Here is a 72,089-nt window from a genome sequence, read left to right as displayed (position 1 = left end):
ACCATACACAGCAATGAACTCAACCTGGATCACAGATTTCAATGTAAAAAACTAAGCACATAGAGCTTCTAGAAGAAAATGGAGGAGAAAATACTTCTTATGCAGGACCGTAAAAAGCCCTAAGCATAAAAGGAAAAACTAATAAATTGAACATCATCCAAAATAAACCTTCTGCTCATCAAGACGCCACCAAGAAAATGAATAGGCCACCCATTGACCGGGAAAAGACATTCACGACGCATCCATCTGACAAGGACTTGTATCTAGAAGGTCTAAATAATTCGCCGTGTACAGCTCTTTGGGATTCCTTTCCATCTGCTAGATTGGATGCTGCTAGATTCATGAATTGTTGGATAAAAGCCTACTTGATCTAGTAAACTGATCTATAAAATGTCTGTGAAAATTTTTATTTTAACAATTCCATTTAAATGAAGTTTAAGAAAAGACAAAAATATATCTCAGGGCCAGGGTGTAGAAATTTACTGGGGACTTAAATTAACTTCAAGGGAACTTCCTGGGATGATAGAAAAGTTCTTTTTTTCTATAAAGGAGTAGATATTGGGTTTATATGTTTTTCAAAACTCATCAAACTGTACAGGTAAGATGTACATGTTTCACTGTAAACTATACCTCAACTTTTAAAATACTAATAAAGGGACTTCCCTGGTGGTCCAGTGGTTAAGACTCCACACTTCCACCGCAGGGGGCACAGGTTTGATCCCTGCTCGAGTAACTAAGATCCTGCAAGCCTTAAGGTGCGGCCAAAAAAATAAATAAAATAAAATAAAATACTGATACAGGGGAGTTCCCTGGTAGCCTAGTGGTTAGGAGTCCAGCCTTTCACTGCCATGGCCTAAGTTCAATTCCTGGTTGGGGAACTGAGATCCCACAAGCCGCGTGACGTGGCCAAAAAAAAAAAAAAAAATTAAAATACTAATAAAGGAAGTGAAAATTTTCAATGCTTGTACTGGGATACTCATAATAATGTTATTTATAATAGCAAAAACCTGGAAAGCAAGCCCAATGGCAAAAGAATGAGCATTTAAATAATTTACAATTCTTTTTAGAAAATGATTCTCTTTAAAAGCAAAATTTTTGAAGACTATTTAATGGCTTGAGAAACCATAATATGTTAAATGAATGTCAAATGTTAAATGAACAAAGGGAAAATGCAACTGTATATGTTGTGATCTATTTTTAAATACACATATATATTATATATGTATGTATATATATATATACACACACACACATATCCATATCTAAAAGGAGAGGTATTAAAACTTTAGCTGTTATTACCCCTGGGTGGTGCTGACTTAAAAAAATGCACAACGTGAAAGTTGCGACTTAAGTTTTATTGGGGGCAAAATGAGGACTGCAGCCCGGGAGACAGCGTTCAGATAACTCTGAGAAACCACTCCGAGGGGGCGAGGGGGGGAGCCAGGTTATATCGAAGTTTTGCAACAAAAGGGCAGGTGGGAACATCAAAGATTATTGTTAATTAAAGAAAACCAGATATCTCAAGTAAAGGAATTTAGCGCTTTTCTATGTACAGGAAGATGCATGAGTCTGGGCTCACTGACACCATTCCATTGATGTGCATCTAAGCTCTCTGGGGCCAGTGTCCTGTGTTTTCACATCCTGAGTTTCCTCAGGGCTCACCTAGGGAGTGGCTGCAGTCTGACGGCGGCTAGATGGCAGGTATTCTTTCCAGCCCTGAGTTTCCTCAGGGCTCACCGGCTCATGCTGGAGGGCTGCAATCGTTGATGACTGTGACATCCTTTGTTTACTGATATGGCAGGGAATATTCCATTTATAAATATTCCATTTATCAGAGGAGTGCTGGCCAACCAGAATAAGTCTCCCTGGAAACTGGGCTTTACCTCCAGGGGAAAGGGTGATCCCAGCAGGGAAGCCAGAGGGCTTTACAGAGGGACACTTGAGGACAGAGGGGCTGTAGGAAGTTATAAGGAGGACATGAGTTGGGGGTTTCCAGCAGCCATCTTGGCACCACTGGGAGAGACCCTGTCTAGCGAGCATTTCTAAGATGCATTTCTGATAACATTGGGGTTTTTTTTGGAGGGTGCGCCATGCAGCCTACAGGATCTTAGCTCCCCAACCAGGGATCAAACCCCGGGCCCCCTGCATTGGGAGCACAGAGTCTTAACCGCTGGACTGCCAGGGAAGTCCCTCTGATAATACTGTTTGACCTGAGCGGTTCAGCTTTTTCTGAAGCCCAGGCCACTCACTGGACTTCATGTGATTGAATAAATTCCTTTTTTATGCACTTCAGGTAAGTGTGCAAAAGTTCTACACAGGAAGAATTCAGGGAGGAAAGGGTTAGGGAACATAGCTTGAACTATGCCAAAGGCTGCATTACTCACAGTGTAGAGTTGGGGGGGGGGGATCATGGAGATTAACGGGGGCGGGGAACTAAACTTTCCCCAAGCCGCTCCTGAAACCAGCTACGTTAGTATCACTTGCAACCAAAATATTACTGATTAATACAAATCCCTGCACCATTTCTGCATCTCTTCTGCTCTTTGTCATCAAATTTGCTTGGAACATGCTGTGTGTAGATGAATGAGTGTCAGCTTAAAACAGCAAAGCTTCTTTTTTTTTTCTTTTTTTATAAATTTATTTATTTATTTATTTTTGGCTGAGTTGGGTCTTTGTTGCTGTGTGGGGGCTTTCTCTAGTTGCGGCGAGCGGGGGCTACTCTTCATTGCAGTGCACGGGCTTCTCATTGCAGAGGCTTCTCTTGTTGTGGAGCATGGGCTCTAGGCATGCAGGCTTCAGTAGTTGTGGCACGTGGGCTCAGTAGTTGTGGCACGTGGGCTCAGTAGTTGTGGCTCGTGGGCTGTAGAGCGCAGGCTCTGTAGTTGTGGCACACGGGCTTAGTTGCTCCACGGCATGTGGGATCTTCCAGAACCAGGGCTCGAACCCGTGTCCCCTGCATTGGCAGGTGGATTTTTCTTAACCACTGTGCCACCAGGGAAGTCCTTAGACGAAGAATACATTTTTACTTCAAAAATAAAATGTGTTTGTGAGCATCAGCTGGTATATTGGCCATGGTGTTCCATCACAAAAACCAAAAATCCCTAAACTTGTATCCTATGTGTATTTGGACCTTCTTAGGTCCATTGTGTGATGCTCTACTGGGAAGTAATTAAGACCATGGACATAGAGAATGCCTATCTACTAAAAATTCCCCATCAGTGTCTCACTGTCACTTACAAAATTCTCCATAAATCAGGTAACTACTTCCTAACTTCAAGGATGATACAGCTCCTCAAATACTTTCTCAAGTATTTCCTTTTCTTAGAGGAAATTTAGGGCTCAGAGTCTAAATAGCCAAGCAGTAGCCTTCTACCTAAGATAAATTTCAAATATCAAGAGGAAATTTCAGAGACTTATAAAAAACTTTTAAATATGTGATTTCTACTAAGATCTGATTTCACAGTTTAAACTCAGTTACAAGGCCAAGTAAAACAAGTTTTACAGACTTGCTTTTGTGTCAGGCAGCATTTTTAATTGATCTCAGAATATTCTCTTATCACCAGAGGAAGTTGACCTTCCATGTTTAGATGAATGTGAAAGATAACTAATATGTAATTCTTTTTTCCCTGTTTTCCTTCCACAATTCCTTCTCTGAGTTGCATTCTACCTTTCGGTGAAAGGCTTGTTGTCCCATCTGGGCAGCTTGAACGGATGTGCTGTTAAGGAGACACAGTGGAATAAAGAAACATAGGTTTCTCAGCCAAGTCACTACGTATCCACTGGCCTTATTTAGATGAGTCGTAGGTCTCTTTAAACTCTGACATTCAGTGATTACAAACGTAATGAAGTCCATGTGGTACCAAGGCTCTAGAGCCACACCTGCGCTCAGAACAGCAGTGAGCTGTGACAGCTGGCCACGGCCTCTGTGTGCCTCGGACCAGTGGGTGTAGAGCTTCTGCACAGAAAAGCACCTCTTGCTAAACCCAGGGACTTAGGAACTTAGGAACTGCAGATCCTCACCCGCACCTGATTCAGTAAGTTGTGGATGCTAGTCCCAAGGGTATCTGCCTTTTTGCAAGCATTCTGGGTGGTTCTGATATGCATGGTCTCTGCCCCATTCTGAGAAAACTGCCTTAGAGTCAATCCGACTGTCTGTGTTTTGCATAAACAGAGAGCACAGCAGCCCTTCATTTGGTTGGCCCGTCAGGATGGGACCCGTGTGCTTGGGTTGCCGACTATGGTCACAGCCCTGTCCCCTCGTGACCTGAGAGTCAGAATTGCTCCATTTGGGCTCAGACGGAAAGAACCCCAGAGAGTGACCAGAGGGGGTGTATGGAGGCCCAGAGAAAGGCAGGCACTCAGGTGGGGGCGTGAGCACGTGTGGTTGTGAGGTAACCTGCATATACACGTGTGCACAAGGATGGGAAGCGTCTTGAAGCTGGCTCTGCTTCAGGCGTGGTGTGTGTTCCTCTAGTGATGGGGGGCCTGGAGCGCAGAGACAACCTCTCATCCAGGACGTCAAAGCCCAGGGACCAACTGAGGAGAACCGGCCTGGACCCCTCCGTCAGCCATACTATAAGGCAGGCAGGTCACTGGGAAACAAACAGTCTTGGAAAAGGAGCTGCCATCCCCCCTCCCACCAGCAGTCACAGCCTGAAAGGCAGTCTTGACCCTCCCCAGCTGCTTCTCAGGAAGATTTAGAGGAGTTTCCTCTCCTCTCTGCCTCCAAGAAAGACGAGACACAAAGGAAAGCATGAGCGTCCAGTGAAAAAGAGAGAGTGCAAGGGTACAGCATGGTGTGAGCTGGGCCATGAAGGCAGAGCTTGTAGAAACAATGGCAGTTTGCTTCCAATCTGCAATTAACAGGTGAATGCTGTGATTCTCGAGGCTCACCCAGTTTTTTAAGCAACTGTTAACTTCCTGAGTGTTATTTTAGTTAAAAGTAGACACGGTCAGTACAGCCACATAACCAGGTATGAATGCGACTACAGGACATGCCAACTGATTTACAAACTCAGCGAGGACACTATAATCAATCTACATAGTACCTAGGAATAAGGTAAATGACTTTTCACTTCATACATTTTAAAAGAATACTTTTCAACAAAGGATGCTGGAACAAATTGGATATCCATATACACCAAGGTGAATTTAGACCCTTACATCTCACCTCGTAAAAAAATTAACTCATAATAGATCACAGAGCTGAGCATAAAAACGAAAACCATAATACTTCTATAAGAAAACAAAGAAAATCTTTGTGACTTTGGATTAGGTAAAGAATCCTTAGATAGGATACCAAAAACACAGTCCATAAAAAGGAAATAGTGGGGGCTTCCCTGGTGGCGCAGTGGTTGGGGGTCCGCCTGCCGATGCAGGGGACATGGGTTCGTGTCCCGGTCCGGGAAGATCCCACATGCTGCGGAGTGGCTGGGCCCGTGAGCTATGGCCGCTGAACCTGCGCGTCCGGAGCCTGTGCTCTGCAACGGGAGAGGCCACAACAGTGAGAGGCCCACGTACCGCAAAAAAAAAAAAGAAAAAAAGGAAATAGTGAACTTGACTTCCTCAAGATAAAAAATGTTTACACTTCCAAAAAACGCCATTATGAAAAGATTTGCAAATCATATATCTGGCAACAGACTATACAGAACAGTTCAACAAGACAAACAACCCAAGTTAAAAATAGGCAACAAAGGGCCTCCCTGGTGGCGCAGTGGTTGAGAGTCCGCCTGCCGATGCAGGGGATACGGGTTCGTGCCCCGGTCTGGGAGGATCCCATATGCCGCGGAGCGGCTGGGCCCGTGAGCCATGGCCGCTGGGCCTGCGCGTCCGGAGCCTGTGCTCCGCAACGGGGGAGGCCACAACAGTGAGAGGCCCGCATACCGCAAAAAAAAAAAAAAAAAAAAAAATAGGCAACAAGGGACTTCCCTGGTGGTGCAGTGGTTAAGAATCCGCCTGTCAATGCAGGGGGACACGGGTTCGAACCCTGGTTTGGGAAGATCCCACATGCCACAGAGCAACTAAGCCCGTGAGCCACAACTACTGAGCCAGTATGCCACAACTATGGAAGCCCACACACCTAGAGCCCATGCTCCGCCACAAGAGAAGCCACCGCAATGAGAAGCCCACGCACCGCAACGAAGAGTAGCCCCCGCTCGCCACAACTAATGAAAGGCCACGCGCAGCAATGAAGACCCAACACAGACAAAAATAAGTAAAATAAATAAAAAAATTTTAAAAACCCTTATAAAAAAGAAAAGGGCACAGAAATATAATGTGCTTTGCTTCCCTGAGAGTAAATGGAGTAGCAAGACCCGCTCACTCTTTATGGCTAATTGTATTATGATAGTAAACTACTATACACACCGTGATTGTCATCTTAGCCACATGGAGAAGCTCTTGCAGCACAGACTCAGGATCCAGGGACACAAAAACATGAAAGAGGTGAGGGTGGGGTGCGGTCCCGCCCTGGGCGAGGGGGAGGTCTGGCTAGTTTATGTTCTTGAATTTGCACATCATCTTTTCAATTGTCGTTTTTATAATGGATGAGGGACCTTATGCCTTACCATTGATAGATGATCTCTTTTCTCAAATCACAGGAATCCCTTTCTTTAAGGGATTAAGCCCAGGGCTTATTTCTGCTGCGTCAGAGCTACAGGTGTGGCCGATTCTGTTAACAGTGTTGCTGAGACACGGGAACAGCGGGCTGCTTGAAATTACGGGATTCAAAAGACACAATTTTACATGGGGGCGGGGAAGGCTCCTAACATCCTTCCCTAATGGAGCAACCTTCATGAAAACAATACATATGTTATGAAAAAATAGAAACATTAAAATAAAGTTCGTTAACTTTCGAGCAGTTAACGTTTAATATTTGGTTTGCTATCTGCTTCATCACCTCTAAAAATATTTTACAAACATTCATGCTCATATAACGTTCATTTTAAACATTTTTCTTTCCTCACTATTTTCTACTTTTTTTTGCTCGGAGTTTTAAAAGGAGCGGCCACGACAGATGAATGTTTGGACCGAGGCTCTTCCTGAATTGTTCAACCACCAAGTGCTCTGGGCTGCATTTTGACGGAGTGGCCCGGGCACTCGGGCCACCGCGCGCCCCGAGGGTCAGGAAGGGGGAGCCGGCTCCGCCCAGGCTGCTCCAGGTGGGCGCGGGTGGGGACGCGAGGGGACAGGGGGCCCAGACGGCGCAAGGTCAGGCTGGAGGGCGGCAGTCTCAGGGGCGCGCAGCCCTGCTGGGGAGCTATCGGTTGACGTAGAGCCATTTACATCCTCCCGAAGAAGCGGCAAGACGCACCACTTGTGCCCGAACTTCGGAAAACAAGCCCATCCAATGCGCCCTCAGATGACGGAGAACGCGGTGCGCAGCTATGGATACAACACAGCACCCTGCCGCTAAGCGCAGGTACCCGGGTGCGTAGAGCCGCTCAGGCTGGGGCGCCTCCCAACAGGTGGTCCCGCGCCCCAGGGCAGCCCCGGACACACGCTCACCCCCGCTGATCTGACTGCCGGAGCCTGGAGAGGCAGGAAAGACAGACCGGGTAAAGGGAGGAGAGAAGAACAGGCGAGGGAGGGAGGGCAGAGCGCGGGCACAGGGCGTCGGCCCTTCCGCGGCCTCGCCCCCGCCCGGCCTCCCCCGTCCCCCCCCCCCCCACTCTCTGGATGCCCGCGCCCTCCCTCGCCCTCCTCCTGGCGCCTCTCCACACGCGCGTGGTCGCGCGCACCCCTCACCTGCGCAGGTAAGCTTCTCCTCCCCCGCCCCCCTAATGGCGGGCTGCCCTGGGCGCTGTCTCCCCTCCCTGTCCCGTGCCCCTTCCTTCCCTCCTGTCCTCCCCTCCCCTCCGGCCCACACCGCGCCCCCTCTTACCCTGGGCATCCCCAGCAGCGCCCTCCATTGTTTCAGGGGACCCGCGGCAAAGCTCCCCAAACAGAACCGCCCAGGTGCGCGCGGCGGCGGGCGGAGGCCGAGCTGAGCGCCCGGGGCAGACACGCGCCGACCCGCGTTAACACGGCTGCACGCGTCCTGACGCACGCCCGGCCCGGCCCTCGGGAGGTCTCTCCAATGCGGGGCGGACGCCTTAAAGAAAGCGGAGAGAGCCGCGCGGGCCAGGGGTACCCGACAAACAGGGAGCGGGGAGACAGAACCACACAGCCAGCCAGGGTAAGGGAAGAGGGATGTTCACCGAGAAGATTTCCCTGAGAGCGACACCGACAGCGTGCGAACGCAGTCCGTGGCTGTCTCTGCCGCTGCGCAGATCTAAGAGGTGCTAGATACGTGACTGTTTAGAGTTTGCATAGCTTTGGTTATTAGAAAGGTTAAACATCCTTTCATATGTTTATTGGTATTTTCCTCCTGTGAATTGGCCATGAACGTTCTGCGTCTATTTTTCTCTGGTTGAGCGTTTATCCTTACTGTAAATGTTTTTCCAGTTTGGTATTTTTCTTTCAACTGCTTTAGAATGTTTTATGGGGTGAGAGGGAGAAGGGGGGCAGGGGATTCCCCTCTCCACCCCGCCATCCAGGTCCCTAATTCACTAGAGTCCTTTGAGTGCAAGCAATAAACACTGACCCTGGCTAACTTCAGCAGAAGGAGAATTCGGCCTCGAAGACCAAAGGTAGAAGAAGGAGGTGGAGAGCCTCAGGCAGGACAAGCCCCTGCTCTCCGAGGTCCAGGCACTGGAGTGTTTCCTTAGGGAACCGTCCCGTTTCAGTCCTCGTGTCCACAACTCCACATTCACACTTGGGGGCGGAGTCTCAGTGGCCCAGGGTCGGTCAGCAGCCCAGCCGCGGTGGACAGGCAGTAGGGGGCGCGGGGATGGGCGGGGGCGGGGCCCGCCCACCCAGGCCGCAGAAACAGCCAGCCCCATGGGTTCAGGTGGTCAAATTGTTTCTAATCTTAGCCCTTAGCTTTCCGGATTTCATGACATTTCAAGAAAGCATTCTTTATCTCAAGCTTATACTTTTTTTTTTAAATGACCCATTTATTTTAGTATTTTTGTGTTTGCCTCTTTCACATTTGAATCTTCATCCCATCTGGAATTTCTTTTGCTTTTTCTAAGAGGCGGGGGGGTCCAGTTTTATTGTTTTCTGAAAGGCAGGCAGAGTTGTCCACACCATTTATTGGACTAGCCGTTTCTTCCTCGTGGGCGACACCACCTGTAATGTGGATCTTTACTCCGTACGATTCCCACAGAGACCTACGGCTATTCCTGAACACCATCCTTTACTCCAGGGACCGGGCTCTGAGGGCTGGAAGATCCCACGGCCTCTGGGTGGGCTTGGAGGGGGACAGGGTCGAGGACAGAGCCTGTCTGCCTAGCAGAACCCGGGACAGGTTCAGAGCTCAGAAACACGGGCTCAAGGGACAGTGGATGGAAGAACTGCCAGCAGGGGAGTTAGTGAACCCTGAGGAGTCCACACCAGCGTGTGCACACACAGACTGTGCGCACACGCTCCCTTATGCAGGCACACGTGTGGACGCACACGTTTGCACACCTGTACACACATGCACAAGCACAGACACAAACCCAGACGCAGACCCCAACACACATATGACACACCTGCCTACTCAACGCACAGAACTTCCAGCAACCAGACATTTAGAGAAATAAAACAGGATAAAAAAATTAGGACATCAATCTGATCGTTAATAGGGGTTCCAGGAAGAGAAAACTGAAAAAAGTAATAGGTGAAAATACTTTTTATAAAAATTTAAAGAGATATTTCTGGAGTTGTGTTCAAGGGTTTTCTCATTAAAAGCACCAGTCAAGTGCCTAACACAGGGAATTAAAAAAAACGAAAACAAAAACTAAAAACTCTACATCTATACAAAATATTGTGAAATTTTAGAATATCAAGAAAGAAAGGGAAGAAGCAACAGGCTCACAGAAAGGAATAAGCAAATTACTCAAAGAAATGAGATTTAAACAGACGGAGATAACTTTCCTCATCATTAACTTGATGCTAGAAAACAAAGGAATGAGGCCTTCAAATTTCTGAGGCAAACAATTTTTAACCTAAAATTTATACCAACCAAGCCTTTACATAAGATGAATGAAAGTAAAATAATGCTATTTTCAGACTTGCAATGACTCATAAAGTTTACCTCTTATACATCCTTCATCAGGAAGTGACCAGAGTTTTTTAGGATGTGTTCCAGAAAAACAAGGGACTAGATTAAAAAAAAGGAAGACAGGATTTAGGAAATCATAGATTTTACCCAGGAGATTAAGGGGGAACATCCCAAGATGACAGTTGTGTGTGGAAATGGAAATTGATCTAAATTGGTGCAACATGGTGGATGCTTCAGTAAGCAGATATGCAGGGAAAGGGGGATAGGCGAGCTTTGACTCTATTTTTGAGAACTGGAAAAACATAAGGAGGCAATAATAACAAAGAATTTAAAGGAAAATAAGGCAATTAGGATGTAAGAACTAGTCAACATAGCAGTTATAGAGCTTTCTGGAAAAAAAAATGCTAGAGATGAAATCCAAGCCAGCAACAGAGGAGTCCCAATGGAGTGCAAACCAACAAAGACTGGTGGAGCCCAAATGATTACAGAATTACAACTAAAGAACTGTGGAAGACTTGTGCTGGAAAGGTAAGTGATGTAAACCGTAGCAACAAAAAATGGCAATATGACCTTGTAATATAAAAATCGGGTGTAGAAAGATGGGAAGTGAGAGGAATGAGATGGGGTTATTGGCTTTCTTTCACCCTTCACAATAGGAAGCTAATAACACTTTAAAATTAACGCATGCTTCAAAATATATATATAGTATAAAGACTGTAGCCTCTCATTATTTTTTCATGGTCTTACCTTCATACGAAAGAAATTGTTTGGAAACTAATGGTTCCTGCAGTCAAGAAATATTTGCCTCTTGGGACTTCCCTGGCAGTCCGGTGGTTAAGACTTCGCCTTCCAATGCAGAGGGTGCAGGTTCGATCCCTGGTCGGAGAGCTAAGATCCCACATGCCTTGTGGCCAAAAAACCAAAAAACATAAAACAGAAGCAGTTTGTAACAAATTCAACAAAGACTTTTAAAAAAAGGGTCCACATCAAAAAAATCTTTTAAAAAATTGAGAAGAAATATTTATCTCAATTTCAGTATTTCCATCCATTTTAGTTTGGTTATTTTTTTTCATATTGGGAAATTTGATGAAACTTCACCAAACGTAGCACACCCAATAGATTGAAGTCAGAGAGTGGGCCTGAGTGTGAGTATGTCTGTGTGCTTCTTTCACTTTAAAGAGTCCCAGCAAAACAAGCATTTTTAAGAAGTCCTTCCACTGGAAAAGTAAAACCTTGCCTTTAACAAACTGTTAGGTGAAAGGGGAAAATTTTTTTTTAACTACAAAATTTCTAAAGAATCAAGATATTGAAAAGCACTAAGTATCAGAATCTATGACGTACTGTTAAACATAATGATAAAATGTGTAGTCTTAAACACGTATACCAAGAAAAATAAAAATTGAAATAAACTAATTATCCAGCTAAATGCTGTTTATAAGAGGCATGCCAAAAATATAAGCACACAGAAAGGTTGAAAGCAAAAGCAACATTTTGCAGATATTAACAAAAAGGAAGCAGGAGTGATTATGTTAATAAGAGACGAAGTAGATAATAGTAATATTACTAGGGGCAAAAAGGGTTCTGCCTAATGAGAAAAGATTCAATTTACCTACCACAATAGCCTTAGTAGAACTAAGATAGAACTGATAGAACTTTAGTGTAAAATACTTACGCCAATATTGTGGGAGCTCAGAGCATGCCCTCTGTAGCCAGAAGGCCACGTGTGATTCCTCACCCTGGTCCTTACTAGCTGTGTGATCTTGGACATGTTACTCAATTTATTTCAGTTTCCTCGTCTGTAAAATGAGGATAATAATAGTACTCACCTCACAGGACAGTTAAGATAACTACCTAGTAACTAATATAAAGAGTTTGGAACGTTGCCTGGTACATAGCAAATGCTCTATGACTGCTATTTCATCATTGATAGGTCAAGTGGACCAAAAGCAAACAAACAAACAAGAGAGGTAGAGGATTTAAGTAACACAGTTAAAAGTTTAATTTTTAATAGGCATTGAAACCTCACACTCAACGGTCAAGAGAATAAATGTTCTTTTCAAGTACACATTGTAAAAATAGAACAAGTGCTATATCAAAAATTTCAAAAAATGGAATATTCAGATGACCACATTCTATGACCACAATCCAACTAAGTTAGAAATTAATGACAACAATAAATATACGTATTTTAAGGAATATGGTTGAAAATGTAGATTTCTTTCTAGATGACTCACAAATCAAAGAACTCGTGCTGAAAATGAATACTTAGAACTGAACATTAATGAAAATAAAGTATTATCAAAACTTGTGGGATAGGGCTTCCCTGGTGGCGCAGTGGTTGAGAGTCTGCCGGCCGTTGCAGGGGACACAGGTTCGTGCCCCGGTCCGGGAAGATCCCACATGCTGCGGAGTGGCTGGGCCCGTGAGCCATGGCTGCTGAGCCTGTGTGTCCAGAGCCTGTGCTCCGCAACGGGAGAGGCCACAACAGTCAGAGGCCCGCGTACTGCAAAAAAAACCCCAAAAAACAAAAAAAAAACTTGTGGGATAATGCTTAACTGACACAGAGAGCTAAGTTAGAGACCTCGTGTTTATGTTAGAAAAAAAAACTGAAAAATAACCCAAAAATTTATTAGCTAAATGTCCATTTTTAGAAAATAGAAAAAAGAGCAACAGAGTAAACCCAAAGAAGATAGAAGGTACTAAAAATGAGAACAGAAATTAATGAGATAGGAAAGAAACATACAAATCAGAGGATCACAAAGTCAAAAGATTAGTCCTTCAAAAGACTAATAAAATAGATAAACTGCATGGGATGGGGGAATGTGGGCATGGAGAGAGAGAGAGAGAGGATGAGAGGGTAGTTTGTAAAAAAGGTAATACATCAAGACCAAGTTTGGCTTATCCTAGGAATGCAAGAGTAGTTTAACAGAAAATAAGTTAATACAATTTAGCACATTAACAGATTAAAGGAGAAAACCATATTATCATTTCAATGGATGCAGAAAAAGCAAGAAATCCAATACCTACTCATGACTTTTTTTAACTGTCTACAAGGGAACTTCTTTACCTAGATAAAGAGAATCCAAACCAAACAAAACAAAACAAAAAGCCCCTTAATGGTGACATACAGCATTTCCTTTAGGATCAGGAAAAAGACAAGGATGTGACTTTTTTTTTTTTTTTTTTTTTTGGCTCCGTTGGGTCTTTGTTGCTGTGCTCGGGCTTTCTCTAGCTGTGGTGGGTGGGCTTCTCATTGCGGTGGCTTCTCTTGTGGCAGAGCATGGGGTCTAGGCGCACGGGCTTCAGTAGTTGTGGCACGTGGGCTCAGTAGTTGTGGCACACGGGCTTAGTTGCTCCGTGGTATGTGGGATTTTCCCGGACCAGGGATTGAACCCGTGTCCCCTGCACTGGCAGGCAGATTCTTAACCACTGTGCCACCAGGGAAGTCCGATGCTATTATTTCCACTTCATTCAACATTGTACCAGCACACCCAGCCAGGAGAGTAAGAGAATAAAATCAAGTATAAGAACAAAGGATTGGAAAGGAAGAAACGAAACTGATTATTTGCAGACGATACGATTGTCAAAGTAGAAATTTCTAAAACATATACAGATAAATTGTTAGAATAAAGGATTTAGCAAGATTGCTGAATACAAATTCATTACATGAAATTCAATTGCATTGCTATACAATAAGAAATGCTAATTGTTTTCTTTAAAAACTCGATACCACTTACAGTAGCAATAAGGTCTTGTGAATAAACCTAACGAATAGTGTGCACGTACTATTATGGAAAAAAGTTCTAAAACTTTATTAAAAGATATTAAAAAGACCTCCCCAAAATAGACCCCTATACAATGCTCATTGGAAGGAAAACTCAGTGTTATATGATGTCATTATCCACAAATTAATCCACAGATTTGATCAAATTTAAAACAAGTTTCCAATAGGAATTTTCATGACACTTGAAAGGTAGATTTTCAACTTTATAAGAGCCAAGAATAAGCAAGATACCCCCAAAAGAACAAAGTAGGAGAATTTAACCTACTAGACTTATTATGAAGTTACAGAAATTAGGTTCATAATTTAGTCTCTATAACAGTTAAGTCAGTGTAGAATTGATACTGGGAGAGAGAAACCAACAGAGCAGAATAGTGAGCCAGAGATGTACACACACAGGAAACTTGACCTATGACACAGGCTGCACTCCAGGCAGTGGGGAAATAATAGATGATTAAACAGTGTTGAGTTTCCAAGTGAAAAAAATGAGATTGTGTTTCTCACACCATATACAAGTCAATTCCAGTTGGAGTGACCTTTATGACTTCTAATAGGGAAAGACTTTTAAAATAAAGAACAACAAAAATCCATGAGTCATAAAGGAAAAAGGTGAATGATTTCATCTACTTTAAAACTAAGAACGTCTCATCCAAAGACATTATCAGACAAGCCACAAACTGTGGTTACATATTTTTAACACATATAACCAACAAAGGATGAACAGCTAGAATTTATGGATTAATAAGAAAAAAACAATAGAAAAAATTGGCAAAATATCACAGGTATTTTAACTGAAAAGAAAGCATGAATGGCCCATAGACATATGAAAATATTTCCAACCTTATTAGTCATTTAGTAACAAAATTAAAACCACCAGGAGGTACCACTGAATACCAATTAGATTGGCAAAAAGTAAGGAATCTCTCTTTCCTAATGCTAGTGAGGATGTGGAAGAACAGGGCTCACAAACACTGCTGCTGGGGATGGAAATCTACACAAGTCCCGTGACGACAATGACCGTCTACACACTCAACCACTCCACAGAGGGGCCACCTCGCGCCTTTGGACTCTCAGCACAAAATACTACATTTCACACCCCCATCCAGTATACCCACGTGCTTACAAAAACAGTGCTGGCCCTTTCTGTGTGTGATACAGTCTGATGGGCTCTGTGTTTTCATACAGAAGTCTTCCCTTCTTCTACACCAACCCTGCACTGAATCTAACCCGGCAGCTTAGACTTCTTACCTCGGGCCTCCTGTAAGGCACTTGTTTTGGGCATAGCAGGCTGGTGCTCCCCTGAACCCAGGTGTCTCTCTCTCCACTTCCATTTGTGTCGGATCATTTTTCTTCACATTCCTGGATGCTCCCTCTGTTCGTTTGAGTGCTTAATAATTATGCACAAATCACACATTCATTCTCTTGCTAAATATCTTCTTTGACCCAACAGTTTCAGAAACCTGGTGTTTGATGTTCTGGATTCTTCCCGGCTTTGCCATGGTAATGTTTGTGAGGCCTTTCTGTTAGAACGGGCTACATTTCCTGGTCCAGAGTATGGCCTTTCTGTGGATTCCCATGTGTTTAACCAGGCCCCCTCCTCTGTACCTCTTCTGTTCTCCATTCGGGAGATTACTAAAAGATGTCAGATCTGGTTGAAATCTACAGATGCTGGTTGCATTCTGCTAAATTTGTTTTCATGACTTACTAATGTATCGTGACCCACAGTTTGAAAAACACCACCCTGGAGACCCTCTTACACGGTGTGTCAGGAACACACGTGGCAATGTTCATGGGTTTGTCATAGAAAACAGTGTAGGAATGCTAAAGTGCCCACCCTAAGGAGATGTGACAATTACTTTCACACAATGAACGTTATGTCTTAGTGAAAATTCATGAACCTAGATATGCCTAGATATGGCATGGGTAAACCCTGGAAATATAATGTTGAGTGAAAATAAGCAATGTGCAGACTACATACAAGATAGCATTTTTATAACACTCAAAAACAAGCAAAGGACTTCCCTGGTGGCGCAGTGGTTAAGAATCCGCCTGCCAATGCAGGGTACACGGGTTCGATCCCTGGCCCGGGAAGATCCCACAAGCCACAGAGCAACTAAGCCCGTGCGCCACAACTACTGAAGCCCACGTGCCTAGAGCCCATGCTCCGCAACGAGAGAAGCCACTGCTCGCCGCAAATAGAGAAAGCCCACAAGCAGCAATGAAGAAGACCCAACGCAAACAAAAAATAAAAATAAATTTAAAAAAAAAGGAAAAGGAAATGTTTAGGGAAATATGCATATGGGATTTAAAAATTACGTTTAAAACATCAAAGGAAAAAGGGAGAATACAACAGAACAGTGGTTACTTCTGCGGGGAGCCAGGGAGATGGGGTCAGGTAAGAATACACAGCTTCAGAAACGTTGACCATGTTCTGGTTTCTAAATTAGATGGTGATTTAATGAGTGTTTATCATTATTACTCATAACTTACACTTTTATTATTTTTATATTTATACGTATTATGCATCCTAGATGGTTATTATATATCATATGCTTGTTATTATTATAGACTTCTTATAGGATACCTGCATTTATTTTGTTATTATCCCATGTAAACAGCTCTTCCTTTTTTTGTATGTATCAAAGATTATATAATACATTTTTTAAGTGAAGAAAACTGTAGATTTGGTCCAGCTTCCCGTGTATGAGAGTCCTGAGGGAGCCCCACGTGCTCAAAGTAAGAACAGCTTTGCCCCAGGCCGCAGACCTCCCCTGGCAGGTCCTGAGGGGCTGACTGGGATTCTGCAAGCTCCAGGCTGGATTCCCAGTCCCACCACTCAACCCTGCAGCCCTGACAACATCAGCACGAAGCCCGAGACGCCCTTTACCCTCCTGCCAGACCCGCACTACCCCAGGGCCCCCACTTACCCCTCAACTCCCCCATGCACACACATTACACCTTGCACGTTGACCCCTAGTCCCCTCACTCGCCCTCCCGCAGTTCTTGAATTCAGTGTCCTCGGCAATGGAGGTCAGTCATCAGCAAGTCCCTTAGAGCCTCAGCTCTGAAGACCCCTCGCCTTCTGGCTGTGATGGAAACCCACCTCTCCCCCAGGGCACTGCGTCTCTTCCAGCCTTCCCCTCATCCCCTGCACCTGGCCAGGAGACAGTCGACCTGTCCTTCTCCCCCTCATGGCTGCTTCCGGGCCAGTCTCTCTCCTCTTCCAAAGAACCCCTGAGCTCCAGCGTTCAGGCCATCGGGCTGTTCCCCTGGCTACCCTGCGTCATCCCTCCTCTCTCGTTCCTCAAAGACTCAGCTCCTGAGTGACTCCCACTCTTTCCAGCACTACTCCTGCTGTGATCCTGGGTGACCCCATATCTCTGCACGTGATCCATGCGGCGCCCCGGCCGCAGGGTTCCTCGGCTTCCCTTTCTCCACCCATTCTGTCAGCATCCACTCCCACAGGCACACGCCCGGCACTGTCCGGTAGGGAGGGCTGCGACGATGATGGAAATGCCCTATACCTGTGCGGTGCAATATGGTGGTCATCTGTCACATGCGGCTTTCAAAGGTGGCTAGTGTGACGGAAGAACTGAATTTTCCCTTTTAGTGACTTTTAATTAATTTACGCAACCACTAGCCGAGGCTGGTGACTACTGTGTTGGCAAGCGCAGCTCTAGACTTGGTCATCACGAGCAACTGGAAAACCTCCCGGATCTCAACCTCAGTCATCACATCCTCCTCCACCATCTAGTTTTCCAGCACATTCTCTTGAATATCAAATAACCCTTCCATTGCCATAGGACCTAAAACCCACTGATTCTAATTTCATTGCGTTCAACTCTTCATTTCCCTCCTTATCCAGTTTCAATTCTAGAATCCCAAACCCCTTGTCCTTCTCTACCTTTATCGTACCTGCTTGGCTAACCTAAAACCCGATTTCGTGCAAGTCTCTACCTTCTATACAGTAAAATCTGAACATCTGAACATGGAGAAGAAAAATGCCCACTGTGCTGACTGGGCTTGTTGACTTCATGACCGCCGACCTTAAAGGGTACTCAGTACTGCCTGGCCATCTGATCTCTTCACTCTCTCGCTGTCATGAGGTGATTATTTCATAACTTTCTCTCAACCCTCCACACTTCCACCTGCATCACCACTCAGCTTTCACAAGCGCTCACCTGGTCTTCCCACCTTCCTCACGGATGCCCGTAAACCCCGCTCCCCTTGAGTGACTGTGATCTGCTGTCTCCAATCTTCAGACAGACCCCCCTCTCCCATGATTTATTCAAGGACATCTCTCTAACAATTCTCTCCTCTCTCTCTTGCATACCAATTTTTCCCTTCTCATTGGGTCTTTTCAGTCAACATACAAATAGACCATTATTTCTAGCATCTGAAAAAAAATTCTTGATTCTAATTTTCCCTCCAATTCTTACCCTACTTTTCAAGAATCTCCTCAAAAGGGTTGCCTTTTCTTGCTGCCCTAATTTCTTCCCGTTCTCTCTTTTACTTTTCTGAGGTAAAACTGGTGTACAGTAGACCACATACACGTGGTGTTCAGTGTGATACGGTCTGGTAAATGCCTTTATCTGTGCATGACCACAGTCAAGATAACAAACATTTCCTTCACCCCAGTTTTCATCTGTTCCCTTCATTGCCTTCTCTTCAATATTTGAGCTTACTTAGCATTCCATCTCCATTTTAATTCATCTTTTGGCATTTTGGCTGTATCTTGTATTTTTGCGTTTGGTAGTGGTGATTGCTCTAGGGATTATAATATACATCCTTAAACTTTCGAATCTATTTGGAGTTAATGAACTGTAGAAACCTTGCAACCACAGAGGTCTGATTCCTCCTCCCCCAAGGCCCTTGGCCTCAGAGTCATCATAAGCATTACGTGCACACACATTTTCCTTCAATGCTTTAAAGATGTGGTTCTATTGGCACTCATGGTTTCTCAGGAGAACTCCATCATTATGCAAATTGTCATTTTCCTCTAGTAACTTTAAATATTATTTTCTTTATCTTTGGTCTTACGTAGTTTGACTATATCTAGCAGACTGTCTTTGAATCTGTTCTGCCCAAAGTTTGGTGAGCCTTTTGAATCTGTAAAGGTATGTGTTTCATCAAATTTAGAACGTTTCTGGCTATTATTTCTTTCAATGTTGTCTCTGCTCCAACATTTATCTCCTCCTCTTCGGGACTCTTTTCGCACAAAGGTTAGATTTATAAATTTTATACCACAGGTTCCTAAAACTCTATTCATATTTTTTCAATCTTTCTTCTGTTCTTCAGATTTGATCATTTTTTATTGATTATAGACTATATCCACCCAATGGAATATTATTCAGCAACAAAAAGGAATAAAGTACTGATATATCCTACAACATGGATGACCCTAGGGAACATTATGCTAAGGGAAAGAAGCTAGTCACATTTCTATGAATAGAATAGGCAAATACGTGGAAACACAAAGTAGATGAATGGTTCCCTAGGGCTTGGGGTGGTGGCGATGAGGAATGGGGAGTGACTGCTAATGTGTATGGGGTTTCTTTTTGGGGTGGCAAAAATGTTCTAGTATTAGATTGTGACATTGCACAATTTTGTGAATACACTAAAAAACCACTGAAATGCACCCTTCATTCAACGTATGGTATGTGAATTATATCTCAGTGAAGTTCTTTTTTTAAAAAAGAATGAGTTGCATAAAGTTACAAACATTTAATTCACTCTACTTGGCCAGTTGTCTCTTGTATCAACTTTGCCTGTTCCATCTATGAATTTTCCACTACTCCTTCCATACACTGGATTAGTGGGCCGCTTGCAACTTTAAACATTCCCAGGATCTCGTATATATTCCATTACATTGTCCTTAAACAACAGGGGCAAGTTTTCTTTCCTGAATTCTAAAAATCTTGACCAAACACTCTACGACATGTAGTTGTGTTCTTAAATGAGATTCCCAAAATGATAATCAGAAGTTCCTTGCAAAGTAGATATTTGCTGATTCAATGCCCGCTCAGAACTGGATTTTTCTTCCTAGTTCATTGGTTTCTACAACACTGGGTTTCCGAAATCCAGTTAAAACCCGTGATTTGTTGCCTGAGAGAAAAAGAAAAATAGTTTAGACTGTATTAGGAGAAGTGTAGTTAATATTTACTACATGCTTAGCTTACACCTTGCATAAGTTAACTCATTTCAATTTGCACAATCAACCTGGAACACAGGTATTGGTCACTCTATTTTACTAAAGAGGCACAAAGATGTTAAACTTGGCCAAGGTCATACACCTACTAAGTGGTGGAGGAGAGATTCTACCCCAGCAGCATGGTTCCAACATCTAGTCAGATAGGTTGGCAATGGGTCACTGAGTTAACTAACCTTTCCCACTGCACTGCACTAATTACTTAATTCAGAGGTATTTATGGAGTCCAATTGGATGATAAGTATTGAGGATACAAAACCAAACCAAAACAAACACAAGACAGGGCTCCTCTTCTGGGATTACTCAATCTAATGTGGGCGACAAACAGACCATCAAGTAACAAAACCATGACGTGGGAAGCCTGCCCTCTGAGGCCCAAAGTCTAAGCAGAGTGCAAAGGTGTGTATTCAATTTGCAGGAGGAGCTGGGAAGGATGAGGCAAGATGGCACTGAAAGGCCAGCATTTACTCCAAAGAAACCGCTCATGAACAAGCAGAGGGGTGGAAGGGATGTGCAGTTCTAGGAGGGCCTTGGTGTGACGGTGTCCCAAAGGGCGGGTGAAAGTAAGGACCAGGCTGTGAGGGGCTTGCATTTTATGCTAGAGAGTTTGCAACAAAGGGCGCCAGAGAGATTGGCTTTCCATAATCCTATTTGCGTTTTGAGAAGGTAACTAGGAATTCTGCTGGTGGACGAGGGCAGAGACAATGAAAGCAGGCAGGGATACCAGGCAGGAGGCTGTTACAGCGATTGACCTCGAGATTATTTTTAAAAGAAGCAAATTAAAAATCTGCAATTTATTTCTCTTTTTGGTGTATAATTAAGCCATATATGGTCCCAGGACCATGGTTAGTATCATCTAAACCAGCACTGTCCCAAAAATATAAGGTCACATATGTAATTTAAAATTTTCTACTAGCCACATTAAAACAAGTAAAAGACATACATGAAATTAACTTTAATCATGTTTTATTTAACTCAATATATTATCTTTTCGACATGAAATCAATATACAAATATTAATATTTTACATTTTTTTCACACTAAATCTTTGAAATCCAGTGTGAATTTTATACGCAAATGCTTCTCAATCTGGATGCTAAATGTACCTTAGAACTACTTGGTTTGCATTTAGGTTTTGTAAAATTTACAATTCAAAAAGTAGACTCATGTACCCAAGTTGTTCCAGACACACTTAAATGTTGCCCAGTATTTGAACTGAACATCAGTTTTAAAATTTTAAATTGATTCAAATGAATTTTAAAATTCAGGTTTCCAGTCCCACTGGCCTTATTTCATGTGCTCAGTAGCCACATATGGCTAGTGGCCACCACTTCAGACAGCACAGATTAAAGCCTGCTTGGCTTACAATAGGTGTTCAGGGCTTCCCTGGTGGCGCAGTGGTTGAGAGTCCGCCTGCCGATGCAAGGGACACGGGTTCGTGCCCCGGTCCGGGAAGATCCTACATGCCGCGGAGCGGCTGGGCCTGTGAGCCATGGCCACTGAGCCTGCGCGTCCGGAGCCTGTGCTCCACAACAGGAGAGGCCACAACAGTGAGAGGCCGCGTACCGCAAAAAAAAAAAAAAAAAGGTGTTCAAAAATATGTTATCTGCAAACATAGGATTTAAAAAGTGAAGAATCACTCATTCTAAACCAACTGTAAATAAAACATAGTATTTTGGAGCAGAAGGAATTCTTTTTGAGACCAGGAGGAATAAATACTCAGCACATTACTGTTTTGGGCTAAATTATTTAAAAGAACCTTGCTCTTTAGACCAATCTTCTGTGCAGCTAATACAGAAGATGTAAACAATGATTGGAAAGAATCATTCCTTGTTATTAACGTACTTACAAAAGAGTAAAACACAAAAAACGTCTCATTACAGAAGGCTGTCATAACACAACAGGTTAGGAAACATACACTGTGTGCCGAGTACCTGTGCAGCGTTTATAACTTGCCCTGGGATAGGAAGGAAACCACCCCTCCTGCCCCTGCTGCCAGCTGCCCTGCTCTGCAGAGCTCCAGTTTCAGATTCACCACATTCAGAGTGATTGACATCAAATGCTTTCCCAGCACCGAGGAATTTACTACACGAGTACATTTTCCTTCCTAAGGCTTATTTGTGAACAGACTGACCATCGGAACTTGAACGCCTGTGCCTGACACCTGCCCTGTGTGAGTTGGTTTTCCCTATCGTGAAATGGAGAAAATACCTCCCCCACCCTCCTACAAGTCATGGCACCAGTGGGGAGTGTGTGGAGAGGGCTCCCGTGGTAATGAAAGCGGGAAGAAGGGGTGGACAAAGCCAGTGGGAAACAGATGATTCCGTCAGTAGAGTGATGTGAGTGCAGGAGGCGGCAGAGAGGGGTGGGGAGTGTGGCTAACTGGAGGGTGAGTGACAGCTGAAGGGGCGGCTCCCTCTGCAGGAAGGCTGAGGCACTGCTGCCAGATCCTTCCACTGAGTGCTCAGAAGGAAGAGATTTGGAATTTGACGTAAAATCTGATTTTTAAAAATCAGCATTCTGTGGACTAGAAAGATCACGTGGCAGACCTCTAGTTTGTAACCTCTGAACATAAAGTTACAGAAGCCAAAACTAAAGAGCAACACCAGAAACAGAGTGAAAAAGTAAAAGCCAAGAGAAGAAAAGTTATTCTGAAGAAAGAATAATATAGACTAGATCATGGACAAAGGAGACTAGAATCACTACGGAGCTCAGATGCAATCTAGGTCCGCTTACACCCAAATCAGGAATAAGAGAGATTCAACAGAAGGTAGGCCTATAAAAATTAAGTCAAGGCCCTCTATTTAAAACTATATTTGGATTAGATGTCCAAAAATACAAAACAGCTACAAAACAGCTGAAAGTAATGGATATAATTTTTAAACTCACAGCTGAGTTAGCACAAAAGTAAGGTAAATTCTTAGAAGCCAGAAATGAAGTCAAAGCTTGAGGAAGGGGGGCCCTGAGACTGGTAGTGGCCCCTGATCCCAAGTCTTAGCAGCTGTTCAAGAGTCAAGCCGAGGCCCAGGTACCCTTCTTCCCTCTTCTCTACCAACAGGAGTTTTAGGGGAGTGTGAGACCAACCACCAAAAGACATCCCCAGCCTCGCTTGCAGCTCTGCGAGGAGGTTCTGGCCAGCTGACATGAGCAGAAGCGACATATGCAACCGCTGGATCACACTCTGCGGAGGAATTGCTGTATCACACTCTGCAGAGGAATTGCTGGATCACACTCTGCAGAGGAAAAGTGTCCCTCTCCTCTCCACCCTCTCCTTCCTCCAGGAGCTTGAGTGCAAATCCATCCCACCACGCAGACGGGGCAGAACCACACTGTCGGGAGTCTGGGCCCCCGAGCAGCCATGTCACCCCCAGACAGCTTCCTGCACCACCATGTGAAAGAGAAACCATCTTCTTTAAGCCACTGTACCTTGAGTCCTCTAATAAAGCAGCTTGACCACACCCTAAGTGATGCAAGCCATGTGAGGCAGGGAGATCAAAGAACCCCTTCTGAACAGGGCTGTCAAAGGTCTACACTAGGAGTCCGCAGACATTCTCTCCAGCGGGCCAGAGATAGTGATTATTTTAGGCTTCACGGGCCATGCGGTCACTGTCCCAACTACCTACCTCTGCTGTGGATGAGCAGAAGCGGTCACAGATGGTCAGTAAACAAGTGGGCATAGCTGTGCCCTAGTAAAGCCTTATTTATAAAAACAGGAAGTGGCCTGGTTTTCACCCACAGGCTATAGTTTGCCAACCCCTTTCTTAGCACTACCATAGATAGATAGGGAGACAGGGAGGGAGATAGGGAGGGAGATAGATGATAGATAGATAGAGACAGATGATAGACAGGATAGGCAAATAGATATGTAGATAAAGTATCTGACAAAGAAAACTTGCCTCTTGTAGCCTTGGCTCTCTGAAGTGAAAGAAAATTCTGCTCTGAGAATTCACTGCTTAGAGCTGACTCTCAGCAGGGGCTATGGTTTCAAGTCACACTTCATACATGGTCCAAAACATCCTCAGAGTGAGACGGTACATTAAAGTGGACCCGGGCTGGCCATGCCCTCAGGGGCCTGACAGAAGTTCCTGTCTGGAGGAGCACATCTTCGGCCTCAAAGAATTGACAAATTCCTATCAAAGACGAGCTCACAAATAAAAATTACGAAACAAGGAGAAAGACAAATCACATGGAACAAAAGACAGCAGAGAAAACAAATAACAAAATCAGACCCTACTGACTTTAGGTATTGGACTTACCAATGACAAATATAAAATAAGTGTGTTGAATAATACATAAAGAAAAGAAAGTGTAAATAAGGAACAAGAGATTACCAAAAGGTAACCCAGGCATACTTTTTAAAGGACCAATTACAACTTCCAGAAAAGAAAATTGAAATTTTAAATTAAATGAATTTCCAATAAAATTACCACCATAAAAAGATTAAAGTTTTAAAAGTGGCCTAAAACCACAGAGACAATGAAAATAGGAAAAAAGGCAATGACATTTTAGAAACTGGAATGGGAATAACTGACTCAGCAAAATCAAGAAAGCTAAATGTGAAGCTTGCAGTGGGGAAGGCTTTGTATTTCTGCAAATAGCAGTGGAGGCGGGACTGGAAACAGAGTTGACGGAAAGCTTAACAAGGTCAAAACAGCCCCTTCAAAAAGGAGAGGAAGGGGAGAGTGCTGCTTTTGTAATGAACCTTAGAGAGACATCTGACTCTTTAAACTTTGTCATGTGATTCTGATAAAAAATAAGAACTAAAAAATGAAGACAAATCCTGCTATTTTCAAGGCTAATAAATTCCCTGGACTAATAATATAAAGTCAAGTAGAGGGGCAAAATATTGATATACAAACTATATCTTTAAATATTTACATATCATCAAAAATAGGGATGACTGTCAATGACATTTTATTCTACTCATATATGAGTGATTTTAATTATATCTGACACTGGGCTGAAAGTGCTTTCCGTATGATCACCTGTTGCAAGAGGATTTCACTAGAATGACACCTATGATATTGGGGTTTGAGTCTTGGCGTCATCACTTCGTACCTGCATAACTTTGGGCAAATTACTTAGCTTCTTCCCTCATCTGTAAAAGAGAAATTACCGTACCATTATTAAGGTTAACATTATTAGCCTTAATGTTACTGCAAGGCTCAAAAACTTCCTCGCAGTGTGAAGCCTCCTTTCGGTCCAGACACGCCCATTACAATCTGACCCCAGCCACCCAGCTGAATCTTGTAAAGGCATCTTCATACAGTGATGATGTGTCAATGAAATATTAATGACTTTATAAACTGTATAACTTAAAATGTCTTATTCTCTTTTTTCCTCCCGAGTTTTCACTCATTCCCAGAAGTCATTTCAAAAAGACTAATACATGTTGGCAACCTAAGAAAATTAAAATTTCTACACAACAAAAACAAGTAACCATAAACAGATGTGAAAAGATTAACTGTGAAACATTTGCCATACATAAGACAAGTAATTTAAATATTAAGAATGTTTAAAAACAACATGAAATGGGGTGATGTAAATTTTTAAAAAACAGTCACATGGATCCAAGACTAAAGATTTTAAATTGTTCATTTTTCCAAACATTTCTACAGAAAGTGATTGCATCCAAAGAGCTCCTACAAATAATTAAGATGGCCAACACCCACATGAAAATGTTCAAACTCACATAAAGAAATGTCAATAAAATTGGATACTATTTTCACCTATCCTAGTAGAATCATTTCTAATAGCCCCAAAAAACCAGAAACCATCTAAATGTTCACCAAAGGAACTAGTTAAACAGGATATAGACATATACGCTATGCAGCTGTTAAAAAGAATGAAGAAAAACAAGAATCAAGATGAAAAGAAACGTAGGAACTTCCTCTGGAGAGTGGGGTATTGGTTGCTTTTAATTTTATCCCTTTATGCTGTTCACACTTATTTACTTTTAATTAAATGTTTAATTTCAAATTGTAAATACTTTAAAAAATAAATCATATTCATACTCATTGCTCAAAGCCACTTTCTAGTACAATAAATTTCTGACTCCTCCAAGCCTGAAGAATCTCTATTCCGTGCTCTCAAGAATTTTCTTTGTATCTTTATCCCATAACTTAATAAGAGAGCCCACCCTACATTATACTTATTTGCATAAAAGTCTAGACTCTGAGAAAACTGCCTGGGTTTGAACTCTGGCCCATCCACTTACTAGTTGAGTGACCATTAAGTTACTTAACTTCTGTGCCTGTTTTCTCATTTGTAAAAAAGGAATAATAGTATCCACCTCACAGGACTGACGGAAACAAGTTATATCTGTACCCTCTAAGCTCCCATCAGCGACTCACACGTGACAAATCTAAGTATTTACTGAAGTAAACTGACCTGCTACCAGGGGACTCAAGAGGGGTGAGGATGACAAAAGCAAGTTCTCTGCAACTTAAATCTACAGCCTACCCTCAGCACTGCAACCTTTGTGACCTGGCAGGTTGTCTGTTTGAATTGACAGGTTAAGAAGAAGAGAAAAATGGGCACTGAACGAAGGAGAAAGGCACAAATACTCCGGGCCAAGACCAGCATTTCTGGTGACCCTACCCTGTCCTCCAACTGCTGCTGTCTCTCCGCCCCTGCAGCTTCTGGCCCATTTCCATGGTTTCCTTGGGCCACTGAGGTGCATCTCCACATGGCAAGAAAAGGATCCAGCCGCACTCGGTCTGAGTTTGTGGTGCTCGTTTCAGTTACAGGGCTCAGGCGAGCCTTCCTGGAAAGGCTTTCCTGTTACACTTCTTACAAGATTCAAACAGCCAAAACTACTCCCCTTACCCTGTCCGAGGTGGACAGACCACCCTGCATGCCAGGAGCTGGGATGTCTTCCTAACACTCCTTACACCCTAGAGGGTGACTATTCTCCCTCAGGCCCCAGGGCCCTTGGTACTTCCCTTACCTGCAGGGATCCAGTCTATTGTATGTGTGCAATTTCCCCGTATAAATCATGGAACCACATGACCTTTGGTGCCTTTCAGAGGATGGGCATGAAGGTTAGCCTGCTATTCCTGTTTCACAGAAAATCCCCAGCTCCAGGATTTAACAGCTGTGTGACCTTGGGGAAACTGCTTAACCTAAACCTCAGTTCCTTCATCTAGACACGGGAGATTTCTGCTTTCTAGGATAATACTGAGACTGAACAAGGTCAAGTATATAGAGTTCTGAGTGTGCTGCCCGAACAGACTACACACAACAAATAAGACACGACCGTGAGTGAGATCAGATGAGACCCCCGGGCCCACGTTAGCGAGCCCCCGAGTCGTGCCCCCTGAGCAACACCGTGTGGCGTGCTCCCAAAGGCACAGTGCAGCCAGACTTACCCACAGTGAGAGGCGGGGGCAAGGCACAGAGGAAGGGGATGCCGCCTATCTCGCGATAGACTGTTCCAACCCAAATATGTTGCACACGAAAGTATTCCACTGCAAAACTTCTAAAGGCACTATTCAGCTTCCCTCGTTGTGAAAAACAACAATCTCTATTTGAGATTAGTAGTACATTAATTTGGGCTTACTGTGTTATCACAAAAGAACAGTTAAGCTGCATTTGTACTGACTGTAGGATAAAAATCCTCACTGAGGAATAAAATTAAGATGCTGACAGGGAAAAACACCAGGGATCTAAAAAGCACTGTAAAACCTTGCTGAAATAAAAGACCTAATAAATGCATATACCATGCTGTACATATGAAGATGTGAATTCTCCCCAGATATATATTTTATTTGTATAAACCTAATAAAAAATCCCAGTAGGATTTTTCCTAAGAAAAATCGAACTTGAGAAAATAGATACATCCTAAAGAGCATAAGCGTCATAGAATAGCCACCCAACACAAAAACAGAAAAAACAGAAAAAGAAGATAGGGCAGCTTCCCCGTCAGGAACCGATATAAAGCAACCAGCTATAGTGAGCAGTTGGGGAACCGGAGCGGGAACGGTAAATGCCTCTGCAGCGTCAGAGGTCCTGCACCCAAGTGCCTTAGGTAGACTTCACCTTCACACAACCACCTGCCTTTACTGTCCTCACTTGGCAGGTGCTGAAGCTGGGGTGTAGAAAAGAAAGTTGCCCAACACCACACAGGTTCGAGGCAGGGGTCTGGGCCCAGCTGGCTCCAGAAGTCCAACCTGTCTCATAAGAAAAATACTAGCACACAGTGTCTACAGAGACCATAAGGAGAAACTCCTAAATGATCTGGTGTAAAAACGGACACAAGACATTACCATGCAACTAGGTTAATATGTAAATGGCTAACATGCATGCTAAAAAGTTCAACTTCACATGTACTTGTTTTAAGGACTGATACTATCTAGGGCTGCAGACAGGAAGTGGGTACTCACACATACCACAGAAGTGTCTGTTTATATAGCATTTTTGGAAGGCAATCTGACATTAAAACATACAGTTTGTATGCCTCTTCAGCAATTCCTCTTCTACAATCGATCCCAGAGAAACATTAAACGTAAGCACCAAGAGTCATGTTCAAGGATACTCACTGCAGCTCTTCTGTGAAAGCGAAATACTGGAAAGAAAAGGGAACATTTGGAACATATCACCGGGCGTCCATGCCACAGGACAGTAAGCAAAAAGTCAATCTCCACGGACCGACACGCAGAGACGTCCAAGATACGCCACTAAAGGGGGAAAAAAAGCAAGCCACAGAACACACAGACTGTTAACCCATTTGTTTAAAAAAAAAGAAAAAGAATCTGAGACAATAAATGTGAGAAAATGAGAGAGAGAAAAAGAATGAACATTTGTACACATGCTGAAAAGGCATTTTTAAAAAGGATCTGAAAGGATACACACAAAACCACGAAGAGCAGACACTGTGGGGAAGAAAGTGGGATTGGGGCCCAGGAGCTGAAGGCAACTTTCACTTTTTACTCAATATTTTTGTGTATAATTTAAAACGTTTTTGTAATTTTGAGAAGACAAAAGCAAGTGACAAAGAACTTGCTATCTTGTATTCAGCCTTTTGGTTTTTTTTTAAAAAAAGCAAGATGTATAAACCAGTGAAAATGAAACACTAAAAACCAACCAGAGAACAGAAGAGGAATAATAAGAAAATTACATATGAATAACAACTACTGACACCTATAAAGGTTCAAAGCAACTGACACAGTAAATTTTATTGTTTACATAATGACAGGCTCTGGACAAAGTGGAGACAATGGACACAGTGACGACACATTTAAACTCCCGCCACAAATTGATCTGTTACAAATTCCCAATGGTCAACATATTAAAATGTAAAATATATAAAGAAAAAAACACAAGAAATATAAATATCCAGATTTTTGCAGCACAATGCAATGTCCTTTTTAAAAAAAGTTTGTTGTAATGTGTATTTAATTCTGACAGTAATTCAAAACACAAAACCACGTTTTCCTACCCTTCCCCAAAACCTGGATCTGGGCACTGCAGTATTAGGGAAGTATGCAAAAATAAAAACAACTTTCATGCTCAGAAACAAAGCATTTTCCTTATTTTGATGCATCAAGGCGCAAAAATTTCAATTCCAAAAGCCAATCATCGCTATATGCAGATAAATAAAACAGATTTGACAACACTTTTATAATCAAACCCAACTAACGTTATACTAAAATATATATATGTGTGTGTATATATGTAATACCTATTTTAGAAAAAAAGGTGCCTTGGTGAAAATGATTCTGAAAATATTCACTTGATGCACATTATGTACAAAACCTTCTATATAAAAAAATTAAACTATTTTCAATGAAATTTCATGTTCACATCCCATCTGAAAACTGCACTTGAAAGATAAAATAGGTCTACATAACGGTTTCTGTGTGAAATCATGGCTAAGGCAGTTCTCTTCCCAAGGGCTCTCTTTTTCACCCACTCTCTGTCACTAATACTAATACAAGTAACACACAGATGAAACCTGACATGTCTATATATGTTACTACCTGGAGCTCTGTTCACTGTTAAAACGGGGGATAGTTTACTGTTGCTACAAATAATACTTTTTTTCTTAAAATATACTGTTTCTTTATTCCAAATTAAGCACTTACTTAAGACATAAAAGAGGCTGATAAGCGACTCCATTTGGTGTATCAATAGCCCTATAAGAAAGAACTCTATTGGAATAGCTAGAAGTTTCCACTAAAATAATAGTGCATCCTTCACCTGCATAGAATCAATTTGGCTTAATAGCTCTTTGCCCCCAGAACACCAGTCTGGAGTTCAAATATGCTCTTAAAGGTTCATTTCAGATATGAGGATACATAGGATAATAAAGTTGTTGAAATCGGTTTGATGAGTCTCAGCAGCCCTCATTCGGAGTAGCTGCTAAGATTAACATGGAAACAAAAATGGGAAAGACTGGGGGCAATGACGTTGAGTTGGTCAATATTTACACCAGTAACCATTTCACTAAGTCTTTAAGCAAATAACTACAATGACTTGGTACCTTTAGCTCCTTGTTCTACAAGCACTGAGGATTTGAAGCATAAAAGGTGAAAAATGGAATACCCTTAGAAAAGGGGAACAGTCTGAGGCAAAAGTTGTAGGTCTGTAAATATATATTCTATATGCACACAATTGTGTGTATTATCCTGTATATATTTTACATACATATTCACAAGATGCCCTGCAGTGTAGTTCAAAAGGCCTTTTATCAAGGAACAAAGTGATTCTGGTATAGGCCCTAGAGTTCATACCATCTATATAAGAAACAAATGTGCATATATTCACATAATGTAAACCTTATCAACAAAAACATTGCTAAAACACTAGGTTAAATAGTAGTAGGTCTTACCAATCAGCAATGTAATATTTCTTACACTGAGAATGAAAATAATGAAAAATACACAACTAGGTTTCAAATACACAAGAGAAAAGTTGTTTAGCACGGCAAACAAGAACAGAGTTCAAATTCCAGAAGTAAGGAAAAACTATCAAAACTTTATAAATCTCCTGGGTTGCAATTTAATTACTGCTTCAACTTTAGAAAAATAGATTCAGAGAATGAACGATGCTGCTATGGATCCTCTCAACACATCAACCCATATGTTTATCTTTTTCCTCTTTTGTTTCCAGCTGGAGGTTTCTTCAACTGAAGGAGTTGTCCTCCTGTTCCAAAACCTGCTGAGGCAGGATTGGACACCCCAAATGTCAAACCAGCTGATGCCGTGATGCCAGGATTGCTGAAGTTAAACCCAGATGTACTTGAGCTGCCAAAGCCTTATGTTTAGGGAAGAAAATATTCATATCAGAAGTTAAATCACAAAAACAAACATAAAAAATGGGGATGAGAGGTAAGTGTCTAGCTGAAAGAATATATAACCTATACAAATAGCAAATATCTTAGGGCCCTGAATTTATGACATGGAATTTTACAGGAAAATAATTTAGCTGACAACTAAGTGGCACCATTACAGACAGAAGTTTAGTGATCCAGACCGAGAGAGAAACCTTACACAAATAACTGAACTCGACAGAAAACTTCAAGTTGGCAGCCACTTTCGTGTTAATTAAATATGCCAAGGTACCCTCCTCCTCAGCCCTCCAGAAACATTTTATCAAAATGTAAAGAAGAGACTTTCACAGCCTTTGGACCCACCCTTGCAATTCTAAGTCCTCCAAGAAAGCCTTAACCCACAATTTTCAGGACAATGAATACACAGAAGAGTAGTACCAACTGTTTTGATTTTATAAGAGCCCTCGAATAATTAAGATCACATACTATTACTGCCTAGCTAACTAATATTAATATATACATATTATAATCCTGATACCACTGAATTCTATTATCTTACTCCCTAGGAACTACTGATTTTAAACACCACTTAATTTTAAATGGAATTTCCTTCAAATTCCCGCAATTAAAAACTTTAATTGGTACTATTATTTTAGGCATGCTATTTATCCCTAAGAATTGCACATTAAAACAAGTCATTATTTACAAATATAGAAACAAATGCAAAAGTAGATGAAATCTGGAAGTTTCTACTAGAAGCGTCAAGAGATTATACCTATGTCAAAAATGAACAAAGAGGGCCTCCCTGGTGGCGCGGTGGTTGAGAGTCCGCCTGCCGATGCAGGGGATACGGGTTCGTGCCCCGGTCTGGGAGGATCCCATGTGCCGCGGAGCGGCTGGGCCCGTGGGCCATGGCCGCTGGGCCTGCGCATCCGGAGCCTGTGCTCCGCAACGGGGGAGGCCACAACAGTGAGAGGCCCGCATACCGCAAAAAAAAAAAAAAAAAAAAAAAAAAAAAATGAACAAAGAATCCAGTTAATCATCGTTTGTAAGACTGGTATTCTTTTTTTTTTTTTAAGACTAGTATTCTTAAAATCAGGGGGGCTTATAACTAAAGAACACCTCTTTAGAAGAGAAACTATTCTCCTGAATGAATAATGATAAAACTTTCGCAATGGGTTCATTTTTGTAATTAATGAAGAAAACTGTTTAAACATAAAACTAGTCTTTGGGTTCAAAATAATCTCTACTTAGTTAAAAAGAGGATGTAGTTATTTATTATATCAAACTTAAGTTGTTAGAAATGTTCTACAAACCTGACCTTCAGCATATGAGAGAGAGAAAGCTATATATGATTAGTAGGCTTGCAGGTTCACCCAGTGGGTAGAAACTGAATCAGGAATCTTTTTTGGATACCGGAAATAACAACACTTATACCTTTAAAATTAAATAATGTGCACCTTTGAATCTGCCTGAAGTTCAGGCCAAAACACACAAACCTGCACTAAGACTTCCTGAGGGTTTATTTGTTGTTCCAAATCCAAATGTGGAGGCCCCTGTGGTGCTGCATCCAAAACCAGAGCTAGCTCCAAAGCCTAGTGGGGGTGATAGAGAGACACACACGGCAGGTAAAAACACAGGTGAAAGGATACTGACAAGTAACACCCAAATTATCAGTGGTCTAATAAACGGTGTTGAGAACCACGGCCTTACTAAGGAGATCTGCTTTACTCCTTTGCATAAGACTTCTGGAAGAACCAGATCAATTCTGAAATAAAACATTTAGATCTACTTAGACTAAGCTTATGACCCATCCATCATTTTTAAAGAACAAAGCCATAAAAAACAAGATCATATTAGTACTTTCTCTCCCAAACGGACTAGAAATTTCAGTGACCATTCAAGTATGATTTTAGTCGAACAGACAGACACATATCTACTTAAGGATATTTCATTTCGGGAAAAAAAAAAAGACTAAATTCATAAATAAGCAAGGCACGCACAACAGTTTAAATGCAAAGTACCACACAGTAATTTTACTCTGCTTTCTGCGAAGACATTCTCACTTACGGAGTTTACCACTGGAACCCTGCGTGACTACACAAGGGTCGTCACCCTACAGCTACTCAGGAAGAGCAGCCCCCTGCCACAGAACCAGCAACGCAATGCTGAGAAAGTGGAAGGGGAGCAGCAAGGCTTCTCTCCTGACAACACTATGGTCACAATTTAAACGAAGCACGTGTCTTCATCATCAAGAGGGGAATTTGCCAAGTGCTGGAAGACTGGTTTCAAGTGCTCAGAAAATGAAATCCGATTCATCTTCAGCTACTCTGCAACAGCTTATCTAAAATACTGAGCCTGACAGTATTATTGCCCGTAACTCTATGAAATATGGCGACAAACTGGAATATAGATCATAGGAGTTACGCTGTCTGCCATAATCCTAATAATCCCTATTAGAGTGTAATATATTACATAACCATAATAGTTTATAGGCTTTCCCTCTTATAATGATATATTTTAATGGAAATAAGGGAATCTTATTCGTTACATGACAATGCACCTGTCAAAATACAATCAACCTTCAATTATCCACACCAGAGAATTGGGAATGCATTTGTATTTAGCATGTTTTTGCAGAAGACTTACCGTACTAGTTAGAGTTAACTTATGAGTCTACTGAAATAAACTTACTTGCCCTTGTATACAAGTATGCATAAAGGCAAATATGCCAAAAGTGCTCAGGAATGGACAGAAGCCAAGTTGTTCCATTTATAATACAATTATCTCCCCATTTAAAGTGTTCATTTGCAGAAAGAGAAGATGCTTAGGAGAATGTATGTCCAGGAGTAGTTTGGACTCCAACTCATTTTTTTTAAGTTAATTTAATAAAACTAAGTAATTTTCAAGTTCATATTTTAGCATATTCCTTTGAAAATATGAACATTCCTACCATTTGATTTTTAATACGTTTTTATATTTACTATTCAGACATGAAATGATTTTTTAAGTTCTAAATCTAACACTAGAAAGCACTGATTATGTTTGGAGAATCCTTTTTTTGCCAGATAGAACCTTAACTTCCCGAAGAGCAGATCCTCTTAGAAGTGTTTACAGGCTGGTAGCAATTCAAATGTATCACAGTCCAATGCAATACGAGAAAAGTTAAAGTGTACCTCCAAGGTTTGAAGAACCTAGGCCACTTGACTGCAAGCCAGTGCCAATACCTGAGCCGAATGGCGCTCCAAAACTAACTCCCAGAGATGGCTGTGGCCCTGGTATAAAAAAAAAAAAAAAAAAATGGGGGGGGGAAAAAAAAACAAATTTGCCTTACTCTTTCAAGATTAAAGTTACTTTATGAAATTATTTTTTAAAATGAACAGTGATTACTTTTAACAAATTCTATTTGCTAAAGCTTAAGTTTTCAGGATGTCTCCCCAGCCTAATTTATCTGTCCCAGCTGATTTACCTATCCAAAAATAAATTTAAAAAAAATTAACTTGTTCACACTAGACAATTAAAAGAGGCTTACCACATGGAAAGATGAGTGTTAGTTTAACCTACTAAATAATTTGAAATCTTTAATGTATTGTAAATTATAGTTCTTTTAGTTTTACTTCCAGAATGGTTTTAGATCTCTCCACTTGTTTTCTGATAAAACTAGTTGCTGTATTCAGTAAACGTTTTTACTTTTTTTCTTTTTAAAATAAGCTCCTTAACTGTTAGAGTCAAGTCTCAATTGATCAAAAGAGACTGACACTAACATGCAAAACCATCATGTTACTTAATAAGAGTAAGTACCAAAAACTAGGCATGATTTCTTATAGTAAATATAAATGATATATAAATAAATAGATAAAAAACAAGACAATGTTTTATTTTATTAAATTTATTGTTCATCTTAAAGCAAATTACACAGTAACATGACAATTCCAACTTGTTCACAAAGAGTGATAACTGAATTCTACTGTTAAGCTCTGCTACATTACACCACTTATCACCTGATTAAATAAGATAGAGAATGAACATTTACAAAGGCACCGCTGTGTACCTTGACAGATTCAATACATTCAAGATTTCAATTCAGAAGTTTCTTTCCAACATCTTGGAAAATGTACTCAGATGCAGAACGATTAGTCATCCTTTTCCCATTTGTTACTTTAAAGATTTTGGCTGAGTTTGTTTGGCAAGAATAGCATCAAACTTACTAGCCTCTCTTTTTTAACTACCTTTTTTTTTTTAACTAAGCAGAATACAAAAATCTATAAATCTCTCATATTTGATAAATAATTTATGAAAATTATTTGATAAATTTCATAGTACAATCTTCAGTCTTGTCTTTTTCAAGCACAGTGATCAGTGCATCTCAAAGTCGAGGGAACTGCCAAAGTAATATACAGATTGATATTTAGACTTCTTAAAGAAATCAAAGCCTTCAAGTTGTTCAATGAAGAATGAGGTTTGTATATTCAAAAAGGTAGTGTAAAATTATAAAACATTAAAGAAAAAAGAAAGAAAAGAAAAAAGAAACTAAGGAACTACATCTTGCTACACTGGGACAGAAACTGGACTTTCCAAATAGCTTCTACCCAGAAAATAAAGGATAAGGACTAACAGCAGCCAGAGCCCTTACACCACTATTAAAAAATAAATTAAAAAAGATTTAAATTTTTACATCCAGTTTGAGATCAATTTGAGAATAAAATACCTGCCTAGCAGCTCTTTTGTAAAATGTTACTACAGGAAAAAGAAACTAAGCATATTACCCTCTTATTTCTAATGAGAGTAATATGTAGAAAACACACGTCCAGTTTCTTTTAACATTGAGAGACTTAAGTGTCACATGTTCACAGGAGGCACTGCTGGTGGAAGACCCTAGAGCACAATGCACACCACAGCCCTCAGCCCTACAAGTCCTAAGAGTTACTCAAGTCACATGCTTCGTGTTGTGTGCGGGTCTGCTTTTAAGAGCAACTCTAGTCATTAAGATTCAGGATCCAGGTAATCAAGAACTCTAACGATGACAAGACTTTCCATTGCACAACAGGTACATGATATTTTGAGTTTTGTACCTTCACACAAATTCTGAAGGCAACATCATTTATAAAACTAGTAGGCAAATGTATAACATTTTTAATAGTAAAAACTCATGATAAATATCTCCCATGCCAAAGTATCAGCATATATTACACTCTGGCCACCATATAAATTATTTTCACTATTAGAAAGCAGAATCTACATCCTTCAGGCAAATGTTACGTAAACAATTCAAGAAATTTGCTTTAAAATCTGAATAGTCGTTAGTCATTCAATGAGAGGCTCTTAGTTCCATAAATAAAACCAAGTTAGTAGTAACATATCCCAGTGATTGCCCAAAGTGAAATCTTCATGTAGAGTAACATTTTACAAAAGTTACTGAATAATATATTCACACACAACAAAATCAAGTTTAGCACTGTAATTCGTATTTTCCAGAATAAATTCTACTTTCTTAAAAGTAAAACTGCATTCACAGGAAAAGGACTAAAGTGCTAAATTTTTTTTTATAATTTTCAATGATCACTCAAAATACCTAATGTCACTAGCATGGTTATTCCTAAGTCATATTTTTTAAAATAATAATTTTTCTTAAAAAACAAAAAATGTCTTCCCCAATTTCAAAAATTTTACTGATTTAATGGGGAATGTCCTTTGGTTATTAAATATAACAAAATCATAAAACCACAAGAAACTAAAATGAAGAAGTTTCCTATTTAACACTACACCTTAAACGTCCAAACCTACACTAAAAGCTAGAAAGTAGGAATTCCTAACAAAATGTCTCAGCTCTCCTTAAAAACAGCAGCTAAGTCACATGAGAAAAGTCTTTTTATGTAAACATCAAGAACTTTTAAAATTGTCAAAACACAACAGCAAAACTTAATCCCAGTACATTAGCTTAAAACAACCTATCCTAAGTTAAAATTATACCGAAAAGCCTAACGTAAATGTCTTAAGCTTTTTAAGAGGCTTCAGAAGCACTGGTGGACAAGTGTACTCCAGATCTACCATCATGTAATCCACATATGATGCTTATTTCATACATAAATAGCCTGCGGAGTTTTTCATCAGTTCTCTTCAGCCTTCAGAAGCAATAACCATAAATCACACAGGCCTAAGTTCTATCATATATTTTTTTCATTACAAGACATTGAAGAAGGATCAAGAAGTCACTTATGTCCATACTTCCACCTCCAAGAAAGACTACACAGAAAGCACCTTCAGAAGGTATCAGCCTAAGAAGCTGTCTGCTTTTTTACATAAAAAAGTCAAGAATCCATATGCAAATAGAAGCAAAACCCCCCTGACAACTCAAACCTTGCACACACCGACAGGGCTGTATAAAAACAGCACACAAGCCTCACCCAGATTCATCTAGATGGTCTTTAAAATTTGTTACTGGCACTTAAAAAGATTTAATCAGTCACAGGACAGAAGGAATAAGTCACTGGGTACGGAGCACAATGCAATAAAGAGGGGCATTTCTAAATGGGCTGCATGCATCTAACAGAGCTGCTGCGTCTCAGGCTAGTGGTGACAGGACTAAAATAGCTAATCCTGACGGGGAGAGACATAAAGGGATGGGCTGTGGAGCGTGCGAGACCTTTAGAGAAACAAGTGGGAAACAAGAAGACAATACAAAATGATCGCTATTGTTTAGCTTCTCAGTTCCAAAAATCCATACAACTCAAAACGAAAACACTGTAAGACTGTTTAAGTTAATAAATTACAATTCCTGCCACCTGATTAGAAAGCCCTTATGTGGGCTTCACAACTGCAGGGAATGTACAAGGGAGTCAGTTTCCCCAAAGCCTGGTGAAAGTCCACAAAAAATTAAAGCATGTGAGCAAAAGTCTCTTCAAGATGATGACTAAATTCAGCTAATATTCTCCACCACCACAGAGAGCAAAGACCGTTATCTCTGTTGTTTACCTTCATATCCCTGGAGCCCAGCACACAGGCGGCACTCATATAGAATGAACATATTTCTTCAGATGCCCATGAGCCCAAAATGTGAGAGTGAAAACCTACAAACCCTCAAAACTGCCTACGTAACAAAGTGTATAAAACAAAAATCCGACAGGTGGTTCCGCCTCAATTTTAGGTGTACACCGCAGAACATAATTAAATTCCCTTACAGCATAGCAGTTTAGTTAACTGACTTTTCTCAAGTTTTACTGATTAGAATAGAAATCCCTTATGTTTAAAGAACACTTAACCAAATCCCGCTTCTCTGATCTATTTTAGGATTAATATTAACTCTAAAAAGTAAACTGGTACTATAGTTAGTTTGATTAGCTGGGTAAATAAATCATGAGAACTGATGATCGTCATTATGGGGTTGATTTGGTATCTATCCATCCCATAATGACCTGATAGGAACCAACTCCATAGTGACTTCTTTTCCCTCTGTAACTGGAGAACACAACCCTATCCTCCAGCCAGCTAGAGAACTACTACACAGTCCTTATGTCAGCCTCTATTCACATGGGTCCAGCCATGGAGCGTGGAGGGTTTGGCACATAAATCCATCATCAACCATTTACTAATGGTAAGTCAATTCTGTCATCTCCAAACGTGAAGAACAATTTTTTAAACTGCCAATAGTGAAACCCAGAGAATGCTTCCCTAGTAGAGGCAGCCTGAACGCAATCTAGAGATGTACGTTTTTTACTTTTTTGTACTATAATTTACTACTGGACTATAAGGAACTCTCAGAAACACACATGCTATAGAATAATAAGCACTACACAAAAATTTATGAACAAGTAAAAAAAAAATCAGTATCCATTTAGACTATATTTTTCTATGTCACACTTCAAGCCTGACAAAATAGGGACTGCAGGAGTAAAAAGATAAGTAATCATCTCTGAAAGACACAAGACCAAACTAAACACTGCAGAACTAGACCACAAAAATGTTTCTCTCATAAGAAGTGAAATTAAACCAAGGACTAAAGTTATCTGCGTTCCAGTATCTCACCAGTTATTTTCATCTGCTCAACCTCCCAGCTCGTACTTCTTCATGTATAACCCAAAGCATCTCATATAACATTTTTTCCTGCTCTCGCCTCTGTTCTGTTCATTTTGAAAAGGTACAAACAATTCTAGCATGTACCTTCTTCCAAATTTGGTTAAGAAGGCCTGTTCTCCGATCAAACAAACCTATTGATCTTCAACACACCTTCAGTCGATAAAGACATACTTCATCCTGAGTGTGGGCATTCTGTAACCACTGCACGTGAGAGCACACCACCCGTCAGCATCAGGTACGAAAAACGCAACCGATGGCTGGTTTACCTCTGACTTTAAAACAATATACAATACAGTCACAATTTTAGAATCTGTTGCTCTTAAATGTAATTCAGTAGTGAAACACCGTGTTCTAAAGGGCATTTATAGCAATACAGCAAATAACATTAATTCACAATATTCAGTATCTAATTGATGTATAATTATTGCTAAGACTACCCTGCATTTTTATCAGGTGTATGTTTATAACTGTGTCCATCACAATTTTTAGACTGTTTTGGAACAGCTACTCATAGAAACCTCTTCAGCGCTAACAGGAGAGGAAGACTCATGAAAATGCACGGAAATGCTCTGCATGTGAACAGTAAGAAGCTATAACTGGAATGCATTCAGACCTGTAGCAGGCTGCTGCTGCTGTGTAAGTGTCGCAGCCATGGCAACGGCTGCTGCGTTTGGCATGTTGCTGAAAGGGGTGGGTCCAGTAGTGACTCTGGGCGCATTCTGCCACTTCTTGGCTTCTGCTCGCCTGGCTTCAAACACATCCACAGCATCTCCCAAGAACATTTTCCTGTAGCCAAGGTACTGTTCTTTGAGCACCTACAGGAATGAAAAAAAGAAAAGGTCAATCAAGTTTTGTGCTGACTTGGATAATGTAAGGATGAATATAACCATGAAATAAGTTAGCAAAGACAGATCAAAAACACTGCCAACATTACACACTTCATCTAACCTTCAAATCAGAAGGATTTGAGCGATGGATCGGAGCGTTCTATCACACCTTTGTATACTGTCTTCCCTGTTTTAGTCATATGTCTTTACGATCAACTGCCTAACATATTCTGGCTTCAGGAGGCCCCCTTTAAAATAAGTTAGCTAAGCTTTTAGACAAGCAAAGTAATATCTAAAATTCCATCTTAAATTCCAGTTTCTCATGAAAATTTCCCCTCCAAAGGCCAAACTTTGGATAACTTTTAGATTCAAAGAGCTTAAAAAAAAAAAAAAAAGCCCACTAAATATATATTTGTTAAATACCTTTTTTATCGGTATATATAAATAAATAATAAAAGGCATGGGTGACACATACTAAAATAAGACATCACCTAAGCAGAGAGAGTTTGGAGGGTGTAAAGAGGGCTCTTACTTGATCAACATTGTTTATTTTACAATGAGAATAACTCATGCTGAGCATATGTAACCAAACTGGGGGGAAAAGAAAAGAGAGTTTGTAATTTCAGAGTAAGAAAGAAAAATTACCAAGTTCATAAAGTGGGCTGGATTACCCAATACAACATTTGCCTTAATTAAGGTCATTAATAGGAAGGATTGTTTCACCTTAGAATTATTAAATACTTTAAGGGTTTAGCTTAGTTTAGATCAGTTTTATATTACTTTTGAAGAGACGTAGGATTTTCGTATTTCCAACCTGTTCTTAGCGGAAATTAGTAAATGTGAGGCTTTGGGTTGTGACAGGTATTTCCAGCATTTGAGAGCTATCGCCTCCTTCCGTGTGGACGTCAGTGTATCATGCTCCAGTCCCAAGCTTTCCCACCTCTGCAACGTATGCAAGTGGGCCTGCCGAGAGCTGGAAACTGGGGAAATACACTCAGAAGTGGGTCTGTGACATCAGAAACCACAGCTTACGAGAACAGATCTCCCCCAAACGCATCCTCCCTCTTTCTGTACGATTACAAGCACATACCATGCAGCGTGTGACATCAATAGCCCATAAATTCTAGTTCTACTTCAGATAATGGGAAATAATGACCTACCTTAGAAACTTAAGACATTTAGTTTAAAAAAAAAAAAAACAAAAAAAACTGACACCAGCCATGATCTACAGAATTAATAAAATTTACACCTAATTTTGTTAATGTTGTGGAGGCCTGGCTGATGAGGTGGCTCAAGCCTGTCTCAACAGGCTATCTGTGTTGTTAATAACACCACAAAAGGAACAAAAAAAAACCTCTTATAGGAGGTGAACAAGTCTAGAAATTACAGTTCACTAAACGCAGCTGAAAATAAGTATCAAATCTGATCATGGAACATCCAATCCTTTGGTTCTTGGGATGTGTATTAAAAAAAGGAGTAGGTCAAAATTTCAGATAAAGTTTATCCAACATGAACTGGAGCTTTTTGTGCAAATCTCTGTCTCGTTGTATTATGGCCCTGTTACCAAAAAAGGTAGTTTTCAAACCAGAGGGAAGAAACTGCCATTGAAAAAACATCTATATTTACAAATGATGTGTCTCAGATATCCTTTAAAATACTCCAGGGAAATCAACTGTACTTCAATAAAAAAAATTTTTTAATAAAAATGTATTAATTAAAAAAAAATACTCCAGGGGAAAACAGCATGTGTGGAGAACTGATAGAACCACCTCAGCAGGATCCTGATGACGGCCCACGCTGGGGGGTGGGCACCTGAGCATTCAGTATACCAGTGCTCTACTGCTGTGTATATTTGAAAACTTTCATAAGAAAACTTAACGGGAAAAAAACATCTGCAGAACAAAGACTTCAAAGTGCCAACAGAGAATCACCTTTAGCACTTGAAAAAACTAAACACTAATTACAGACAAAGTTTCAAGAGAATTTAATAAAAATTCCTCCTTTAAACCTGAATTATTTTAAAGATTTGGTTTAAAATTTTAAATCTATTAAAGCAACAGGTCTGAAGTGTGCTATCACTTCAAAGATGGTATGATTTAAGAGGTTCACTTCAAAAAATTCTATTACCAGGCATCAAATTAAAATAAAAAGGAAAAGACTGGTAATCTCCATGAAATTCTATTACAGTTAAGAATGTATTTAGACTCAGGTTTGGATGCTTTGAATTTTAAAGGTTTTCTCCGACTCTACGTAACTCCAAGAAAGACTTTTAATTATATTTGCTTGATTGGAAGAAGTGTAGGTATGTTAACATTTCACCCAAATAATTTCTAAAAATGAACATATTACACAAGGTTCAAAATATTCAGTGACAAATTATTTTATTTTTATTATTTTAATAAATACAGTTTCCTGTGTTTAAAAGGGACAAATGTTGTTAGCAAGTTTTTTTATGCAGGGATCAATAAACATTTAAAACACACATAAAATTAAAGCAGTGAGACATGATTTTGCTACTAAGACTGTTTACTTTCTAAAGAAATAAAGTAAAAGACATGGAAACAACCCAATGTCCAACAGAAGACAACGGGTTACACAAACTACGTACACACATGCAGTGAAATCCTGACTACTAAAGATGATGGTGAAGAAGTGTGTGTATGAACGTGGAATGTGGTTCACAATGATGAAAAAAGTTAAAATAACAGAGTGCATAGGACACTTGGATCTTTTTTTTTTTTAAAGGTCTTATCCATGGTTGTGTCTGGGCATGATTTGGATTATTTTAGTTTTAGTCTTTTTCACTTACATATAATTTTAGCGATTTCTGTAATAAGCATGGATACTTCTGTCCTATGAATGAACAAATAAATACTTCACTTGGGTGTAGATGTCCAGATAGATGAACAGGCAATGAGAACTTACCTTCACATTTTCATGAATAGACTGAAGTTGTGCAGCTAAAGCTACAAATGTTTGATAAATTTTCTGCATAGCCATTGACAAATCTATAAAAGAAAATCATATTATCACACAAATATGTATACGACACAATCGATATTATTTTTCTATTACTTGAGTCCAATTTTTGGTACCGTTAATGTATAGGATGAATAAACTATACCAATACTTCCATGGATGAGAGAAGACAGCAGAACAGACTGAGAGAAGGATTCCTCCATCAGTAATCTGGGGGGTGGGGGGGGTGCCCTAGGACATCTGCCCATTACATCATAACAATTCGTAACAAAGCATCTTATATTTATAGGAAATAAAGATCTAATCGAGGACTTTTAAGGAAATTGTCTTATGGCAGTTTAAGACAACTACTAGTCATAATCTAGAATATCGACTATAGAACAACAGCTTAAGCTCTCTAACTGAAACAATAGTGCTATTAAAGAAAAAACTACCACGGAAAGCATGTTACCTTGAGGGGTGATGTGCGAGTTACTCGCTTGGGTGGCGAGATGATTTTCCAGCTCTTCAATCTGTTGCCTGTACTGCTGGAGCTGCACCTCGAACTGCTGAACCAGGATTCTGAAGTAGCTACGCAATGACAGTTACCAAGTCAGGGCACAGTTTGAAAACACTGTTTCCTTCATATTCAAAATTCCAACAAAAACATGCCCCTGTTTAAGTAGGGCCTTTGAATTAGTCTGATGACATAATGTATCTTTAAGTGACAGAGGTATTATTGAAACAAAAACCCAAACTTGTAAGTTATCAAGGTATCAAAAATAGATGCACAGCCTTACTCCAATCATGAAAAAATACCAATTAAGGGATAATCTGCAAAATAACTTAATACTCTTCAAAAATGTCAAGGTCATCAAAGAAAAGGAAAGACTGAATAAATGTTACAGATTGGAAGTGACTAAGGAGAAATAACAACTAAATCCAGTGTGAAAAGAATCCTAGAACAGAAAAAGTACATTAGTGGAAAAGACAGTAAAATTCAAATAAGTTCTGTATTTTGGTTAATATAGTACCAATGTTAATCCTGTTCTTGATAATTATACTATGATTATATGTAATATGTTAACAGTAAGGGAATCAGCTAAGGGATATAAAAAAATTCTTTGTACTACCATTTTCCCAACTTTTCTGTAAGTCTAAAATTCAAAAGAAAAAGTTAAAAAAAAAACTGTTCAATTGTCAACTAGATTTTACAGCCAAATACTTATAGTTCTTATGTTTATAATCTGAAATACTATTGATATTTAAACTGAAAACACTACAGTGTGCTACAGAAGGAGTATGTAATTATAATCACCATTCTGATAAATTTAACAAGAAAATGCTAGAAAGATAAAAAGGGACCTTGAATAGCACAAAACGCAGGCTGAACATGACTCCACAAGAAAGGGGGAACTGTGAAAGCTTTCCCCAGTGGAAAATCACACAATTCAACCCATCTCAGAATTATCTCTGACGGCGGCACGAAGAACAAGACAGCAGAATAAAATACTGAGGAAGCCCAGCGAAGGACCACATCCCATGCTAATCTGAATAAGATAACAGGAGTATCACTGTCATTGTCCATTTCCTGATTCTGATCACTGTACTATGGTTATGTAAGAGAATATCCTTATGTTTAAGAAATACACTCTAAAGTACTCAAGCATTAATGGGTATCATGTCTACAAACAACTCTCACTGTCCAGGGGGAAAATGTATTTACACATATGGAGAGCAAGGAACAAAACTACAGTAGAAATGTTAACATGCAGGGAATCTGGATGGAAGATACATGGGAATTCTTTGTTTCATTCTTGAAACTTTTTTGTAAATCTGAAATTATAATAAAGAGAGAAAAAAAAAAGGGTGAGGGTCCAGGAGTCAAACAGACCCCTACCCCTCAGCAGCTCAGGATTCCCCCCTTCAAGCCTCAGGCTCCTCATCTCTAAGACTGGAATGTGAGAGCTGTGGAGGGTTTGTGGGAAAGCAGATACAGCAGGTGAAGTGCCAAGCGCGCTGCGTTGCATATGGCAAGCATTTGAGAATATCAGCTATTACTCTCTTGCACAACACAGACAAGACGTATACCACAGGCATGGAAACCACATGAATATACAAGCTGGGTACAGGCGGGTTTTTCAGGTTCACTTATCTACACTTTGTAATTTTTCTTCCTGAAGATTTATTATGTATGCAAATAAAAGTTATGGAAATATGTGAAAGAGTTAAACTATACTTAGTATGCCCTGTTTAAGGAATGGACTATCATAAAGTATTTTTTAATTGAAAGTCCTTATGGGTATAATTGTAAGTTTCTACTATCTGCACAATGTAATCAAGTAGAATAGACCCTGTAAGGAATATGAAGTGCAACTGCATAATAGTGGGTAAAACCTCAGACCTTAGCCTTCACTTACCCTTCAATAAAATGGGGATGATATACCCTCTCAGAGTTATTATGAGAATTAAATTTAAAAATCCACATAAGGTGCCCAGACTTGCTACAAAGTAAACTAAAAATCCCTACCCTGTATACTGTTTTTACTGTTCTGCTTTTTTTTTTTTTTTTTTGTGGTACGCGGGCCTCTCACTGCTGTGGCCTCTCCCGCTGCGGAGCACAGGCTCCGGACGCGCAGGCTCAGCGGCCATGGCTCACGGGCCCAGCCGCTCCGCGGCATGTGGGATCTTCCCGGACCGGGGCACGAACCCGTGTCCCCTGCATCGGCAGGCAGACTCTCAACCACTGCACCACCAGGGAAGCCCTGTTCTGCTTAAAAAGAGAGAAACATTTGTTTAACTTACTCAGCAGGAGCTGTATTTTCATGTTGGAGTCCAGGTGGTGTTTTCTGGGTTCTTAAAGCTATTTCAGCATTTTTTAACTCCTGATATAATAGAGGTTAAGAAAAAGAAAAAGCCAATTAAAAGTTAGGCTAAAAATACCAACTACCTCTGGACTGAACTTCAACGATGCCATTCCTGGAGCTTCATATGCTGTGAGAACTTATGGATGAAGCCGCTTTACAAGGTGCTAAAACCTCCTTCCAGGCAAGACAAACTACACTTTTAACAAACTTTATAATAAATTTATGGTCTATTTTAAGAAACCATGGATTCCTGTAGGATTTGTGAAGTCAATTCATCCACAGTTAAAGACGGTGTTACTATTTTAAAATCTGTAATAATACAACTACAGAAAACACTATTTAAAAACAGCAAGGCAGTAGTCATAACCGTGAGGCTGACGACAGCAGCAGTTGCCAGGCCGGGTACTTACTTACTGTGCACCAAGCCCTGTGTTACGGGCTCTCCTTCTATTATCAGGGTCACTCCTCAGTAACAACTCTATAAAGTGGGTGACGAAGTGACAGACACATTAAGTAATATGCCCAAGGCCACGGGGCTGGAAGACCCAAGACCTGAGTCTAGGGGCCCCATGTTTTATGCCTCACACACTTAACCTCCCTTCCACTCCTCTTCAGGGCCACTCTTATCTTCCAGCCAATGGTGTTTCAAGACTCATGATGCATCTAACCCACTTACGCTCCATATTCCTATCATTTCATGGCTCCTGCAACCTCTATTCCAACGTCTATTTAATTTTCCCTTATTTAAAAAGGAGTCTCTTATCCTCACTTGACGTCCCCTGCAGCAACTTCCCGCCCTCATTTTACTGCCCAGCTGTGAAGTCTCTAACGGTCTCTAACTGGCCCTTCCACCTCCGTGTGACCCTCCACCTCAGGCTTCCGTCCTGTGACTCCGGACACGGGCCCAGAGCCTGGACTGCCCAGCGCCGAGCCGCGCCAGGCGGGGCTCCTGTGAGGCTTACCGGCCCGCGGGTCCTCCAACGCGCCCTCTTCCTGCCTCCGCGCCGTCCCGCCACCCTGCCCCTTCCTCGCGGCCTGGGAACCACGGCCGCAGCTCTCAAGGCTCAACTCTGAGTGTGCCACTACCGCTCCATCCTGCTCCGGAGGGGGGCTGGAAGCGCCCACTGAGCCCCCTGCGCTCCGTCACACCTTGTCCCTGGAACACTTACGCGACTGCTTTAGCTCACTCTCCCGAGGACACGGTAAGTGTCTTGATCCCAAATGCCAGAGGAAGTGCGCTGCACATAACAGATGCTTAAAAAGGTTCTCTGAATTTGTGGACTCAGCAATATAACTTCAACGAACCACGTGGCACCTGCCCTGCCCACAGAAAACATTAAGCACGCGACTTATCTGAACTCTTAAGTGATGGCCCCCAGACGGGGCATGTGAAAGACTTCACTTCCGTAAGGTTCTGGTCTTCACAATCTCAACGCTGCTCCTTACCTCAGAATTGCTTTTATTTCCCAGAAAGGCTTTCTTTGAACAAAAGGTTTTGGATTTAGTAAGATGGATAACTCCTTCACTAAGGGAGTCAGAATGTTTCTGTTTTCAATTGCCATTTCACAAGACTGTGGGTACAGCACTAATTCCTGTGTATTTGAAATAAGAGAAACCACAGAGCAAACCCCTGTGAGTTCTCATATAAATTTCCTCAACTCAACTCAGAGCCGTTTTCCCTTAAGGGAACTCTCGACCCCTACCCTCTTCTTTCTCAATCTTTGAGCATTTCCCTCAGCCCACCAGACTTTAGTACTTTGGAGTCCTTTTGTCTCTGAAAGACAAGTCTGGTTATGTGACAAGTGTGTCACAAGTGCTTGTGGATGGAATCACCCAGTGTGAGAGTTACAATGGTTCCCATTCTTGTGTTCATTTTTTTCCCTTGAGTTTGCCTCCGCTATTACTTTGATAATGACCTCGTGCGTGTAATTTCATAAAAATTTCACACATGAAATTTAGAATTTCCTATAATGTTTAATCAGAGTCAAAACACTCTCCACAGTCTAAAGGCTTAAGTAACATTCTGTTCCTCCTAGGAAATACATATCTGATGATAAGGGAAGAATAACTGGGAAGGAAACATGGGGGAATACTTTGTTCATATTTAACCAAAGAATCTGTAAGTGACCAGGAAACGTAAAAGCAGACAATAAAGCCTTTGAATCCTCTTTAAGTATCATAGTTTAGATTAGCTTTTTTTGGTAACACATTTATTAAAAATGTCATAAAGTATTCTCCAATAGTTGACTTAAAGACACATAAGCAGGTACAAACTTCCGGTTACAAAATAAGTAAGTCCTGGGGACATAACCTACGGCATGGTGACAACAGGTAACAATACTACACTGTATACCTGAAAGTTGCTAAGACAGTAGATCTTAGAAGTTTTCATCTGAAGAGGAAAAAAAATTGTAACTATTTGTGCTGATGGGTATTAATTAGACTTCTTGTAGTCACCATTTCACAATAGACACAAACATTGAATCATTATGTTGTACACCTAAAACTAATAACGTTATATGTCAATTACATTTCAATAAAAAGACACAAAGCACTTTAAAATTTTCTACTTAAAATATTATCACTTAATTTATGAAGAGCATAGCACTCTGATAAACCCATTAAAAAGGCATATCACATAAAGTTCATTAACAGATCAGGGAAAACTTTAGGGAAAGATTTCTAGGTTGCCATGATCAGATCAAGTATACTGTATAACTGTGAAATATAAAACAAGTAAATCATCTATCATCATTCTTCCACACTGATGTAAAGAAGATATTTTACGTTATAATATTATACCACCGGGACAAGAAGCAAGTAGACATTAGTGACAGAAGGTATTAGCCTCATTACCATTTTTATTAACTAAGACCTAACGAAACTAGCAAGTCACTGGAACGTAATATCTATAAAGCATGGTATAATTTATATTTAACCACTGACAGATTAAAAAAATGTGTTTTTCCCTCTTGTATAATAATTTAGGCAGTAGGCACGCTTATGAAACAAAGCAGTCCGGAGCATAAGCTCTAGAGTTGGATTACCAGGGTCTGGATCTATGCTCTTAGAAACAAAGCTCTCTGTCTTCTTGTTTGAGGGAATAGCAGTACCTACCTCATAGGGCTGTTGTGAAAAATCACTAGGTTAATATATCTAAATTGCTTAGAATACTGCCTCATACACAGTAAGCACTCAATAAAACCCAGTAACTATTAGTAATTTAAAAGTATATGCGCTACACAGTTTTCTTATAGCATGTCTGTATGAAACTTCATAATTTTAAAAAGACCTATTTCTATTTGAAAAAAAATAAACAAAAATCCTACAATAAAATGACAGTTTACCTGAGCAGTTTCTATTTTCAATTTGTCAATATTGAGAGTGTTCCTCTGTAATCCACTGGCAGCCAATGACAAAAGCTGCTTCAGAGCTTTAATATCTTCCTGCACTTTAAGCATTGCTTTTGAAGACATTCTACTAATTTCTTCTTGGACTTGTTTTTGTTCCTTCACAAATTTCCTAAAAAAAATAAATAAAACTGAGTTTTAAAAAAATACACCTTTGGTTTTATAGAGAAAAAAAAGTAGGCTGGTCAGAGTTTTAAGTCCAGGTGTTTTAAGAAGCAACTATTAAAAATTCACCTAAAGTTCACAGAATGGCAGTTACAGAATTTAAATTCCTTTATTTATTTAATTCCATTGTCCTGCGTTCTCCCTGATTTCTAAAAGCACCCCGATGCTCCCCAAGTTAAAACGCTTAGGAGGAGGAGAGGGTCCCCCTGAAACACCGCCCGGCACTCCAGTCTGATTCATCTACTGATGACACCTCACATACTTACTGCAGGTTGTCCACGTCCTGGCAGATGACAGAGGGTAGAGTCTCATCCTTCAGCGCTTTACTATCCCTAAGAAAGATGCCACAGGCGCATTAACACCAGAGATCATAAAAAGCTGAAGGCTATCTGTATATTTTCTTTGGAGAAATGTCTCTTTAGGTCTTCCATACCTATAGCTGCTTCACTGTGTTGTACAGCAGAAATTAACACAACATTGTAAAGCAATTATACTCTAATAAAGATGTTAAAGAAAAAAAAGCTGACCGCTGAGTTCTACAACAGTATGTGTTAAGATACAAGAAAACAGAGCAAATATTCCCCATTTACAGTCTTCTTGGATGATTTTGAAATTCTTTATAAAGAACAATAAACTTCGTGATCTACAAAATAACTAACAATTCATCTGACATGGAGGTTTCTTTTCTAAGGAGATTGGCATCTATTATAATAAGCACACGTAGATGCATTTGACTAAATGTTTAAGAACAAAATAAGAAAATACTACAGACGGGATGAAATATTAATCTAAGTTCCTCCAGCTCAAAAATTCCATGACTGACTTTTCTTCAGTTCAAAAATATTACAGCATTCACTAAAGGAAGTCTGCAAAACTTCTCAAAATGAGCTGCTCACAATATTTTACAACTTCAATCTGTTCTTCAACAAAATAAGACCTAGGAGTAGCTTAAAGGATTGATGACTATTTAAGGAAGACAGCAATAAATGAAACTGGGCTGTAATGGTGGGAGCCCCAGATCTGTACGACTTCGGGGACATAACCCCGGGCAAACGGCAGGCTCTCGCTGCCTCCCCATTTATGTAACAAATACACACAAGATGTTTGGGAGGCGGGAACTTCGTCATTTACTTACAAATGCTTTATTTAGTGTAATAGAAATTATGTGAGAATACAATCGGCAAGAAAATAATGATCTTCAAATGTATACATGATGTACATGGAGGTTATTCTCCCTCTTCAACAACAGTGAATGGTGCTGGGACAGTGATTTATATATGAAATAAACAGTATATATACATTTTTAATTTGTATATATAAATAAGAAGTGCTCCAAGAGTAAAGTTCCATGAGTTGTTCAACATTTACTAAGTTAAAAAGACACATACATATATTTGTGTTTATTTATATTATTTGGGGAAAAGCCAACTATTTCCTAGAAAGAAATGGTTATAAATTTTCTTAAAGATCTGACCTTCCATAATCTCTCCAGAGCCTATGCTTATTATTTCATTTTTGACAAAAACTTTAAAAGAATTTTTCTTCTAAATACCTATAAGGTTCCATTTACTTCCAACCATACATTGGCCTATAGTTTAATAAGTAAAACTCTTTAATTAAAATATTTTAAAAGTCAAATTGTAAACTTACTCTGGTCTTGTTCCTGTTTTATCACCTAGAAAATTCAAGAAGCTTCGTGTAAAAACAGGTTATTTATCAATGTATTCCAAATACAAATTTTAAGTTAACACAAACTAAGGTATAAATAAAAATTGTTAAGGATTTCTTAGAATGCCTCTTAAACAGCATGTGATGTCACGACTTGTCACAAACTCTAAACACAGCATGTTACAGACATTTTATGTACACATAAACACAGGTATGTAGCTGATTTGCATCTATTTCTTTCAAGGGGAAGAATCTTCCTTTTTCAACTATCTTCCCTGAAAAATCTTCTTGCCTAGGAGTTTAACTCCTGAGAGCTTTAGCTGACACTTTTTAAGGCCCTCTTAACAGGCTGCTCCACCTGAGAAAAAACAATAAGTTGCTAAAACATCTAAGGCTATTTTTTGAATTATGGAGTTATTACAAAGAAAATTAAGTAAGAACAAGAGACAGAACCTTATGTTTAAAATTTTTCATTCAAAGAGAAATAAATCCAAATTTTCTAAGATTAAAAGGATTTTACCAACTTTTAGGATAGTAATTCACTCTTTAAAACAAGTATCTCCTACAATAAAACCCATGTCCAATTTTTTAAATCCCTATATAGACACAGGACACTGAATATTTTACAGCTTCAGGCATCATGCCATTCTAAGCCCTTCCAAATGGTCAGTGCAGTGTGTATGTACGCACTCCAGCTGGACATGCTTTCACCAGAAACAGAACAGGTGTTGGGAAACAAAAAACAAGCAGATCACACACACAGAACCAACAACCACAAAAAAACTGCAAAATGAATTTGGGTTGGAAAAATTTTTTTAAAGAATATTAGGCATGCCAAGAGCACAGCAAGAAGGGCATTTTCATACTGGTTGGTGAGTAAATAAACTGGTAAAACCTTTCTGGAAAGCAATTTCACAATATATGCCAAGACACTCCAAAATGTCCCTCCCTATAAGCCAATGATTCAATTTCTAGGTATCTGCCCTAAGGAAATAACCAAAATATGAACAAAATTTATAATAAAAGCACACAGCATCTTCTGTATGCCTGGCTCTCCTAAGGTTTTACAAACAGCAATCCTCAAACCAACCCCATGAAGCAGGGACTGTTATTTCCCCTACTTTATAAAGCACCAAGATAGCCTGAATAAGGTCACAGAGGCTGTGAACAGCTAAGCCAGGATCTGCAGCCAGCAAACCAGCTACAGAGCCGACACTTAACTACCACACTAGGTTGCCTCTCTCTACAAGGATACCCAATACAGTGATGCTTCCCAGAGCGAAGATCTGGAAACAAACACTAACAGCAGGATGATGGCTGACTGCATGACGACACATCCATTCATAAAACTGACATGAAGCAGCATTAAAATATTTGTAAAGAACTACGGACACTGACGAAAACTTGTGATATATTACACGAGAAAGAACAGGTTACAAAACATGTACATGGTCCCGATTTTTAAAATGCATATTAAAACACGCATTAAGATAGTTACATAAGACATATGCACATACAAATCTGAGTTGTCTACAAAGATAAAATCTTAAATGCACAACACACACAAAATTTGTGAAATATAATGCAAACTTAAAAATAATACCTTTACTATTGAATATTTAACCAACAATCTTCCAGACATAGGAATTTAAGTTCCCTCAACAGGACTGTTAGAATGTGAAATTAAGAATAACATTACTTACTCTTTTTATCCGATGAGCTGCTAAAATCTATACCTCCAAGGCCTTCGTTGCCAGCAGCTGAAGTAGCTGCTGCAGTTCCCAGAGACAGACCTAAAGCATTTTGTCCAAGTCCTACAAGCAAGCCAGATGCCACTCATGAAGTTCCTCAGTCTTTATAATGATTTCCCCACTGACCAAAGCACTCAAATACATTTAAGTTGGATCCCAGATTATTTTCATTCTTGATTTAGACAAATAGTAAGATACAAGTCTAGAGCAGGCTTTGGACAAAGACTGATAATCTTGCTTGGATTCAACGGTATATGTAGTTTGAATGATGTGATTTTATTTATTAAAACGGCCAGAATATATCTGTTCATGGATATTTGTGGATACTTGATTTTATTTGTTGTTTGTAAACCCTCTCTATCAAAGCAGTTTTAGTTTGCATATTTTCAGGTGCATGCATCTTGTCTTCCAATAATGCTTTGGAATTCTATACTTTTAAAATAATCTAGTACTGGATGTGTTAATTAACTTGATGGGGGGGAAACAATGTATACAGTCAAATCTTCATGTTGTACACTTTAAATATCTCACAATTTTATTTGTCAATTATACCTCAACAAAGCTGGGGGAAAATAAATAAAATAATCTAGCATGATTTCACAAGATTTTAGTATAATATAAAGCAAACAGTTCTACTCCTAATGAAATTTAAAGAACTGATAATTAAAGACTTGAAGTTCAAACATCAAAATTTCACGTTCTCAAGTTTTTTTCCATTAAACTTAAAAAAAAAAAGTAGACTTCACTTATTTAAATCCTACTTCACAGACAAAAGGAACTGGAGCTAGACTCTAGTAATCTTAAGTCATCAATGTGTACCTGTGAATCAAGTAGCAAAATTTCAAAGATCCTGCACTGGTAAATCACATAAGTCCATGCATTCTCAAGCTGACACAACTGTGTTCTTTTTAGACAAGATGCTACTTACTTTAAAAACAGGAAACAGTAGGATATACTGGATAAGAGCATGGGATAAATGAAAACTGGATTTAAATCCTGACAATGTGTGAAAAAACAGAGCTGAATAAATGTTATGAATTTTTAAAAAATCAGTGGCACCTTTAGGTTAACATAACCATAAAGTAAGCATTGAATATTGTGTCAAAGAGCCTAAGAAAAATCAGAACAGACCTAAAAACTCAATAACGAGACATAAAAACTACCCTCTAACTCTTGTTTCTATTATTTTTGTGTTTTGCTCCCATGGGAATCTTTGGGAAAGATGTTTAAATATTTATCCTGCAAAGAAATGTACGTTATAGTCATCTAATCATTTGGTTATTAGAAGACACCTACAAAATTCACTATAAAAAATCATTTAATGCTTGTTTTTAATGTCCTGACTTCAAAGCACTCTAACACCCTTTCCTAACATCTATAACAGAAAGCCATTCCCAGAACCCGGCTTATGAGGTCAAGTTGTGCCACAATGAATTTAGAGGCTAAAGGATTCAAGACTATCCAACTGCCATTTATTAAAAAGACAAATTTCTCTAGAATAGTTTACTGACTCCGGAAGCAGGCTCTTTCTTGCCTCCTTACCTAGTCAGTCAATGCTGAGAAAATGCATTTCTAAAATATGGCAATCATGTATGAACTTTATTTTATAATTCAGTTTTTACACTAAAAGGAAAACATAAAGGCTCAAGAGACCACATGATCTGCACAAAAGACCAAAACAAAGACAGAGTAAATTTAAACATGAATATTTACTCTTCTGGGGAGTAAATATCACAGTTACCTGATGCCGCTGTGCTTGCGCTTTGGAAAAGCGGCCCTCCCAAACCCGCCAAGGCTCCCCCTAAAGAGAGGCCTGCCGGTGCGGTGGTGGCTGCGGCTGCCGTCCCACTCAGGCTGCTGAGAGTGAATCCTGTGGACGCTATAAGCAGAGAGCCCGTGAGCCCCCGAGAGCGCGAGCATCACAGAAAACACAAGACACTTTCTTAAAAACTGACGTCACGATAAACTTGGCTCTTGAGAAAAACCACTCACTAAAGCTAACATTATACATACTTAAGAACAGAAAGAAATAATACCTTTAAAGCAAAAACCAGTGACAGGAATAAGGGCTTTGGTTAATACCAGCATGGTATCAGGTAAGTGACTCCAGACAGTAATAGAGTTTTCAACCCAGGCTACCAACTCCACACTCAAAACCGGATGAATCCTAAGCCAAGCAAGGTTTATGCAAACTCTTTACCCTTCCCTGTCACCAAAGTGCACCTTGAAAACAACGTAGACATGTGCCCTCTCACCCGCTCCCCTGCTTTGCTCTGTAAAGAGACCAACTTCCAAGAGGGCCTCTGCTGCTTTAATGCTCAAGGCTAGTCTTCACAAACCAGTAATTCAGTAGGTCAACACTGCTGAATGACTGAAATAAAAATTCTCCCCAACTGAAGTTATCTTTACCAAAGGTGGATACCTACATTCACTGGCCGCGTGAAATAAGAACTCAACCAGAAAATGCCACCCTTCCCCGACACGCCTCACCTGCAGGAGTCGACGTCAGAGCGGACGAGAGCGTGAGACCGCCAGCCGAGGCAGACGTGACGGGCAGCGCAAAGGGTGTGGCGGACGCCGCGGGTTTGCTGAAGCCTAAGCTGAAGCCCGCCGTGGACGCAGAGGTGGTGGTCGGCGGGCCTGTAAAAAAACAGCCCAGCTTACTGTAGCCGCATGTGTATTATACAGGTACCAATCTGGAACCTAGAGGTCTACTTCTCGTAGATGGAACAAAGGTCTATGTACTTACATACGTACGAGAGAGAAAAGCCATTCACCACATCAGGGTGCGCACTAAAGATGAAAATCCCATCTATGTGGTAATACTGAAATTCAATTTCAGCCCTACCTCTAGATACACCTAAAACGGCACTTCCCCCTCCTCTCCTTTATACTCAACAGAAAACAGTCCTTCTTCTCCAAGACTATTTAAAACATCTTCTCTGCTGCTTGAAATCCTCCTCCTCTGCTTCTGTGTCTGTCAGTGCCCTCCAGTCCCTTCTGTCTCCCTCCTTGGTTCACCTCTTTTTATTTTTTTAATTGATTTACTTATTTTTGGCTGCATTGGGTCTTCGTTGCTGTACGCGGGCTTTCTCTAGTTGCAGCGTGCGGGGGCTACTCATCGTTCTGGTGCATGGTCTTCTCATTGCGGTGGCTTCTCTTGTTGTGGAGCATGGGCTCTAGGCGCACTGGCTTCAGTATTTGTGGCACGTGGGCTCAGTAGTTGTGGCGCACGGGCTTAGTTGCTCCGCGGCATGTGGGATCTTCCTGGACCAGGGCTCAATCCCGTGTCCCCTGCATTGGCAGGTGGATTCTTAACCACTGTACCACCAGAGAAGCCCTCGCCTCTTTTTTAAAATTGAAGTATAGCTGATTTACAGTGATTCAGCTGTACAGCAAAGTGATTCAGTTTTATATATACATACACACACACACACATATATGTATTTTTTCAGGTTCTTTTCCATTATAGGTTATTACAAGATGTTGAATCTAGTTCCCTGTGCTATACAGTAGGTCCTCGCTATCTGCTTTACACATACTAGTTGTGTATCTCTGTTCACTTCTTAAATGATACTGCCTATGGCTCCATTCTTGCTCCCTCACTTCCTGAAACATCTCACCCACTTTCAGAATCTCACTATAGGTTCATGGGTCTAAATCTACATCTACCTGAGTCTCCAAAGACTAGCTCTACCTGGATGTCCCTCTGGACCCCTACACATCTCCCTATAAAAAAATTTCTTAAATCCCCCAGGGTCAATTTGGTTGCTCAAGCCAGAAATCATAATCATCCTTGACATCCCCTCGCTCCCCTGTATTCTATCAGTACAAGTCCTGTCAATTCCACTTCAGAGATATCCCTGGATTACAAACATCCTCAAAAACCTTAGTTCAGGCCATCTCTCTCTCAAGAACTATTACAATAACCTCCACGATCAGTCTCCTCCAACCTCTAATCTACTCTTGGAATTATCTCAGTTACTTTAAAAAAGAACAAAATAATACGCTGGTGATTCCCCCGACTTAAGGTTCCCACTAAGTCTATACATTAGTCTTTAAAATAGTCTAAAGGCTTGGTACGCAAAACCCTTTCCTATGTGGTCCTAACCCGCTCCACCAATCTCCTCTTCCTACCATGCCTACCCTCAGAACCCTGAACTCCAAGGGCAAAGTACCTTTCCTATTTCCCTGGATTCTTTAATGACTGGGCCTCCGCACTCTCCACTCCTGCCTGGAACAGTGCTTCCTGCCCCACCAATCAACAACTCTCTCCTCCTCCTCGGCCTTCCTAGTGCCTTTCCTGCATCTCTTAGAGCGTGTATCAGATGACACAAGAACCCATCACCCGGCCTGCCAGCTCCCTTTACCTCACAACAGGCTGAAGGTCTTGCACAGGCACCAGGGGCCCCTGCCCTCATCAGGGTCCTCCACCACATTTGGCTGATACTCCGTGATCAAGGCACTGTGTAGACTCACGGCCACAGCCAAGAAGTAGTAGTTATTCAAAGTTACTAAACGGAGAAATTATGAATGACCTGCATTTTGGCTTCTCCTGAAGGCACTCAGAGAAAAGAAGTCAGAAACTATGCTTCTGGATCGTCCTTGCCACAAGTGGAAGTCCCTGCCAGAGTAACGTGCTTTGAAAACACGCATAGGCTCTAAAATCTCAGGACAGGATCCAACTGCTTGCCCTTGTAACCAGTCCTGTCCGAAACTTTGGTGGCAGACAGACGTGCTTTCTGTTGATAACAGGTAAGCGGCATCTAAGTGAAGAAAGTTCACCAATCTTTAATTTATTTCAATTTTAAGTTTATATTTAATTAAATTAAGTAATTTTAATTGAGGTTCCTCACTGTCCTCTTGTCCATTCACATTATTTCCTGGCATCCAAGTCAAGGCACCCTGGTTACCCACATTCCCTGCAGCATATCACGATAGAGAACCACGATATTTTTGAGCTGGAAGGGAATTCAAAAACTTTTTATTCCAATACCCTCATTTGACAGATAACTAAAAGCTGCCAGATATGACCATCTAAGGCCTCACAATTATTTAGAGGTAAAACTAGCGCTTAATTCCAAGACTTCTGGCCTAAAGTTTGGTTCTTTTTTCACTAAAAGGGCTTAAATGACTGAAAAATATAAATGTGAAATAAATTTTGACAGAAAAAGACAATTCTGTATTAAAAATTTTTTTCTGAACTAAAAAAGGATTACATAATCATCAATTTTTAAAAAATAGTCAAATACTAAACGGTTCTTTGAAAAGTCAGTATCTATGATCTATATTCAGTTCCTTATATGTTTCTTCTATAGCCCAGCTCTGTGAGAGATTAGGAAAGAGTAGAAAAACCACAGATCTGGGATCTTCCCTCAAAAATTCTTACTCGGAGTTAATCCTGTAGTTACAGCTGTTGCTATTCCCGGGGACAAAAAGAGAAATAAACTTCAATCATCAGTGGCAGATGGCATTCTTTTCGCCTTTAACAGGGCGAGACTTGGAATCACCCTCAGGGAGGGATAACACCGCTGGTAAGACTAACGGGTATCACAGTATCTTCCACCACAACCACTGCCTAACACAGCGTTCCTTCTGTAGCACTGGTTCTCGTATCACAGGCTGTGTATAAGTTGATCAATTAGGGATTAGGAGTTGTAAAATGCAGGGCTTCCCTGGTGGCGCAGTGGTTACGAGTCCGCCTGCCGATGCAGGGGACACGGGTTCCTGCCCCGGTCCGGGAAGATCCCAGATGCCACGGAGCGGCTGGGCCCGTGAGCCATGGCCGCTGAGCCTGCACGTCCGGAGCCTGTGCTCCGCGACGGGAGAGGCCACAGTAGTGAGAGGCCCGCGTACCACACACACACAAAAAAGTTGTAAAATGCAAACAACTATTGCCTATAACAAAACCCGGCAAGGAGGGAAAAAAAACTAGTCCAACCAAAACACCGGCACTGTCTCAAGAGGCACGTTGGCTGGTCTCACGTTTACGCCTGCAGTTCTTCCACGGTCTCTGTGTAGCTGTGGAAAGTGCTGCAGTCAAGGCTGGCAGCTCAATGCAAAAGGTGGTAACACAGACCAAGAGACTCTGAGGGCAAAGAATAAAGGTAAATAAGGAAGTAAACAAAACGGTGGATCCAGTGAAGCATATTCTTGGCTTATAATAACAAAATATCTGTATTTTTTTAAAAAAACTTTTTATTATTGAAATGTCCACCAGAAACCTTTACCTCCTGCCCTTTTCCCAGTGCAACAACTGTTTTAATAATTTTAAAAATCTGAAACATCTCTTAGGAATGTAAATTATAATGTTATAGCAAAATAGGAAGCTGACTGTCCCATATGCTAAATTAATTAATGTCCAAACTGTAAACTTGACTCAATCTTCACCAAGATAAAACACTGCATTATATAACCTAACATAAACTTGAATTACTTTAATTCATTACTTTTAAATAGATCTATTTCCTTTAATTCTTAAATGCATGTGTGTGTTGTCCTTCCTTACACTGAAGTAAGTCACAGCTAATGGCTGGCCCTATCTCTGACCCTTGATCCCACATCCCTGTCTGCCTTTTCATCTCAGTATTTACCATTTTTTAGGTCTACCACCAGTGACGATCCCTGTAAAGGGAGGAGACACCGGACAGAACCTGCAAAGAATGAAGACCCCAAACCCACTCCCCGAGAATCTGACAACCCTTCTTACCTGAGCTCGTTCCTCCCAGAGTGAACCCAGTGGCAGGTTTAGATCCAAAGAGCCCGGTTCCGAAACCACCAGAAGGAGATGTTGTCACTGGAGTTGCCGTGCTCCCGAGACTCCCAAAACTGAGCCCCACAGAAGGATTGCTTGTTCATAGAAAACACAAAACAAAGTCTACTAGGACCAATACTTATTTAAGGGAAACGCAAGTTAGCTCTTCGAGGTTAACTATTTCTCCATTTAAGCATCTCACACATCTCCACAGGATACAAAAGTAATCACAACTCACCTTCAACCAACCACGTTCAAATATTTTTCTGTTCTCTATCAAAATAAATCCACATACAAAATTATTCTTAAAAAATGCAACATCAGTCTTCAAGAAAAGCAGAATCTATAGCAATTAGGATTTCAGATGCCAAGGAATCATAAACAAGATCACATATATTCTGCTTTCACCAGTTTTTGTTTGAAAGCTAGCGTATTTTAAAACAGCCATAGGAAATCCTACAAATATGGATCATCTTCCTACTGAACTATGTATGTACAATTCACACTGCTAAGCTCATTTGTTCTTCCCCAACTGCTAACATAAAGACATGCCCAGAAATAGGAAAGTTACTCGAAGCTGTCCCCGCCACCTCTCTGTTGCTGTATCGCCAGCCCTGGGGGTGGGGATGAGGGACAAGAATAGACATACCCTGGCACGAGGAAGCTGCAAAGCAAAGCTACCCTCTGCAAAGACTGTGTAAGATCAGCAGAAACCCTCTTCAGAGGTTCTGAAAGCTTAAAAAAGAGCAGCTGATGATAACAAGTGATGTGAACCAAGTTTACAGCTTTTCAACTGTTCTTAGCAAGCTGCAGAGGCTCAAATTTGCTATCTATAAATGGTAGAACAAATTACGAAAACAAGCCAAAAAATCTTGACAATTTGACACTTCAAAAATTATGTCGGAGAGTTAAGAGAGATTACAACACGTGTAACATAATGGGAAATCCCGTTCATGCTGTATGTGTATCTTTATTACTTCTCTCCCTGGCCTTCCACACAGACATAAACACCATGGCAGAACCGCATGTCAGTTTTTTAAAACAGCTGCAAAGCCTGCGGCATTTCAACGGAAGAGGCAGGCAGTAGTGCTCTGGCCAGGCTCCGGTACCAGCTCTCCAACGTGCTGGTACTTGTGCGGCATAACGTTTCTGGGCCTCTATGTCCTCATCAGCAAAACGGGAATAACAGTACCCACCTAAGACTTTTTGTAAAGATTTAGAGATTGTGAAGGGCAAATGAACTTCACTCAATAAACGCTGTTGCTACTGTTATCATAAGGAGCACTTATAAATTCAACTAAACATATCATGTACAAGGTTCTATGCCAGTTCATCACGGTGAGGGGAACGGAGAAGGAGGAGTTTTTAAGGAAAGAGAACTTGAAACCAGTCATCAACACTGAGCAGGAAAAAGGAGAGGTTGCACCCTAACTGTGTCTCTCCCTATGAGCACGTGTGTACGTGCCCCTCTGTGTATATAAGCACAGGGGGCTGGCAGGGCAGGGCTGCAAGGTCTAACCCAGAATTAAAGCACAACTGAACCAAAACGTATTTTTAAGAAACATTTTGCTGGCAAATTATGAAGAATCAAATTAAGGAAATGTTTATTATGCTACCCTTCCTCCCAAACAAGTCAGTAATCCCATGTTTTTACTGCTCTTCCATAAATACACAAAAGATATACAGTGAAAGTATGTATTTTTAAGACAAAGTATTTAAAATTTCTTGACAATTTAAGACAATGAAGTGTTTCACAAGTTCATAAAGTTGAAAACATTACCAGAGAAAATATATCAAAGTAAAATCTTACCTTACTAGAGAAGCAAAGGAGAAATTTCTGTGGCAGAAATACTCACTTAAAGAAAAACAAAAAGCTACCTCAGACCTAACCAATTATTGCCTCAACCAATATTATCTGCCAGTTCCTCAACAAGGACATGATGTTGAAAAGCCAGCAGACCCTGCCACGTGAGGAATGGAATCTTGCCTTACCGTGGACTTGGGAGCTAACCTAACCTAGGTGCATTTACCAAAAGAATGTTAGGCCTCCAAACCAGTACTCCAATGGGCAGGTGTCAGACCGTCTCTCCTTTTATTAATTTCCCAAGCCTTTCTACAGCATGTATAAATTTTTCTAGTTTATTGCTAATAATTCATTTACTCAATCATTCAACAAGTATTTATAAAAGCCCTGCTAGGCACTGTCACAGGGACTCGGAGTGGCAGATGAGACTCAGGCCCTGCCCTCAGGAAGTTTCCAACCAGAGAAAGAGATTTATCAATCATTCATGCATTCAACAAATACATATTGAGCTCCACTGTGTCTCCTGGAAAACAAGCATGAAAAGATCTCCACCATCATGGAGCGTAAACAAGTCAACAAAAAATGTAAGGAACTGATCCAACTGTGGTAAGTGCTATGGTACAGGGTAAGGGATGGAAACCTCTCCGCGCTGACAGGTCAGAAAAGGCTTCCCTCCGATGTAAGCACGTGAGTCCCACAAGCAGGCATCAGCTCAGCACAAGAGGTTGTAGTGCAATTCCAGGCAGAGGGAACTCCCCTAAAGTGGGAAGGGGTTTGGCCTTCACCTGAGGAACTGAGAAAAAGCCCAAGTTGTGTTTTTCAAACTAAGATCAGGACCCATGAGAGGAGCAAAAAATCACTTTAATAGCTCACAACCAGCATTTTAAAAAAAGGAAACGGAACAGAATAGAAAATATCAGGCCAAAAAAAAAAAAGAAAATATCAAAGTGCATAGAAAATATCAAAGAGTAAGGGTAGTATCTTTCACTGAAACTGTTTCAGTTACTTATTTGTATGCCTGTAGATGTTATTATTTTCTTTTTTTACAGTTGGGTCTGGATCACTGAATTGGAGCAAACAGAAATGAGAAGATGGGCTCAGGATGTCTGAAGAGGTTCCAGACTGGGCCTTGCAGACCATGGTAAGGTTTATTTTTACTTCATTCCAAGGATAGTGGAAAATCACTGAAGGGAGGCAATGGGAATTTTTTTTTTTTAATCTGGCTACAACGTTGTAAAAAAAAAAAAAAAGAAGAAGTTGATGTAAAAGCAGTTGAGACAGCAACTGGGATTCCAGGGAACTAATCAAAGTAGGAGGTGATGGGAGCAGTTTTCATCTAACAGGAGAAGGTTACTGGTTGAGAAGCTGGCAGGAGTCATTAAGTATTACGATCTTTCATGTAAGCTTCAGGAGAGCAGGATTTATTTATCTTACCACCTAAAGGGGAGCCTACTACTTAGGAATGCGTTCAACAAATATTTGTTCCACGAATGACAAGAGCCTGCAACAGGGTGGTGGCCCTGGAAATGAAGCAAATGGCAAGTAAAGCATTAAAATGATCAGGCCTTACTGATTAAGCGCACAGACTGACGGCACAGGAGCTATGAAGGAGAACTCCAGATTTCTGACGTCACTGTGTCGTCTTTGCCCACCCTACCCCCTCCCATACAGACAAAACGGAAGGGTTTTTTGCCTTGATCTACCAGCTTTGGGAGCTATCTTGTAACTCATTCTAGGCACACTATTTGATTTAATGATCTCCATTTTTATCTTCAGAAGTTTGAGCTCTAAAGAGCAAACCTCGCATCATTGAAATGATCTTTTAATTGCCTCTTCCTGGACGTCTGCTGGCCAAATTGTTATCACCTGAAGAGGTGAGGTAGGAGGCTGCACAAAGACGATGACTATGGCGCCTACATTTCACAATTCAAGTAAAAGACGATGAGAGTCACCACAATATCCTCACCTGTGATACACTAATTTGCACATACTGTTCAAAACTACCACCAAAAAATGCTGTAACAAGTATTTTGAAACAAAAAAAACCAAGAGAACAGATAGGGCCCCAGAGGCACAAAAGGTTTGAAAGCGCGTTTAAAATAACCACGAAATCATTAATGTCCCAAAACATATATCCTGCAATGGCGTCTCAATTATCGGGGAGAAACTTGTCATTGTCCCCCTTACAATTTCCTATTAAGTCTCTTTTTCTAAAAAGAGCTTAGATCCGACAACCTTAGCTCCATTCATCCCTCCGACATTCACCGGGCGCCGGGATGAGCCCAGAGAAGCGGCGAAACCGCGGCCGGGCCTCCGCGTGGAAGCCGGCGCCCCCTACCCCGGCCGCCCGCGACCCCCAGGCCACCCGCCCCCAGCCCCACCGGGAAGGAGGCCGCTCGCGGTTACCTAGACGCCGCGGTCCCGAAGGAGAAACCGCCGCCCGTGCCGCTCCCGCTGGCGGCCACGGTGGAGGAGCCCAGCGTGCTGCTCCCGAAGGAGAACCCCCCGGACATGGCTGCGGGCTTGGCGCAGTCGGCAAGCTAATGGCTCGGCTCGCCGCTCCCGCCTCAAGGCCCAAGCGGGCCGGGCAGCATCGCTCCCACCCAGCCGCGACCCTGCGCGAACGCGGAGCCCAGCGGACGCGAAGACCGGCCCGACGGTGTGGAGATGGCGCAGCGCGCGTATACTGCGGCCGCCCGCACGAACCTCCAGGACCGCGACAGCCACGCAGGGGCCGCTGGGAGTGGGCGGAAGGGGAGGGAAGGAAGGGGAGGGGAGGAAGGGGAGGGGAGGAAGGGGAGGGGAGGAGGGGGAGGGGAGGGAGAAGGGGAGGGGAGGAGGGGGAGGGGAGGGAGAAGGGGAGGGGAGGAGGGGGAGGGGAGGAGGGGGAGGGGAGGAGGGGAAGAGGAGGGGGAAGGGGAGGGGGAAGGGGAGGGGGCGGTGCCTGGAGATCCTGATGGGACCGTGTCTCTCTCGGTTCTTCCTGTTTTGGCGTCTGTGCTGACGTAACTTTTGCATTATGGCTGTTTAATCTCAGTTATTGCTTATATCCTTGCCTCGTGAGCAACCCTTAAACATAAGGGAAATGGGGCTTTAAAGAGGAGATTCCCTCTGACGGGAGGATGAGGAAAGGCTTGCGGGCGGTGGTGAGTTCGAGGTGCTGCCTTCATAATGCGGATCCTTATTTTCCCATCAGGGGTTGTTACATTACTCTTGCAGAGGGTTTTCCTACCTGCGATTTCTTCCAATAAAATACATCTTATAAGCAACCACCGTATTTGCTTTCCTAAAACAATTCCCACCAGGACACTGCTTGATCAGAAACCGTGGGACTTCCCGTGTGGCGCTCAGAGTCTTACACATCACGGATCGTTCTTCACGGATCTTTCTAACCTGACGTCTCACAGCTCCCCTTAATGCAGCACTTTCTCCTGCACTGAGCTTGGGCATTGCCACCTGCTATGGACTGAAGTGTTTCCCTCCAAAATCCACATGTTGAAACCCTAACCCCCAATGCCATGGTATTTGGAGATGGAGCCTTTGGGAGGTAGTAAGGTTTAGATGAGGTCATGAGGGTGGGACCCTCATGATAGGATTAGTTCCCTAACAGTAAGAGACACCAGAGAACTCACTTTCTCTGCCTCTGAAGACACATCCAAAAGGCAGCCTTCTGTAAGCCAGGAAGAGAGCCCATGAATACCTTGATCTTGAACTTAGCTTCCTGAACTGTGAGAAATGAATTTCTGTTGTTTAAGCACCCAGTCTGTGGTATTTTATTATTGCAGCTTGAGCAGCCTAATACACCATCTCTGTGTATAATTTAAAAATTAACTGCATTTCAAATATTATGGCAGTCACTGTGGGAATGATAAAAAAGAAAAGGGACGTATTTGAACTATTGTATAAAGAAAAAGTTCATAGTGATTAAACAGGAAGAGAAAAAATATTGTGGGTTTTTTGAGCTTCAGTGGTCTAGAGAATGCTATTATCAGTGATGAGTATAGGATGGTCATTAAGAGAGCTGGGGATATAAAATCAAAGGGTACTTTTGACTTGGAAACAAAAAAAGATAGATCCAGATGATTTTTGTAAAAAGGTAGAAAGTGGCAACCTATGTGTTAATTCCATTGCATATTCTTTCCAAAACTTTTGAAGAATACCAACATAAAATTAGTAAGAGCAAAATTCCTGGCACTTAAATGCATATATGTTAATTACCAACACATGTAAGATTAGCTGAATGGAAAGAGCATGTAAATATGTAGTAGGGATTAATATAAGACGTTCATAATAGGTGAAACTGGGTGTGGGGTATATAGGAACTCTCTTTGTAATAACTCTGTAAATCGAAAACAGTTCTAAAAATAAGTTTATAAAAGAAAATAGTAAGAAAATCACTCAGAGAAGAGAATTTGGAGGGGAGCCACTCAAATTGACAACCTATTTTTTAAACTTTATTTTTAAAAAATTTTAGTACCGCATTTCTGTCTTGTATCTGTCAGAGTAGTTTAAGTTATTGCTGTAGAAACCCCAAAATCCCACACAGAGGCGCACTGCAGAAATGGAAACTGAAATATTTGATAAACAGTATTACAATCTACCACATGCCTCTAGAGGCACCAAATGTAAGACTGGACCTCAAAGAGGCTTTGTAATCTTATATGCCTTCTTCTGTTTGTCCTATTAGCAAAAAGAAAAGAAATTCTCACCCGTATGCTCTACAGAAATAAAATTCCAAAGAAAGCAGTTTCTGTAAGCCCAATTGTTTGTTTATTGAATTGAAAACTTCACAGTAAGGTGGCAATAACATAAGCTTCATGCCTGTGTAAGATAAAACCCCTTCCAGCCAGGCAAAACCATGGAGCACTGGAATTTGGCTTTACCTTCCTTTCCTGACAAGAGTAACTTCCTATTCCAAAGCATGTTTCCAAATACTCTTACTGGGCATTATGGGACCTGAACCCATGTATCAGTTCTATGTGAATTGCTTCTTTCTGAGAATGAAGCTAGTGATTTGAATTCTAAATTCGACAGCAAGCCATTTTGCTTCCCCTTGTTTTTTTTTTTTTGTTGTTGTTGTTTTTGCGGTATGCGGGCCTCTCACTGCTGTGGCCTCTCCCGTTGTGGAGCACAGGCTCCGGACGCACAGGCTCAGCAGCCATGGCTCACGGGCCCAGCCGCTCCGCGGCATGTGGGATCCTCCCGGACCGGGGCACGAACCCAGGTCCCCTGCATCGGCAGGCGGACTCTCAACCACTGCGCCACCAGGGAAGCCCCACCTTGTTTTTTATATTGTGAAAATTCTGTTAAGATACCCCGTCTTTTGCTGATTTGCTAGCTGTATGATGACATTCTTAATGTTATAATCAAGCTGAATTATCTGAAAGGCAATAGTACTGTAAAAAATTCTAATTTGGATTTGCATTAAAATATCTAAATAGGCTTGTTTTAGTGGTGTGTTGAGATCAGGATAACCCTTTGAGAAGTTAAGAGGGTCTAACACAGAGAGGAAGTGAAATTCTCAAGCCTATTTAAAGGGATCTGTAATAAGTACGGTTTGATCCTCTGAAATATCCAAGTTAGAAGTTATCTTTTAGAGACTATCTATAACCAGTGTCTCTCTATCTTGAATTTCTTAGAAGGGCTGTATTGACTTTAAAGATTTAGATAGTGTTTTTCCTCTAAAAATCCTACTAAATTTTCAAAAGATACAACAACAACAAAATTTATAGAGAGATAGATCCATAAAGAAACTGTGACTAAATGTTAACAATCAGTGACTCTATAGGTGAGGTATATGGGTGTTCCTGTACTACTCTTTCAACTTTTCTTTAGGCTTGAAGTTTTTCAAAATGTAAAGTTGGGGAGGAAAGACTAAAGCTAAAACAAAAGTTCCCAACAACAGATCAGAGCAGTGATGATCTGTTTCCTGATAAACTTTTCACCCATCATCCCCCAAATGAGAAAAGTGAAAGAACTATAGGGAGTTTTCCATGGAGCTAAATATATTTAATTCAAAGTGTGGTCATTTACTTTGAAATTACATCCTTCCTATGGGTGGGTGTGGGGCATGGGGCGTGAAAAACTCGCCTTCCTGACCTGATGATCATAGTGGATAAGCTAAGATCAGGAGAAGAAGCTTGGCGATGTCAGCATAAAATAAACGAGGGAAGCTGTCTTGTCGCCATCAATTTTTATTCTTCCCCTTTTCCTTAAAAATAATCCCAGGACTTCCCTGGTGGTGCAGTGGTTAAGAATCCGCCTGCAGGGGACACGGGTTCGAGCCCTGGTCCAGGAAGATCCCACATGCCGCGAAGCAACTAGGCCCGTGCGCCACAACTACTGAGCCTGTGCTCTAGAGCCCGCAAGCCACAATTACTGGAGCCTGTGCGCCTACAGCCCGTGCTCCGCAACAAGAGAAGCCACCGCAATGAAGAGTAGCCCCCGCTTGCCGTAACTAGAGAAAGCCCGAGCACCGCAACGAAGACCCAACACAGCCAAAAGTAAATAAATAAATAAATTTATTTTAAAAATAATAGTAATCCCAATTTTGTTCAAGGTGGCACACTAACCAGAATCCCAGCTTCCTTTACAGGTAAATGTGGCTGATTAGATGTAAGTGGGAGACATGAGATGAGCATTGGCTCATTTAGAGGAGGAGAGAGCTGGCATACATCCCTCTTGCCTTTCTCCTCCTTCTTTCTTCCCGCTGCCTGGAACTCAAGACACATGGCTGGCTCTCCAACAGCCATCTTGGGCCGTGAGGAACTTAAGAATGGAAGTCATACGCTAAGGAGGATGTAGCAGAAAAACAGTATGAACACTGGTCGTCAATGATATTATAGAACCACCGAACCAACCCTGGTCTGCCTACCATCTGACTTATTTTCAGAGAAAAATCAACTTCTGTGTTAAGCCATTATAGTTGAGTCCCTATTATTCTAAATTTAGGATACCATCTTTAGTAGGAATCCACACTAAAAGATGAACTTTACACGTGTTACTGGAGAAACATAGGAAATATCCAAGATGAACCAAGGTCCAGAACATCTATAGGACTGGAATATAACAATAAATGCTGTTTAATATTGATAATATTAATTGATATTAATGACATTAATTTAATATTCTGGCACATATTAGTAGACCAATATCCACTTCTGTGAAGCAGGAATGCATTCTTAAGACTTCCCATAGCATAGATAAAATTTCCCCCAAGCCTGTCCAATTCCCTTTGATCCGTTTTCCCATACCTTAATTAGGCCTCTTTTGGTTGCAAGCAATCGAAATCCTCTCAACGGAGTTCAAGCACAAGTGTATGTACGTGTTGGGGAGACATAAGAAGACAGATATATTGTACAGATACTGAGAAGTTTCAAGCGAATCTAGAAGAGGAATAGCCAGCCCTTGCGTATATCGGAAACCAAGAGCTAGCTCATTAAGAAACAAACTGGAGAGGGTGGTAGCTCCTTCAGGGAATGAGGCGGTCTGGAGGTCCCAGAGGATGGGTGAAGGGTTAACTAATTGACTGAGTGCCCGAGGGAGAAAGAGGGGGCCTTCCTACATCAGTGATGCCAGATTATAATGGAGCTAGCCAAGTAAGACCTGATTCCCAGGGAGCACAGGCAGGAGCTAGCAAGCAAATGGGGGGAAAGTGGGATGAGCCTGTAACTCCTAAAAATCAGATTGTTCTAAAACCCAAGAGTGACCGGTCCTTCTCTACAAGCTCAAGCTCCCACTGAGGAGAGGGTAAAGGATAGCTGACAAAGCAGGCTTGGAGGGCAGCCGTGGACAAAAAGAAAGTTGCTGCCCACTTCACCCCTGAAGAGCCCAGTGTTCCATAAAGTGGTTACACAGAGTAGGGCACGACCGGCCACTGTACAGACCAAAGTTGAGAGCGGTTACAAATGGACAGAAAGAGCAGACACATATGCCCCTGGGGTAAATCACCAAGATTCACTTACCTAAAGGATTCAGAGAGAAGGTCACACAGTTAGGAAAAGCAGAAAAATTACAAATAACTTTTAAGACAGAATACGGGACAAGCTTCCAAACCCTCATATCCTGAGAGAGTGAGGTTCACATTGACCTGGAAACATTATACTAGGTCTCAACTTCAGCATGAGACTGAAGCAGCCTTGTACGTGGCCTCATCTGGAGGTATGCACTTGGCTGGGCCTCCTCAATCACAGGTTATAGAATACCAGATATGATCACTGGAATACAGTATGCAGTGCACTCAGATAAGAACAAATATTTCATCCTTCACACAGTCTCCCCAAATGAACACAGCCCGATCCAAATAAATTTCTGAACTCAGCATTAACTTGAGGATCAGGAGGTATACAGATACCTCTGGGGATTCCAAGATGCACTCTGCTTGATACACACGTACACACAACTGTTATTTCTAGAATTTATTAAGGCCAGCTGCTCTGCTTAATGGATTTTGGTTCATTATTTCACTTAACCAAAACAAATAACTCCATGGAGGGGATAAAGGTAAGTATTGCTATTTACAGAAAAGAAAACCAGGAGTTGGAGAAGTTAAATAATTTTACTAAATTCACAGTTAATAAGGGGCAGATATGAGATCTGAATTCAAACAGCTTTGATTCCAGAAAGAATTCTGAGCATAGCCTTCAGCTTCTGCAGTAGTCCACCTAAAAATAAAAGCTGAGAAATGCAGCCAAGTGAAATATTCTTGCTCTTTTAATGATTTATTTCTATTTAAGAAACACCCAGATTAGGAAGTGTGATTGCTTTCATAATATCCCATTAGACGGTAAGCAGTAAATATAATTATAAAAGCATTAACATTTAATTTTAAAACATGAAATGTTTTCTCACATGACAATCATGGCATCAGACATCTCTTGTGTATTTTATAGGGGAACTAGTGGGTTTTAAAAAAAAGTGTAAAAATAAACACTAAGCGTTAGGGAGAAATGAATGTGGAAGACTGATTCCTCATTATTTCAAACCATCATGATTGTTTACCTACTGCTTTTTGTGTATTTGTTAATTTTTGATGCAAAAAACCCTCCATTTTTAAATGCAAGGTCAATTAAGAAAATTATATTTTATTAAAGTCATCAATAACTAGTATGTTATTTTAAGTAGTCTTTGTAGGCACATATAAGGCAAAATCTAGGTGTCTCCTAGAAGTTGGATAATAAAGAAAATTATAAATATACACATCAAAACAAAATTAAGCAAATCACAGATGTTTTAAGACTCCCTCCAAAAGACAGCATGGCTTCCAGGCTACATATTAATAGGAACTTAGCAGACCAGGTGGCATTTCTAAAGAAATGGGGTCTCAGCGCAGAGATGTTCAGAAACTAGATTGGGGATATGTAACATACCCCTATAATAATGAGACATCAGGGCTGCCCCCAGAGGCTTTCCTGGCCCAGAAACACTGCTCTCTTGTCTTGTAGTCGGTACATCACAACTACAGATGGGTTTACAGCTGCATCAGGATCTTGGCTGAATGACAACAGCCTGTCATATCATTTAGGTCATTTCCCTTGCCTGAATTCATGCTAACTAAGCAAGCTTCTCAATGCAGAGTGTCCACTTAGCTTTATAGGAAGAGAATACGCTGACCCTCACTGCTGTCTGCTTTAACGTGTGTTTCTCATGGTCAATGATCAAGTTGGTATTTTGATATTCACCAGTCTGACTAACCCTAAGAGACAGAACTCTTCTTGGCTGGCTGGCCTTCCCTCAGGTTAGCTTATAAGTCTCGGGGACTCCTCCCTTGGTGCTGTAACTGTATTAAGTGACATGTTTGTGTAAGTAATGTGATAACGACAGCAGAAAATACTTAATCTGGTAATTTTTATTGATCCAACTTTTTTAGGGAAGGTTAGAATTTAGGGACACTGCTGCACATAGAGGTCCTCTTAAATTGGACCCTATGCTTTAGGAACATTAGTAAGAATAAAAATGAGTCTCAGTGAACAAAACTCTTCTCCTTTATAGTGTCTATTCATTTCCCTTGAGTGAACCCACCCCTTCGTAGTGACAGAGGAATTGGGGCTCTTTGTTATCTTGTAGTTCTCACCAGGGGGAGAGCTAGCAACAGAGAAGCAGATGGTCTGGATCATTTGCATCCTGTGTGTGGTGTCCAACTGGGGCTTCTACTCAGGCTCTGCTACTCCTACTAACAGGACATCTGTTCCCAGGGCTCCTTGTGTCCATTCCCATGCACAAGACCTTCAAGTTGTGATGTGCGAGATCCCCAATAAAACTGCCACATCGCCACCCCAGCATTCTGTAGCAATCCTGGCCAATTATCAAGCTCTCCAACAATGATTGTTCTCAATTAACTTTTTACTACTTGAAAGGATGATCAAAGATGATCAGATATTAGAGGAGAGTTCTGACATGAAAGTCAGAAGCCAAAACAACAAACCTAGAAAGAAACCTTGAGGGAATGGAGATAATTGGGGAAGC

At 41.0% G+C, this 72,089-nt stretch overlaps 1 protein-coding gene across 3 annotated transcripts; it reads right to left on the bottom strand.

The window, feature by feature from the left end:
- Positions 1–29,226: 29,226 nt before the first annotated feature.
- Positions 29,227–64,352, bottom strand: NUP58 (nucleoporin 58). 3 transcript variants are annotated; one of them, XM_082602211.1, is made up of 15 exons: positions 64,032–64,352; positions 59,777–59,916; positions 55,558–55,707; positions 54,809–54,946; positions 53,020–53,130; positions 51,299–51,323; positions 49,915–49,980; positions 49,421–49,595; positions 46,012–46,091; positions 43,679–43,797; positions 43,174–43,256; positions 40,035–40,236; positions 34,525–34,623; positions 32,848–32,943; positions 29,227–31,332 (listed from the first exon to the last, which is right to left on the bottom strand). In XM_082602211.1, exons 1-15 carry the CDS (start codon positions 64,136–64,138, stop codon positions 31,163–31,165), a joined length of 1,761 nt encoding a protein of 586 aa, XP_082458337.1. In that variant the 5' UTR covers positions 64,139–64,352; the 3' UTR covers positions 29,227–31,162. The 3 variants fall into 3 exon arrangements, with proteins under 3 accessions (XP_082458337.1, XP_082458338.1, XP_082458339.1); XM_082602212.1 differs by lacking the exon at positions 34,525–34,623; XM_082602213.1 differs by lacking the exons at positions 29,227–31,332; positions 32,848–32,943; positions 34,525–34,623 and adding an exon at positions 35,210–35,729.
- Positions 64,353–72,089: the final 7,737 nt, after the last annotated feature.

Source organism: Mesoplodon mirus (genome assembly GCF_964341445.2).
Source record: "Mesoplodon mirus genome assembly, chromosome: 17".
Taxonomy (NCBI): Eukaryota; Metazoa; Chordata; class Mammalia; order Artiodactyla; family Ziphiidae; genus Mesoplodon; species Mesoplodon mirus.
Note: the sequence above shows the minus strand (reverse complement) of the source record. Positions and strands in the feature narration are given on the sequence as shown.

What these genes read in the sequence shown, in the direction of transcription:
- NUP58 (XM_082602211.1), bottom strand. Translation starts at nt 64,138, where the DNA reads ATGTCCGGGGGGTTCTCCTTCGGGAGCAGCACGCTGGGCTCCTCCACC. An exon ending in GCAGCAGCAGCCTGCTACAG is followed by an intron (nt 34,624 to 40,034) that starts GTCTGAATGCAT and finishes TTTTTATACCAG; the next exon opens with GGCCACAGCCATCTCTGGGA. An exon ending in CTCAGGAAGTCTTAGTGCAG is followed by an intron (nt 31,333 to 32,847) that starts GTTTGTGTGTTT and finishes CCTAAACATAAG; the next exon opens with GCTTTGGCAGCTCAAGTACA.